Source organism: Papio anubis, chromosome 12, assembly GCF_008728515.1.
Source record: "Papio anubis isolate 15944 chromosome 12, Panubis1.0, whole genome shotgun sequence".
In the NCBI taxonomy this organism is placed as follows: domain Eukaryota; kingdom Metazoa; phylum Chordata; class Mammalia; order Primates; family Cercopithecidae; genus Papio; species Papio anubis.
In genome coordinates, this window is record NC_044987.1 from 10,259,932 (window position 1) to 10,332,020 (window position 72,089).

Sequence of the window (72,089 nt, forward strand, 5' to 3'; positions counted from 1 at the left end):
CATCCTATTCTTTTTTTTTTTTTTTGGAGATGGAGTCTTGCTCTGTCGCCCAGGCTGGAGTACAGTGGCATGATCTTGGCTCACTGTACCTCTGCCTCCCAGGTTCAAGCAATTCTCTGCCTCAGCCTCCTAAGTAGCTGGGATTACAGGCACCCACCACCATGCCCGGCTAAGTTTTGTATTTTAGTAGAGATGGGGTTTCACCATCTTGGCCAGGCTGGTCTTGAATTCCTGACCTCATGATCCACCTGCCTTAGCCTCCCAAAATGCTGAGATTACAGGCGTGAGCCACCGCGCCCGGCCGGATTCATTCATTCTTATTCATTGCTGTGTACTTGGGGAATCTTCTGTAGGAGAGGGACAAAAAGGGAAAAAGCCATTTTTTTTTTTTTTCTAAAATAAACCAGAAACATTCAAATGTGGAACTGAAGTTGATTCTGGGTGGGGAGGGATAACTGGACCAAGCATCCTAGGCTCTGTTCTGGGGAATGTCCCTCCCCTTCCTGTGTCTTCTCTCTGTTGTGTGCCCCAAATTATGCAGGCCTCAGAGGACTCCTGCTTCTCCTTAACAGTGGACAAATGACCATAACCTTGCCGTTCTCTGGTGCATCTTGAGACAAGAGGCGGAGGGTCCAACATGACTGTCCTAAGGCTCGGTGATGATGAAAGGGAAATAAAGGTGGAGTGTGTCTAGAGAATATGTCTTACGAGATATTGTTGATCATTGTCAGCTTGTGGGGTTCCACGGAGGTTTCCACACCCTGCTCCTGCTGCTGCAGAGGCTATCATCTGCTCCACTGTCTGAGATGGCATTTGAACTTGTCTACCTTTCAAAGTCCATGCTGAGAAAGGAAACCAGCTCCTCTCCTTTTTCTATCCAGGCATCTCTTCTTACAGATTGGTTTCCTATACGAGGATCCACCTTTTTTTTTTTTTTTTTTTTTTTGAGATTGACACTGGCAATGCCTTTATTCAGCAGAAGTACCCAGTGGGGCTCCTCTTTGTTTTTGCCATCAGTGAGTGTCAGAGTTTGAATTTAAGTCATCCTGATGGCAAAGCCCACATGGTTTGCACAGAATGATGCTCCTGCAGGGTTTTCCTCTCACCTTGAGCCTATGTGGATTTGTACGTGAATTCCAATCTTAGTTATAACATAAGGACATCCTTATATTGTAGCCTGGTGCCCTAAAAAGAGAGCATGCTCTTTTGAGGTCTACTAGATGTGTGCTTGCGTATCTCCTCTGCTTCTTACTAACCACAAAGCCTTATAATTATTTCACATTTGTTAACCTCAGTTTACTTATTTTCAAAATGGAAACACACTTGTTCCTTAAACAACATGGGCTTGAACTGCACGGATCCATTTATATATGTATTTATTTCAATAAAAGTTACATGGAGTGTGCCTGCCTCTCTTGCCTCCCCTTCCATCTCCTCCACCTCTTCCTCCTCTGCCACCCCTGAGACAACAAGACCAAGCCTTCCTCTTCTTCCTCCTCCTCAGCCTACTCATGTGAAGACAATAAGGGTGAAGACCTGTATGATGATTTACTCTCACTTACTGGATAGTAAATATATTTTCTCTTCTGTATGATTTTTTTTAGTTGTATCTGCATTTCTGTATCTTTATTATAAAAATATGGTGCATAATACGTATAACATACAAAACATGTTAATTGACTTTATGTTATTGGTAAGGCTTCTGGTCAACAGTAGGCTATGACTAGTTAAGTTTCTGGGGAGTCAAAGCTACAAGCAGATTTTTGGCTGCGTAGGGGGTTGGCATCTCAACTCCTCCTGTGTTGTTCAAGCGTCAACTGCACTATCTACATCTTGTGTACTTGAGATACCAAGAACAGTTTTCTGTAAAAACATGCAGATTATGTGCAAGTCTGTGCATTAAGTCATGACACCCTGTTGTTCTTTCCATGGCTGCGTTCTTAGCATGTTGGCAGCCAGTCTCATTAGGAGGCTGGAGGGTTTCCTGGTGAAACTGACAAGACTAAAATACTTACAGCTACTCATAAAGGGGCTCACGTAGACCTCCTTTCTCTAAAGCAGTACTTCTCAAAGTGTGGTCCCCAGCCTAGAAGCGTCAGTGTTACCTGCAAATTTATTAGAAATGCAGGTTCTCAATCCTTGCCTCAGACCTAGTAAATCAGAAGCTGTGGGGTGCAGCTCAGCCCTTGTCTTCACAGGTTTCCTAGGCCATTTTGATACAGGCTAAAGTTTAAGAACCACTGATCTGTTCACTAGTTGACCAACTGTCTTGGTTACATTGGGGTCCTAGGCCCTTAAAAAACATTATAGTGCCCAATCTCCCTCAGCCACATAAAATTTAAAATAAAAATTAATATTTGAAACGACACAATAAATACATATATTCTGAAACTAAAGTTGTTTGTTTTTAGTTTCTTTAATTGGAAAATTGTGAAAATGTTTTCCAAAACCTTCTTGTTGCCCTGATTTTCTGGTGCCTAAGCACATATTTTGTCTGCTTATTTCATTACATCCAACCCAGCCAAAATAATGAAACTTGCTTAGCGTATGAATCATACTCACAGCTGTCTTACTCCAGATCCCATGCAATGAGAGGAATAAGGTGGTGTAGGCTCCTTCTGCTGCACTGGGTAGTGGCAGCAACACATTGGAAAACTCCTGGGCTAGGGACAGCAGCAGCAGCGGCAGGCCCACAGCTATGAACTTGCCCGTTTTGTTGGCAGCAGGGCTTCTGAGAGCATAGAGTCTGCAGCCATGTGCAAAAGCAACAAGACACTGATGAGCATGGGGGTGCAGAGACAACCTGAAGGGATCCCAGGACATACAGAAAAAGGACATGGCAGCTTCAGGAAGCTGGCTCTGAGCAATTATCCATGCTAGGAGCAGGGGATGTTCTCTAAATAACTTACCAGGCCCCTGGTAATTAAAGGGAGGCTTGGCCTTGAGCAGGTCTTTGCTGGAGGAGAGTCTAACTTCTGCTGGGACTGGTGCCAGGCTAATTACCCTAAGCTGACCTTAAGTCAGCGGAGCTCCCTTACTTTGTTCCAAACCCTGGCAAATGGGAACATTTCAGCAGAGTGATGGGGAAAGGAAGGATATGGTCCAATTATGTGGACTCTGTGTAACTGGCGTGAAATTTGAATGGCATTTGCTTAAGTGTATTGAAGGCTCTCATTTTGTGGTTTGGGAATGAGAACAGAGACCCTGCAACTCTGCCTTGGATTGCTTCTTCTGCATTTTATTCTTTTTCCCAGAGAAGGCTTTAGTTCTGAACTGTGGTTCCTTTTCCCAAACTGCTATGCATTTGAAGGTAAAGACCATTTTTTCTGTGTGCCTGCTATGGACTTTTTGTGATCTGTGTCAATTACACTGGGTCCTTCTGAAAATCTCTGAATGCATGGCAGGGCACAGAAGTGGAAAAACTTTGAAAGCTACGATCAAAAGTCCAGGCAGATGGTAGTACCAGTAGTACCAGTTTTTCACTCTGTCACTTTGGAGAGCCTGAATATACAACCAGACAATGTCCAGATCATATATAAAAATATAACTCTTGGCTGGGCGCGGTGGCTCACGCCTGTAATTCCGGCACTTTGGGAGGCTGAGGCGGGCAGATCACGAGGTCAGGAGATCGAGACCATCCTGGCTAACACGGTGAAACCCTGCCTCTACTAAAAATACAAAAAATTAGCCGGACGCAGTGGTGGGCGCCTGTAATCCCAGCTACTTGGGAGGCTGAGGAGGAGACTCACTTGAATCCGGGAGGTGGAGGTTGTAGTGAGCCGAGATCGCACCACTGCACTCTAGCCTGGGCGACAGGGTAAGACTCAGTCTCAAAAATAATAATAATAATAATAACAATAATAATAATGCTTCCCTTAGATTTTGTGAGAGGTGTCTCTGTCTTCAGCCCTCCCCTGGCTGACCCTTCCTTATGGGGTGAATGGATCCAAGAGGATGTGCCCAGTTAGAGCCTATGCATCCCTTAGTAGTGTTGGGGGTACCAGAATTCCCTCCTTATACCTGCTTATAAGGCTCTTCCCCAGGACCATGTCCTGAAGGCAGACCACTACTGGCTGTTCAACCTTAGAAAAAAGGGACAGTCAGGGGTTGCTTTGTGCAGGTGTATGGACCAAGAGTTTGAATACCAGGTTGCCCATATATGTGTACGTGTGAGGTCCCTTGTGGAATGGGACACAATGGGGAGTGGGAAGCAGAGGGGGAAAGCTGTGTCTGTGGGGAGAATGCCAGGTGCCAGGAAGAGCTCTTTCCCAGTACCACATTCTGGCATGGAGCTCTTAGAATTCTGAGATTTCTAAATTTGAACCTGGCCATCTAGCTTGTTATCTATCAAGGTAGGAGGAAGGAAAATATTTAACACTTTGTTAGCTTAATTTACAACTTTTAAACATGTAGATAGTCTTTCCCAAGACCTCACAATTATTGAGGGTGAACTTGCCTGTCTCTCTATTCAATGGTTCACTGGCTAGCTCTGATCCAGAGCTTCTTGGATATGTTCACTGGTATGTACCTGAGGGTGGCGGGTCTAGGAAAAATAATTTTTATTTCTGTTTCTTCTTTTAAAAATAGAACTTATTTTTAAAGATAGTTTTAGGTTTACAGAAAAATTGAGCAGAAGGTACAGAGATTTTCTATATTTTCCTTACCTCCACACATACATAACCTTCCCCAGTATCAACATCCCTTACCAGAGTGGCACATTTGCTACAATTGATGAGCCTACATTGACACATTATTATCACCCAAAGGCCAAAGTTTCAATTAGTGTTCACTCTTGATATTTTACCTTCTTTGCCTTTAGATCAATGTATAATGACAAATATATACCATGTCATTATACATGTATACACTATGTCATTATACACACCGGTATATATACATTATACCAGTCAATACAGAGCATTTTCACTGCCCTAAAAATCCTCTGTGCTCCACCCATTCATCACTCCCTCCCACTCTGATCCTTGGCAACCACTGATCTTTTTACTGTTTCCATAGTTTTGCCCTTTCCAGAATGTTAGATTCTTGGAATCATACAGTATGTAGCCATTTCAGATTGACGTCTTTCAGTTAGTAATATGGATTTAAATTCCTCCATGTCTTTTCATGGCTTGATAGCTCATTTCTTTTTAGCACTGAATAATATTTCATTGTCTGAACATATCATAGTTTATTTATTATTCACCTACTGAAGGACATCTTGGTTGGTTCCAAATGTTGGCAATTATGAATTATTGAGCCTTCCTTTTCATGAATGTGGAATCTCTCTCCATTTATTTAGTATTTGATTTCTTTCATCTGAGTTTTGTAGTTTTTGTTGTTTAGATCATGCATATATTTTGTTAAATTCACACTTAGGTATTTCATTTTTTGGAGTTCTAACATAAATGGCATTGTGTTTTTCATTTCAAATTCCACTGTTGTTTGCAGGCATATAAGAAAGCAATTTACTTTTGTATGTTAATCTTGTATGCTGCAACCTTGCTGTAAATGCTTATTAGTTCCAGGAGGTTTTCATTTTTTTTTTGTCAATTGTTTTTAGTGTTCTAAATGAACAATCATGTCATCTGTGAATAAGGACAGTTTTATTTCTTCTCTCCCAATCTGTATATATTTTATTTCCTTTTCTTGTCTTATTGTATTAGGTAGCACTTCCAGTACAATGTTGGAAAACAGCAGTGAGAGGGGACATCCTTGCTTTGCTCCTGATCTTAGTGGGAAAGTTTCAACTTTGTCATTATTAAGTATAATATTAGCTGTAGGTTTAAAAAAAATTCTTTATCAAGTTAAGGAAGTTCCCCTGTATTCCTAGTTTACTGAGAGTTTTAAAAAATTACAAATGAGTGAGGAATTTTGTCCAAATTTTTTTCTGTATTTATTGATATCAACGTGTGATTTTTCTTCTTTAGCCTGTTGATGTGGATTTGGATTACCTTAGCTGAATTTCAAAAGTTGAACCAGGCTCATGTACTTGGGATAAATTACACTTGGTTATGGTTGTTGTTGAATACATTGTTGCATTCAATTTACTAATATTTTGTTGAGCTTATTGTCTCTATTCATGTTAGGTACTGGTCTGTAGCTTCCTTTTCTTATAATATTTTTGTCTGATTTTGGTATTAGGGTGATGCTGGCCTCAAAGAATGAGTTAGGAAGTATACCCTCTGCTTCAATCTTCTGGAAGAGATCGTAGAGAGTTGGTATAGTATTTTTCTTAAAATGTTTGGTAGAATTCACCAGTGAACCCATTTGAACCTGGTGTTTTCTGTTTTGAAAGGCTGTTAATTATTGAGTCAGTTTCTTTAATATATAGGCCTATTCAGTTTGTCTATTTCTTCTTGTGTGAATTTTGACAGATTGTGTCTTTCAAGGAGTTGGTCCATTTCATCTAGGTTATTAAGTTTGTAGGCACAGAGTTGTTCATAGTAATTCTTCTTTTTCTTAATGTTCACAGGATCTATAGTGATGTCCTTCTTTCCTTTCTGACACTAGTAATTTGTGTCCTCTCTCTTTTTTTTCCAGTTAGCCTGGCTAGAGGCTGATCAATTTTAATGATCTTTTCAAAGAACCAGCTTTTGGTTTCATTGATTTTCCTCTGTTGATTTTCTGTTTTAAATATTATTGATTTTTCTCTAATTTTTTCTTTTATTCTGCTTACTTTGGATTTAATTTGCAATTCTCCAACCTAGTTTCCTAAGTTGGAAGTCTAGGTGATTGATTTTAGATCATTTTCTTTGCTAAGACATTCAATGCTGCAAAATTCCCTCTAAGCTCTGCTTTTGCTGCATCCCACAAGTTTTGATTAGTTGCATTTTCATTTTATTCAAAATATTTTAAAATTTCTCTTGAGATTTTCTTCTTTGACCCATGTGTTACTTAGAAATGTGTTGTTTAATTTCAAAGTATTTAATGATTTTTCATCTTTCTTTCTGTTACTGATTTCTAGTTTAATTTCACTGTGGTCTAAGAGCAGATAGCAGACATTGTATGATTTCTGTTTCTTCAAATCAGTTAAGATGTGTTTTATGGTCCAGAATGTGGTCTTTCTTGGTTTTCTGTTTCATCTTTTTTTCTACTTCCTACTTTCAAGCATCTTATATCTCTCAGCAATCATTCTAACCTACCTAATGTGTATTTTACGTTATGGTCTTTTTTCTGTCTAAGTGTGCTTTTTTTGGGGTGTGTGCACATGCAATTTTAATATACATAAATAATATGTTTTATATCTCATTATCTTTCTTACTTTTCTCACACAGCACTATACCTCTAAACTATACTGTGTATAGCTAATCCTTTGCTTCTAACTGTTGAAAAGTCTATAAATTGTAAGTAAATAGATACAATTTATCTACTTACTTTCCCAATGGTGGACACCTATTTTACCTCTAAGTTCCCATTGCCTAAAATAATGGTATAATGAATGCCTTTGTACATGCCATCTTATAGGCCTGAAAGAGAATGATTTGGGACTATATATACCCTGGACCAGACTTGCTATGCCCTGTGGATACATATACTTATTTTTCCTAAGTAATGTCTTACTGTTTTCCAGAATAGCTGTAGTATATGGGGGTTCCTAAATCCCTACCTCCTTACTAACACTTAGCACCATCCAGCTTTTAAAATTTTTGCTAATCTTATAAATATAAAAAGATATATCACTGTTTCAATTTGCACTTCTATGTTTAGTAATCGGTTTGGGCATCTCTTCACATGCTCTGTGGTACTTCAGGTTTTCTCTTTTGTAAATTGTTCTGTATACCTTGCTCATTTTTTTTTTTCTTGCTAATGTTGATGTCTTTTTCTTGCTGGTTTGCTAGGGTTTATTACTATATATGCTACTTAGGCATCTTTTCCCATTCTATTATAGTTGTTGCCCATAAAGAGAAAGAGGTTTGGGCAGATGATAAAAGGAAGGGATTTGAGAAATTATTTTCAGAAGGCATTTGAAATTGGATGAGCATAATTATGGGAGGTTTAATAGGCTGTTCAAAGGGACTGTTAGACTAAAGTGAAGAAGTAATGTGTAAGTGCCCAGAGTCTGGGCTCTGGAGTCACTGGGACTAGGGTTTGAATCCCAGTGTTACTCCTGCTCCAAGTTTCCATATCTGTAAAATGAGGATAGAATAGTACCTATTTGTTGTGCAGTATAATTGAAATAGAATAGAAAGCATGTAGAAGAGTTGCATGGATCAGAGTCAGCATCCAAAAACATGTTAGCTGCTATTATCATTATTATTAGTGTTACTAAGAAAATTGCATAAAGAGATCAGGAAATTCTTGGGCAGGAGTAAGCAGAGATACTTTGCCTCTCCTTGCCTCATTTATTCCCAAGTGCATTTATTCCCAAGAAAAAAATTGGCCGGGCGTGGTGGCTCACGCCTGTAATCTCAGCACTTTGGGAGGCTGAAGCAGGTGGATCACTTGAGGTCAGGAGTTCAAGGCCAGCCTGGCCAACATGGTGAAACCCCGTCTCTACTAAAAATACAAAAATTAGTTGGGCATGGTGGCAGATGCCTGTAATTCCAGTTGCTTGGGAGGCTAAGGCAGGAGAATCACTTGAACCCGGGAGGCGGAGGTTGCAGTGATCCAAGATTGTGCTACTGCACTCTAGCCTGGGCTACAGAGTAAGACTCTGTCACCGAAAAGAAGAAAAAAGAAAAAAATTAGGCTGAGTAATATTTTCTGTGTAGAAGGTAATAAGACCATGAATGACTCTAAAACTCAATGTTGAAAGTTTAGCATTTAAGTTAAATTACAATTAAGGTAGGAAACATTTATTAAAGGGCTTGGGATAGAGGGATGGATCTCAAGTGAAAGAAAACCTGAACTTGAAGTTGGCTGGTTTCAATCAGTAGTGGAAAAAGAGGGAGAGAAGGAAAAATGGCATCCACCCAGCCATGTGGAGAAGTGATTATTTTCCATTCACGGCTGGCCAGCATTCAGAAGCTGTCCCTCTAGTATTTATAACAATTACTACTAAACTGAAAAGGAACAATAACATTTGCATCAAAACAGTTTACTCCTCAGTGTTTTCTGCATGGCAGCCTTTACTTCCTTGTTTCTCAGGCTGTAGATTAGGGGATTCAGCATGGGGATTACCGTGGTGTAGAACACAGACGCCACATTCTCCTGGGCCAAGGAACTGATTGTGGAGGGTTTTAAGTACATGAATGCAGTTGATCCGTAGAACATTCCCACAGCAGCAAGGTGGGAGCTGCAGGTGCTGAAGGCTTTGGATCTACCCTCTGTGGTGCTGATGCCGAGGATGCTGGAGAGAATGAAGGTGTAAGAAACAAGAACTGTTAAGCTCGTGACTATGATGTCGAATCCAGCCAAAAAGAAGACTGCCATCTCAACATCATAGGTGCTAGAGCAGGACAGCTTCATGAGAGGGAGGATGTCACAGAAGTAGTGACTGATGAGGGGCTCACAATAGGGCAGTTTTAACATGAGGCCAGTTTCTATTGTGGAGCCAATGAGTCCCATGGCGTAGACCACAGCCACCAGCAGGGAGCAGGTGTGATGAGACATAATGATATTGTAAAGCAAAGGGTGGCAGATGGCAACATAACGGTCGTAGGCCATCACTGTCAGCATGTAACACTCAGCAATGACAAAAACAAGGAAGAAGTAGAGCTGTGACATGCACCCTGCGTAGGAGATGATGTTTTTCTCTGACACAAAGTTCACCAGCATTTTGGGGGTAATGACGGAGGAGTAGCAGAGATCCACGAGTGACAGATTGCTGAGGAAGTAGTACATGGGGGTGTGAAGCTGAGAGTTCAGACGAATCAGAGTGATCATGCCCAGGTTCCCCACCATGGTGACCAAGTAGATCCCGAGGAAGAGGAGAAAGAGGGGGAGCTGGAGGTCTGCTCTCTTCGTTAATCCCCTGAGAATGAACTCTGTCACTATGGAGTGATTTCCTGCAGCCATCCTCCTCTGGGCGGGAGGCCTGCAGGGATGCATGGGAGACAAGAACCCTATTAAAAGGCCAATCTTGGATGGCTTGGGGAAGCTAGTCTTGAGCCTTTGGTGCTAGTGGAACATCCTGGGCTCTCTGCTGATCCTTCCTCCCTGCCTTCCTCCCCTCCTCCTGCTATTTGCTGGTCTTCTTTGCAGGAAGACCAGCCTGAGTGTTTCAGAGATCATGAAGATGGGAGGAAAGCAGGCCAAGGTCTGGATCTTTTACCATGCACATTTTTCTAAGTATCCTGGGGCAGTGTTTCTTAAAGGGTAGTCCCTGGACCAGCAGCACTGATATTACCTGGAGTTTTTTAGAGATGCAAATTCTCAGGCCTCACCTCACACCTACTTAATCAGAAACTCTGGATACGGAGCCCAGCAATCTATGTATTAACAATCTTTCTGGTGATGGTGTTGTGTAGTAAAGTTTGAGAATCTCTATACTGTAGATAAGTAGTATATTTCATATTTAGTATTTGGAGATGGATTTTGCTTTAGAAATAAACTTCCCTTGTCAGGTATATAATTCCTAAATATTCACTGAGTGTGAACATGTAAATACGTATCTGAAATTTATGCAGTGTCAGGGTGATAGGGTAGTTACAAGCTGTGTCATTGACTGACACATCAATTTCTATGTCTGAAAGATGAAGAAATTAATATTGATTCGAAAGGTGGTTGTAAAAGTAACATGGGATAATGCATATTTAGAAATCTTTTTTCAAATACTCAGTGCCTATAAAAAGTGTGAATTGTCATTAAGAGTCTGGAATTTGTTCTTAATTTCTCACTTGACTTAAGATCCTAAGGCAGTGGTTCTCAGCATTGGCTATATATTGTAATCACATGGAGCATTTACAAAGGATTGATGCCTGGCTTCTACCCATAGATGTTCTGATTTAATTGATCTGTGGTGCACCCTGAGCGCTGGCCCATTGAATGTTCCATAGTAAGTGCTAAATAGCTAATTATTATTATTATTATTATTTTCAGATCATAATATCAAACCATTGTCCCATTACATCCCTGATGACGAAGTATTCAAATTACAGACATATCTCCAGGAAGCATGAATAATCATTGCTGGATACAATATGTATAGATAGTCTCATCTGTGGGATGTATTTCTTAAGCTATAAAACTTAAATTCCCCCTATTTTAATTGCTTCCTTATGTAATTACCAACTTTGGCATAATGCTTTACAGCTTACACATTTCTTTCAAAGGTCAATCTCATTAACTTCTAAAGTTTTGGAAAATGGGGAGAAAAATGTTTAGGGAAGGATTTTTATTTTCATTTTTGTATTGAGAAAACTGAGGTGCCAGACACTAAGTGATTTGCCCAAGGTTTACTAATTATTGGTGACTTGGAACTCACACTTACCTCTGCTCTGTCCTGACCATGAGTTTCCTCTTTTGCCTCACATGTGTAGTCTTGCAAATCTGTACACTTACAGCTCTAAGCAATGTGTAATTGAAACAGGTTTATGAGTGATATCTTGGTATATGCATAGCATAGGAAAAAGAAGAATGCTGTAAGTTGTTTCATTGTCTAGGAAATTGAAGCTCTAAAAGTTAAATAAATCACCCAAGGTAACTAAGCCAGTAAGAGGCAGAACTGAACCTAAAACCCATGACGTCTGACCACCAGTGTGTTTTGTCTCCACTAAACTAAATTGTTTTGTTTTAGCTTATCTTTGTGTAGCACTTTTTTATTATTTAATAACATTTAATTTCTATAATTTTTGAAGATAGAGGAAAGATCTATTGCTAATTTTGGATGCATTTAAAAATTATAAAGGCAATATGTATGCATTGTAGTTAATTAGAAATGCAAATAAACAAAAATTTAAAACAACCATTTTCCACCAGTTGGAACCGAATGGTGATAGTGAATATCCTTCTAGACTTTTCCTATGCATATATATATTTACATGTATATAAATATATATGTATTTTTACAAAAACATTTGTAATCTGCTTTTTAAACATAGGATTCACAAATGTATTGTCTCATTTGATTCTAACTGGCACTAACTGTATTCCTTTTTCTTAGAAGTAAGAGTCTTTAAAATCATTAGGATGTGGTGAAGCAAAATCTGCATTGCGTTGTAAGCTTTTATGTCAAATTATTGGTAATGAGGCATTTAGCTTTACAATAACTAGTATGAGAGGTAGCTAAGATTTTTAAAATTCGAGTTGAACATTCCTAATCTGAAAATTCAAAGTCCAAAATCTGAAACTTGTTGAGCGCCAACATGAACCACAAGTGGAAAATTCCACACTTCCTCTCATGTGACTGGTCTCAGTGAAAATACAGTCAAAACTGTTTCATGCATAAAATTATTAAAAATGTTGTATAAAATTACCTTCAGCCTATGTGTATAAGATGTATATGAAACATATGTAAATTTCATGTTTAGACTTGGATATCATCCTCAAGATACCTCATTATATATACACAAACATTCCAAAACCTGAAAAAAATTCTGAGTTCAAGACACTTCTAGTCCTAGGCATTGTGTGTAAGGAATTATTCCCATTTATGACAATGGAAATAGAAATGTATTATCTTCATTTATTACAAAGAAGAATTTTTTTTCTAAATAACAACAGTAGATTTAAAATACTTTACGTATCCTTTTTTACCCCATCTCTGTCTCTTAAAATGAAAGGCAACACCCAACTTGAATAACTGTAAATGTGGATCATGTGCTTTACAAAGCAGTGTGGAATGAACACCATTCACTGAGTGCACGGCAGGTGGGAACACCATTGTGTAGGAGAATGCTAGACAGCACTGATTTAATTTTTCACTCTCATAGTCTTCTAATAACATGAAAGAGGCAAATATAAACCACACATTTCTTTTGTTTTCCTGTTTTTTCTCTTTTTTAAAGACAGAGTCTTATTCTGTTGCTCAGGTTTGAATGCAGTGGTGCGATCATGGCTCACGGTAACCTTAAACTCCCAAGCTCAAGCAAGCCTCTCACCTCAACCTCCTGAGTAACTGGGACTACAGGTGCATGCTACCACGCTGGGCTACTTTTTACAATTTTGGGTACAGATGGGCTCTCTCTGTGTTGCCCATGCTGGTCTCCAACTCCTGGCCTCAAGCAATTCTCCTCTCTTCATCCCCTAAAGCTCTGAGACTACAGGTATGAGCCACCATGCCTGGCCAAACCATATATTTTATATTAGTTACTACAATTATTACCTTTAGTTTCACTAAGCCATCAGAGCCTTAGGATTACTGCCAATGAGAACACAGCACACAGATTTAAAAAGCACATAGAGGTGAAGATAAACATATGGTTATAAATACTCTGCATCATAAACAAGAGTTCATGGAAGAAATATTTTTCTCATGCGATTGCTTTAAGTTTGAAATTAAATACCTGTGATAAGGAAAAATAAAGCACAGTCTGCTGGAAACTTTAAGGGCTGCCTTGGTTTCAACAATCAGAAAATGCAGGAACCATACTGATTTAAATGAGTCCTACATTTACTCAAAGTCATAAAAAAATGGGTCACTAAGACTGGGGGCTTGGGATTGTGTTTACGAATATATGGGCACAGTATCTCCTGGGCTGTAATCACTTGAGAGGCTGGGGTCCTCACTAATGGAACAATTAGAGCCTTGCTTTACACTGGCTCTGAGAAGCATGGTTTGTCTCCCAGGTGTGTTAATTTTCCTTTTATTGGTAGGGTGATCTTGCAGCTAGGGAAACTCGGAGTCTAATGCCAGCTTTGGAATATTTTACCGTCAACAATCCCATTACTATTGTCATCACAATCAACATGATTATGATCATTATGCCCATCATCACCACAACCACCTCACTCATTACCATCAACACCATCATCAGTTACTACCATTATGGTTGTTACTTAATGTTCATGATTACGCACAACTGACTAGCTTTAAAAAGTTTACTATAAAGTGTTTTAAGAACAAATTTGATTTTTTAAAAAAGGAATGTTATGTTCCTTACATTTATAAGGGAATGCTGAATTTGGCACCCTGCTGCTGCACCAAGTAAACTGACAGCATAGGAGGTTAGGAGCATATGAAGGTAGACTGAAAGAACTCTTCATTCATATAGGCTCATTCATAAGAGAAGTGTGTTCATAAGGAAATTTCCCATTCAAGAACACGTTCAGTATTTTGTTATCCATGAATATATTGCTAATGAAGATTTTTAAATTAAACTTTTTATTTTGAGATAATTGTAGTTAAACACATAATTTTAAGAAATAATGAAGAAAGATTCCTTGCTGTATACTTTATGCCATTTCACCCATTGGTAACATCTTGCCAAATGATTGTACAATATCATACCCAGGATTACTGACATTGATACAATTCATGGATCTTATTCAGACTTCCCCAGTTTTACTTACACTCATCTGTGCATGTATTTAGTTCTATGAAATTTTATCAAACACATAGGCTTGTGTATCTAATACCACAGTTAACTTAAAAACACATCACCTGCATTTTCTAAGTTTCAAAACAATAACTTGATATCCTATTATACTCCAAAGGTGACCAGTTATTTTTCTTTATTATAAACTCACCACTGTAAACATGTTTTATGTGTAAAATAACTGTAACGGATAACAAAAGTAACTTAATGCAATTATTTTTGTTGATCACATTTTTCCATCTTTGGCCTGCAGAATTCTCTACAGTTTCTCTCTGGAGTCTTTGACACAGTGTTAGTAGTTTCTAGTATTATACCTTCCTTGCTCTCTGATATGATAAGATGTTATGAACTCATTTCATACATTTAATTCCTCAGACCTGGAATCAACCATTTCTCCAAGAAGCTTGATTTCTTTTAGCAGGGAAATGATATTTCAAGAACACAGATTAGGTGCTACAGAGGCTCATTGCTCTTGGCTTAGCCAGTATTTCTAGGTCTTTTCAAACAGAACTAGGAAATGTAGGACTACATAGTTATCAAAGTGTCTTTTTTTTGAAGTCCAATAATCTTTCTAGGATATATTTTAATGTTCATTCTGAGACAATTTTCTTAAGCGTGATGTTTCTTTCAACATGTTACTTTAAATCTTTTTTTTTTAATGCCAGAAAGTTTCTTGAATTATAGTTTTTATTACTTGTTCTATTGGTTTAGATTTCTCTGTTGAGGCTCCTACTCTATGCCAGTTGCCAGCTAGATCTTTACCTAGTGTCTACATTTGTTACTTTCCCCCAAATCCTCTTCAGTTCATTTTTTCTCCTTTCTTTTCACCTTTGATTTCTCCTAAGGCAATATCTGTTGTATTTATTTCATTTTGGTTATTCTTAGTTCAGTCTCAATTTCTGAAACTGTTTTTTATTTCTAACAATTTCCTGAGTCCTATTGCTTAATTTATAATTTTTTACTAATTCTGAGTTTTATTATTTGTTGGCAAGTTTTTGTGGCTTGCTGTATATTTTCTGTAGAAAACCATTCTTTTTCTTATAACAATAATAACTTTATATGGGATTTGCCTTGATTCTTTTCTATTCAGTTTTAGATCAAATTAGTTTTTTTCCTAATTTCACACGTGTGGAGCCCCTTCTTTGTTTTTTTCTGTGAAGTGCTGAAACTATGATGCCTTACCACCTGAGATCTCTTGGTTCTGTCCCTTTTCTGCTTTTATCTGGATTGTTACTTTCTTTTGTCTCTAATGTTTCTATTCTGCTTAGTTTAGGTTTTCTTCCTTCCAGTTTATTCTTGTAGGGAGTTTTGGTTGGTTTGTTTTGAGAGTTCATGGTGTCCAAACTTCTGCACCTCTTCAGATCTTACTATTAAGGAAATGAAAAGGTGAGACACAGATTGGGAAAAAACATTCAATGCATATATTAAAAGACTTTTTTAGAAGATAAAACAAGTCTCTTACAAATCATCTAAAGACAAACAACCCAATTAAAATTGACTCCAAAATTTAGATAGTTACTCCATAAGAGAAGATACACAAATGGTCAAGAAATACATGAAAAGATTCTCAATATCATTAAACATCAGGTAAGTGCAAATTAAAAACACACTGACATAACACTACATACCCACTAGAAATGTTAAAAATTTAAAAATCTGACAATATCAAGTTTCGTTGAGGATGGAGAGCAACTGGACTTTTCCTACATTGCTGTTGGGAATGTGTAATTGAATAACTTCTCTGTAAAGTGGTGCTATGATTTGAGTGTCCCGGACAAAACTCATGATGGAAGCTTAATTCCCAGTGCAGCAATGTAGAGAAGTGAAACTCTTAAGAGGTGGGGCTTACTGGGAAGCATTTGGGTCACGAGGGCTCACCTTTATGGGCAGCTTGGTGCTGTTCTTACGGTAGTGAGTTCTTGCTCACAAGAATGAGCCCTCACCAGAAACCAAGCAGACACCAGCACCATGCTCTTGGACTTTCAGACTCTGGAATCATGAGCCAAATAAACCTCTTTTCTTTATAAATTACCCAGCTTCAGGTATTCTGTTACAGCAACACAAAACAGACTGAAACAAGTGGTTTGGCAGTTTTTATCAAGTTAAACTTGCCTATGACCCAACAATTCTAACATTAGGTATTTATCCAAGAGAAATGAAAATATACACTTACAAAAAGTTTTGTACATGAATGTTTATATATGCTTTATTCATAAAAGCCTGAACCAGAAACAGTTTAACTGTCTATCAACATGTAAATGAATAAATAAGTTTGTGAAAATAATCATACATCAGATTACTACTTGTCAATACAAAGGAATGTATTACTGATATACTCAACAATATGGATGAATCTCAAAAGGATTAGACTGGGCAAAAGATGCCAGACAGAAAGGAGTACGTACTGTAGAATTTCATCTGTATAAAATTTTACATCAGGCAAAATAAATCAATAACGGTAAATAGCAAGTCAGTGGTTGCCTGGGCTCAGGGACAGTGGAGGGATTGAATGCAGAGGTGCATTAGCGAGCTTTTTGTGGTAATGGACATGTTCATGTACAATGGGTGCATTTTGCATTGTATTTAGTAATTTACTGTAGTTAATAAAGTAGAATTTAAAATGAAAAAAATAGATATGGTCAACAAAACATGTCCAATAGTCAGCATCGCTAGTAATCAAAGAAATATGATCAAAATATGCCATTTTCGGAAACATATTGGGTTGAGAAGTTTTTGAATGATAATATCCACTGTAAGTTAAGGTGTGGGGAAAAGGTATTCTCATATATTACCTATGGGGTGTGTATGGGTAAGCTGTTTACTCTAGCTGAACCCGTGGCTGGAGTCACCTCGAAACAGTGGCAGGGGAGTTTCCATAAGGATGTTCCCCAAACCTTCCCAAGATGACTCTGGTTGAGATTCTAAACTGAACAATGAGATCACTTGGACTCAGGAAGGGGAACATCACACACTGGGGCCTATCATGGGGAGGGGGGAGGGGGGAGGGATTGCATTGGGAGTTATACCTGATGTAAATGACGAGTTGATGGGTGCAGCACACCAACATGGCACAAGTATACATATGTAACAAACCTGCACGTTATGCACATGTACCCTACAACTTAAAGTATAATAATAATAAAAAAATAAAAAAAAAAAAGAAATAAATAGTAAATGCTAGAGTGATCAGTATTTATCAGGAAAAACATACAGAGGGCTATGGTCACCCTCACTAGAGACAGCAAGAGAAAGGGGGTGTTCTACGTACATATGTCCACAGTGAGGGGCTAAGGTATGGAGTTTTTATGAGGGCTTAAGGAATTTCGCACAGGGCTGGGGCTAGTTTCTTTTAGTGTTTTAGGCAACAACCTAGATAACCTTTATCAGTGCCTGACTGTTCAAGGGCTTAGGTTTGAGCCTGCTGGGTAAAACCTGCAGCTGACTGGGTCATAAAGTCGTCAGGGCACTCTGATTTTTGGTGAGGACACAGAAAGGAAATGGGGGGAACTAGAGAACACTGCACAAACCATTATGTATGTATAGTTCAGCAGCATATATAAAAGAATTTAATAAAGAGCAAGTCTGTAGATACAACAATTGTACTTTAGGAGTTTATCCTAATAAAATAATGTTATGTTTGCAAAAAATGCACATTCTTCTCAGCATTGTTTATCATAGTGAAAAACTGGACATAGAAATTGTCCAGGAGGAATTGACAGATTTAATTGTGGGTCTCCTGTTAAAGGACTACCATACGCCCATTAAGAATGATGTTTAATTGTATTTATTTAGATAAAAATGTTAATAAATTTTTTAAAATAGAAAACTTAAAAATATTATATACAATATGATCTACTTTTATTAAAAAACAATACTATGCAAATTAAATGAATGCATAAAAGATATGGAGAAATATACACTTAAATGTTAGCTGATTATGCATTGTGGAAATATGAGTTATTTAAATTTTCTGCTTTATGTTTAGTTATGTTTTGTAGTTTTATGAAATAAGCACATACTTACAAAAAAACTTGAAAGTTAAACTAAATTTATCTAACTGGTCATTTTACAAATTGAGTGTTCGGTGAACAAGCTTTCAGTAAATTGACTTTTTGGTTAAATATCTTTCAGCAAATTGATTTTCAGGCAACCAGCATGTATCATTAAAAGATAAAGTCAGGCCGAGAGTGATGGCTTATCCCTGCAATCCCAGAACTTTGGAAGGGTGAGGCAGGAGGACTGCTTGAGCATAAGAGTTTGAGACCAGCCTGGGCAATATAGCAAGACCCTGTCTCTACCAAAAAACAAAAAAAGATAAAATCAGGTGGTTGATGCCTGTAATCCCCAGTGCTTTGAGAGGCCGAGGTAGTAGAATCACTTGAATACAGGAGTTCGAGACCAGCTTGGACAATGTAGTGAGACTCCATCTCTACAAATAATTTTAAAAATTAGCTGAGTATGGTGGTATATGTCTGTAGTCCCAGGTACTCAGGAGGCTGAAGTAGATGGTTTATTTGAGCCCTAGAATTTGAGGCTGCAGTGAACTATGATTGCACCATTGCACTCAAGCCTTATTTATTTATTCTCTCTAAGAATAATTAAATAAATTTAAATAATATTTAAAACAGATGAAATTAACATATTTGGAGTATTGATGAAGGGGATTGACAAACTAAGAAAATGGTGCCATATTTTGACACAGGGTATCATGGGGAAAAGAGAAATTTTAAAAGGAATGATATGGTTTGGCTTTGTGTCCCCTCCCAAATCTAATCTTGAATTGTAATCCCATAATCTCCACATGTTGTAGGAGGGACCCGGTAGGAGGTAATTCAATCATGGGGGCAGTTTTCCCCCATTCTGTTCTCATGATAGTGAATGAGTTGCATTTCCCCTGCTGGCACTCATTCTCTCTCCTTCTGCCTTGTGAAGAGGTGCCTTTGGCCATGATTGTAGGTTTCCTGAGGCTTCCCCAGCCATGCAGAACTGTGAGACAATTAAACCTCTTTTCTTTATAAATTGCCTCATCTCAGGTATTTCTTCATAGCAGTGTGAGAACTGATTAACACAGAGAAGATAATAAAATAAGTTTTCCTTGTGTTGAGTTTTAAGTGTCTGCGGGACATTCAAGTGGAGATGTCTAGTAGGTTTTTGGTATTTCAGGTAAAAAAAAATCTAGCCTAGAAATATAGATTTGATTTTCAACAGACCAAAGCGCTCAAGGTGTGGGTGTGGATAAGATCTTTCAGAGAAAGTTATTTGGGATGAGAGGAAGAAGGCTGAGGATCTGTGGGTCATCAGCACTTACAGGCAGATGAAGAAGAAGACTTGAAGGAGTAGGAGAGTGAAAGGAAGTAGCCAGAAGTTGGAGGATAATCAGAAAGTTCATGTGCCTTGAAAGTGAAGGGTTATGAATAATTCACGAAGAAGTTAGCTATCAACAGCATCAAGTAAAATAGTACTGAAAAGTTTTCACTGGGTTTAAAGACATCCTATTTGATTTATTCAATGACATCATGACATAGATAATAGATAAGTCAGGTTTAATTATTGCTGTTCCACAGAGGGGGAAATGCCAGGCAAAGAGAACTCAATGTCTTGTTCAAGACAATGCAATAAGAGCCAAATCTTTAGACTCGGCTCCTTCCACAATACCGTATTTCTTCTTGATTTAAGCTAGCGATCAGAGTAAAGTCCCTGAGAGCAGGCTTTGTGAAATTCTGGAACACCTTACCAAGAAAATGTGTGGCTTTCTTTCTCAGCAAAGGTCTTTGTAAACCGGGAAAGTCCTTTCAATCCTTGTTTTCTGCTGATCTAAGACTGTTTAAAAAAATTTTCTTGTCCATGGAGATGTCTCCATTACACTTGGAATCACCTCCCGTCTTCTACCTGTTAAGCCACATACCTTGCATTTGTAGATCATCCCTGCTTAATCCTTTCTTTATTTTAATCCACCACTATCTCGATTTGTTTCTCACCCTTGAGAAATTTTAGATTTTATAGTATTGTACAGGCAGATTTTGCTTTATGAAATAATACATATGTTCCTGAAATGTACTTTTTTTTTTTGAGGCAGAGTCTCACTCTGTTGCCCAGGCTGGAGTGCAGTGGCATGATTTAGGCTTACTGCAGCCTCCATCTCCTGGATTCAAGTGATTCTCCTGCCTCAGCCTCCCGAGTAGCTGTGATTATAGGCACACACCATCACACCCGGGTAATTTTTGCATTTTTAGTAGAGACGGGGTTTCACCATGTTGGCCAGGTTGGTCCTCAACTCCTGACCTCAGGTGATCCACCCGCCTTGGCCTCCCAAAGTACTGGGATTACAGGCATGAGCCACCACACCCGGCAATGTAATGTTTAAGAATTTTATTTTGAAGAGCTTTATGGTGCCTACTTGGGACAGCTCTGTAAACCAAATTCTTTCTACTGCCTTTGGGGTAAGTTTCTGTGTAGTTTCTTCTACAAATTCCTTGACTTTGGAAGTCTCATTCGGTAGGCATACATTATCTGGCGTAATTGTCAATAAAACACCAATACTAGCATATTAAAGGCCTCAAATTAATTTTTTAAAACTAGTTCTCTCTCTTTTTTTTTGGCATGGAGCAGGGTAGCTAAGGAGGGTCACCAAATGACTACAGGAACTCCTAATGTATTACTTCAGAAAATAAAAGATCATCCCTGAATTTATGGGTTTGTGGTATGGATTTTTATTGAAGTGTATTCATAAGAAAGTCTGTTATATTCAATAAGATTTTAAAGGAGCACCTATAATGTGTTCATCACTGTATCAGATACTGAATGTGTTAGTGTACACAAAAGTTATAGAATGTAGATTTTTCCTGAAAGAAGATTTTTATCTAGAATAAAATAGAGTCTTGAAATAATCAATTAATAATGGAAGGCTCTTTTAGACTAAGCACATATGCAGATTAATGTAAGAATGAGTGAACAGGAGGGCAAGAGAATGATCGAATTCAAAGTTATTTTCAGTTCTTCCTCTTGCTCAGGAATATAACTATTCCTCACCCTTGAAATATGCTTCTCTTTTGGCATCTGTGAAATTCTCATTTATCCCACAATTATTTTCTAAGTTGAATATCGACTAGGGCCACATATATTCTCACAAACACCTTCAAGTTTCTTCTTGTGATTCCTGTTTTTCAGATGGGAACATCGAGTTTAGACAGTGTTAAGCAACTTTTGCAAGCTCACACAGTTAATGAGTAACAGAGTAGGGATTTAATTTCAGGGCTGTTTGACTCCAAAACCTGTTCTTAGATGCTACATAAGCCTTTTAAACACTTCTGTCGGTCAACTTCCTTTTCCCATTTGTGGGCGTTGTTGAGGAAAGTTTCAGTCCCTAGACCGCAATTATTTTCTCTTTAAACACACTTGTTTGGAGCAATTCACCATTCCTCTGCTTTTTGTGTTCCTCTCCGTTCCTATAATTCTCCAGCTTTCATCTCTACTTCTTTTCTCCCAAGTTGTGATCTTTCATTGCTGACTTCTTTCTGATCTCTGCCTTTTAAAGGTTCTGCCAGCACTCTGTGGTCTTGTCTAAAACTGAGTTCATTACCCTCGTCACCCTTTGATTCTTCATTTATGTCATCCTATTCCTGACTCCCTGGGCTTAAAATCTTAGTCAAATTTGATTTGTGCGTCTTTCCATCATTCTCTCCTGTACCATTGAGACATCAAATCATGTTAATTATTCAATTTCCACGTCTCCTATACTGTTCATCTCCCTCTGAATTTACTGCTTGTAGAAAGTCTTCTAGCTGATCTCCCTGCCTGCTGTTCTCTCCATTTCAGCCTATTCTTACACCACTAACAAATAAGACATCACTGTTACTAAGATAATAATTTCAAATACTAATATTACTTAAACTACTTCATTTTATGTCTTCTGTAATCAGCACCACTTATTCATTATAATAATCATTTCAGGTTGGTTATTACACTCATTTTAAGATTAGGGACTTGCAGTTCAGAGAGAGGTTAAACTCTTCCTAAGGTCACACATCTAATAAGAGGTAGAGTCAGGATTTGTGCTGAAGTTCATCTAATTCCAAAGTTCAGTTCTGAATACTTAGGGAGACCATAATTTATCATTCATTAGAATATATCTGAGACAGAAAGAAGGTGCTATTAATAGTTTTACTGAAATGACAGGCAAAAACTGGGAGTATTCTAGACAAATTGACAGGTGGTCACCTTATCGATACTACACTGTAGTTCCTTTCCAGTGGTTATACCCACTTAAACAGCGCTTTTGCAGAAGAGAACACAAGCTCAGCTTTCAAGTTAGTGTTTGTAATGACCACTAGACAGCCTATTGGAAATATCTAGTTAAGTAGTAGGATACCAGTTTATGGGCTTAATAGAAATATGAAAGCTATTAAATAAGGAATCCTTTCCCCATTGCTTGTTTTTGTCAGGTTTGTCGAAGATCAGATGGTTGTAGATGTGTGGTGTTATTTTTGAGGCCTCTGTTCTGTTCCATTGGTCTATATATCTGTTGCACATATACACCATGGAATACTATGCAGCCATAAAGAAGAATGAGTTCATGTCCTTTGCGGGGACATGGATGAAGATGGAAACCATCATTCTCAGCAAACTAGCACAGGAACAGAAAACCAAACACCACATGTTCTCCTTCATAAGTGAGAGTTGAACAATGAGAACACATGGACACAGGGAGGGGAACATCACACACTGGGGCCTGTCAGGGGGTGGGGGGCAAGGTGAGGGAGAGCATTAGGACAAACACCTAATGCATGCAGGACTTAAAACCTAGATGACGGGTTGATGGGTGCAGCAAACCACCATGGCATGTGTATACCTACATAACAAACCTTCACATTCTGCACACGTATCCCAGAACTTAAAGTATATTAACAAAAAGAAATATGAAAGTTAAAGTTACAAATTTGGGAGCCTCTATATAGAGGAGCTCGTTGAATAGATGAGCTCACCAAACCCTAAAGAAGAAAAGAAAGTGCATAGAATCCTGAAAAAGGTGAAACACGAGGGAAGAGGCAGAGAGGAAGAACCAACAGTACCAAAATGAACACAGTCAAAAGTATTTCTTTCTATACTGTTTCCTGCATGTGCTGAAGCAAGTCATCAGTGAATCTGGCTTTGGAAAAGCCATGGTTGAAATGCATTTGAAATAAAGTTTTCATGGCAATGGTCTCTGAAATGACATCAACCCACAGAGCTTTTCCTGGTGTTGCATCATCCAGACAAGAAACTTCTAAGGCTCCTAGAGAAAAGCCAGCTTTTCATGAACCCCTAAAGTTTTCTCTGCCTATGGGTCCCCAAGAGAGTTTATGATAGTTAATTATTTTTCTCCATTTGTAACTTATGTGTGAGGTTTAAGATCAGGCATTGGGACTCATTAGAGACACTGTAGGACACAGCAAAATTGTAAGTGTAAATCTACAGCTGAGGCACCATTATTGCGGAATACAGGTTGGAAACGTCTCCCAGAGGTAGATAAGCAAACAGATGCTGATGTGTGCCCACCTATAAATGTGAAGTGATTAGTGCCATTATTGAAGGTGGACTTGACAAGGAGTCATACCTTTATGGTATGATTTCATAAACTTCTTACAAGAAACCCTGATCAAAAACATAGCTTACCTACTTGCGCAGTGAGGTTTGAGTTTCTCTAAATAAAGTTTCTTTCCTTTGGCTAAACGCATTGTAAGTGGCCCTGTGAACGGATTTGGAGTGTAGGTGGCTACTCAGCAGCTCACTCTGTCCCTGTCGAAATGACTTTATTAGATCCCTTCCTGAGAGTGAATGTGAAAACTAAGGGAATTTAGAGCAGCTAGTGCTGGTTGTTTAAAGACCAAAAATGTGCGCAGGCAGTGAACTTCGTTGCATAACTTGTGATTTTGTAAAAAACTCGGAAAAGTCTTTTGCTTCTCTAACTTGTCACAATGTCCAATATTTGTTCATTCAAGCCCATGCTATGGGTAGAGTTATTGTCTGAAGCATGAAACAATGATGCATTGAGATACGCTAAGCAACATTCACCCAGTGGTCACTAGAGTAACTGTTATTGACCAACACGACTCTGATCACAGTCTTTCAAGACTGCTTAAATGTTACTTTCTCAAAGACACCTAACCCTACCATCCTATTTAAATGCATAACTTACAGTCCTGGCCCTTTGTATTCTCTTTCCTTGCTTTTTTATTGCTCTTATTATCATCTAATATATTATATAAGTTATTTATTTATTGTCTGTCTTCCTCCTACTAGAATACAAGCTCAATGAGGGCAGAGACTTGTTTTGGTTAGGGCTTTATCTGTAGCCCCTAGAACAGTGTCTGACACAGTTTCTCAATATTTGTTGAATGAATTAATGAATGTCATTCTCTTAATGACTATTGGAGGTTACCCACTGGCTAATCAATTGTGGTTAATTATAGCATTGTAGGTTATCTTCAGTTTGTTTTTAGCATACTTTTCCAGACAAATCCATTATTCTTTTCAAGATTTCGCCCAGGTTGCTGCACATATCAATAGTCTGCTCTTTTTTTTTTTTTTTTTTTTGGCTGAGTCATATTCCATTTAGTGATTATACCATGGCTTATTTATGTACTCTTCTGTTGATGCTTGTTTGGGTCACATCTACCTTTTGACTGTTAGGAATAAAGCTGCTATAAATATTTGTGTTTGAGATTTTTTTTTTTGTGGAAAGATGCATTAATTTTTTGGGTATATACTTAGAAGTGAAATTGCTTCTTGGTTCAGGGTATTTGTTTTGTTTTATTAGATACTTCAACTTTTACACATGTTGTACCATTTTACATTTTTACTAGCGATATAAGAGTGTTTTATTTGCCCCACATTCTTGCCAACATTTGGTGCTGTCAGTCTTTTTAATTTTAGTTACCATGATGGGTATGTGGCGATAACTCATTGTGATCTTAATTTGCATTTTTCTAGTAAATAATGCTTGGAGCAACTTTCCATATGCTAATTGGCCATTTGAGGTATCTTCTGAAATGTCTGTTTCAATCTTTGTCCCATCAAAAGTTTTTAGTGTTTCAATAATTTATTTGTAGGAGTTTTTTATATATTGTAGATGAGTCTTTTTTTTTTTTTTTTTTTTTTGAGACAGAGTCTCGCTCTGTCGCCCAGGCTGGAGTGCAGTGGTGCAATCTCAGCTCACTGCAACCTCTACCTCCCCGTTTCAAGCGATTCTTGTACCTCAGCCTCCTGAGTAGCTAGAACTGCAGGCGTGCATCACCATGTCTGACTAATTTTTTGTGTGTATGTTTTTAGTAGAGATGGGGTTTCACCATGTTGGCCAGGCTGGTCTCGAACTCCTGGCCTCAGGTGATCCACTCACCTAGGCCTGAGTCTTTTGACAGATACAGTGACTATTTTCTCCCCGTAGTTTGCCTTTACATTTTCTTAATGGTGTATTTTAAAAAGCAGAAGTTTTAAATTTTGATCACATTGGATTATTATTTTTTTCTTTTATGGTTATTGTCTTTTAAGGTCAAGAAATCCTATTCTAAGGTCTTGAGAATAGGTCCTATTCTAAGGTCTGATTTTCTTCTGGATGTTTGTAGGCTTAGATTTTATATTTAAGTCTCTGATCCATCATGAATTAAATATGTATAGAATAAGATACGGGTTAAAGATCATTTTTGTTTACACATTGCTATCTAGTTATTCCAGAATCATTTATCAAAAATTTTTTTCCTCTTGTTGAATTGTTTTAGCACTTCTGTAAAAAAAAAAAAAAATCAACTGATCCTTTAAGTGAGTCTGTTTGTGGGTCCTGTGCTCTGCTCTATTAATCTATTTGCCTGTCTTTACTTCTCTACTAAACTGTTTTAATTTCTGAAACTTTATACAATTCTTGGAGTCAAATAGGGTAAGTTCTCCAACTTTCTTCTTTTTCAAAGTTATTTTGGCTATTCTAGGTCCTTTGCATTTTCATATAATTTTTAGAATTATTTTGTCAATTTCTGTCAACACGTCTGCTGGTATTTTAACTGGTATTGAATTGAATCCACTGATTAATTTAGGTAGAAGTAACAATTTAACAATATTTAGTTTTTCAATCCATGAATATGATATATCTTTCCATATATGTAGATTTTCTAAATATATTCAGTTATATGCTATAGTTTTCAATATAGAGGTATACAAAAATTTTGTTAAAGAAATTCTTAAGTATATCAATTTTTGTTGCTAGTGTCAATGTTATTGGAAAAATTTCATTTTGTAATTATCTTTTGCTAGTTTGTAGAAATGCGGTTAATTTTTATACGTTAACCTTGTATTCCATGCCTTCATTAAATTCACTTTTAAGTTCTAATAGCCTGCTTATAGGCTTACTTTGATTACTAGGTATATTCAAGTCATGTGTAAATTAAGATGGTTTTATATCTTCCATTTCCATCTTTAGTCCTCTTTATTGAAACAAATCAGAGAGAGCAAACTGACACTGGCAATCTTACGAGGGAGGATTTAGTTTGAGAGTACTGAGCAGCTGGAAGGTCAGGTGTGGTGTTCAGCAAGGTGGTGGAGGGAGAGGCAGTCAATAATTATTTTTTATTATATGCTTAATATTTTGACTGATACACGGTAGAGACCAAATTATGTTGTCCTCCTCCTCCTTTTTTTTTTTTTTTTTTTGAGACAGAGTCTCACTCTGTCACCCAGGCTGGAGTGCAGTGGTATGATCATGGCTCACTTCAGCCTCACCCTCCCTGGGCTCTGGTGGTTCTCCCACCTTAGCCTCCTGTGTAGCTGTTGCCCAGGCTGGTCTCAAACTCCTGGGTTCATGTGATCTGCCTACTTTGGCCTCTGAAAGTGCTAGGATTGCAGGTGTGAGCCACCGTGCCCAACTGGTTCTTTTTGAGATTGTTGAGAAGCTCAACATTTTCCCCTATTAAGTGGGCTAGGACTTCCCATACAATGTTGAATAAAACTTATGAGAGTGGACATTTTAGACTTGTTATTGACCTCACAATAAAAACAATCAGTATTTCACTATTGAGTATGATGTAGGTTTTTAGCTGTAGGTTTTTCACAGACATCTTTGATCAGATTTAGGATACTCCTTCCTATTCCTACATTGCTGAGCATTCTTACCATGAATAAGTATTGCTTTTTATCAAATAATCTTTCTGCATCTATTGAGATGATTATATAATTTTACTGTTTTATTCTATTAATATAGTGGATAATGTTGATTGATTTTTTAAATATTAATTTAAGCTTGTTCCTCTTAAGTTATTTAAAATTTTAAAAATATTTTGTTTTAGGTCTATTGTTGGAATTTTAACTATACCTCTCTATGTTATTTTTATTGCATTATTTGTATTACTGTATTATGTTTTATTGTTATTGACATTTTATATATCTTATTTCTACACATATTTTAAATCTACCATAAATTGTTTTCTATTGCTTTAAATGGTCAAAGTAATTTAAATGTAAGGAAAATTTTAAAATAGCCTTCTATATTTACCCACATATTTCCTATTTTCAGTGTTTCACATTTCTTCCTGAATATCTAAGCTTTCCTCTGGAACCATTTCCCTCTCCCTTTCTCAGGTTTTTTGCAGTGTTGGCTTATTGGTGACATATTCTTTCACCTTTTGTCTGAAAATTACTTGTTTTTTTGAAGAATATTTTAGCCAGGATATTTTTGCCAATATTAGGATGACAATTTTTTTTCCTTTTAGTACTTTAAAGGCCATTTCATTGTCTTCTGACTTCTATTTCTTTTATTACAAGTTAGTTATTATTATTTTTGCTTATTTGAATGCAATACATCTTTTATCTATGGTTGCTTTTAAGCTGCTTTTTTTTGTTATTGGTTTTCAACAGTTTGACTATGTCTGACATGCGTAGGTGTGGTATATTATGTATTCATCTTGTTTGTGGCTTCCTGAACTTTTTGCATAAATAGATTCATATGTTTTATTAAAATTGGAAAAATTTCAGCTATTATCTCTTAAAAAATTATTTCCACCCAATTCTCAGTTGACTCACATTTTGGAACTCTAATTATACATATGTTGGACTATTTAGCATTGCCCTAAAGGTTTTAGTTACCATGTTCTTCTTTAAAGTTACTTTTTTCCTGTCCATATTTTAGTATGGATAATTTCTACTGATTTGTCTTTGCTTATACTGATCTTTCCTTTGACTGTGCCTGATCTGCTATTAAGCTAATCTGGTGAATTTTTATCTCCAATATTTTTAGTTTTGAAATTTTCATTTGGTTATCTTGATTGTTTCTATTGCTTTGTTGGATATATTAGACAATTCTGTCCTTTTATCTAAATTTTTAAAAATAATTATAGAAGTTATTTTAAAGTCCTTGTCTGTTAATTTCAACATCTAGATCAGATGTGGACCTGATTCTAATATATTTTTCCATCTTGACTTTGGGTCACATTTTCTTGCTTCTTTGTGTTTCTAGTAATTTTTGACTTTGTGATATTGGACACTGTGGATATGTTTTAGAGACAGTGGATTATGTTGGCCTTTGCTACAGAGTGTTAAATTTTGTTCTGGGATGTAGTTAATTTATTAGCAGATTCCTTTGATCTTGCTAAGACCTTTGTTGTGATTCAGTTTTGCCCTTAGCACAAAGGCATAGTCTTTACTCTTAGTGTATGACTTTTCAGGGATCTCACTTAATGTCTGGTTTGCTGAACAAGGTCTCTCCATTTTCAGTAAGTCAGAATTCTAATTTTTATCAGGCGCTGTGGATCCTCTGTGATCTCTGTTCAGTTCTTAGACCCCCAGCAACTGTTGTCTCCTAAGCCAGTAGAATCTTGCCCTACACATATAAAATTTAGGATTCAGCCAAGAACTTAAGGGAGTCCTTTGTGCAGGTACCTAAGGATCCTTTTTTTCTTTTTTTTTTGGCTTCTTGTTCTCCATTCCTTGCCCCACAAATTCTAGCTGTCTTAGCCTCCTTACACTTTTTCATTCCACTAGTAGAAGCTACTGCCATTTGTTGGGGCACCACTTTACTATGCATGGTTTAGAACCTGGCCTTAGAGAAAGTTGGGGTGAATGTGTTAGTTACCTCGTTTTCTTGCCTTTTCTCAAGAATTTCATCCCTATGTTGTCTAGTTTCCAAGTATTGCAAATAGTTGCTTTATATACTTTTTCCAGTCTTTTTTTTTTTTTTTTTTTGTGGTCAGAGGGGTAAGTGCAATAATAGCAATACCGTCACACCTGAAATAAAAAGTCTCATAACACGTTTCCATTATTTGTGTTTTACATTTCAGGCAAAATGAAAGTCAGGTGAGTTCATGGATGAGGAGAGATTGGAAATGTGGAGACTTAGAAGAGATCTGTGACCTTTATGTCTTTGAACTTTTTAGTGGTCTTAGTCTGTAAGATGAGGGCAAATAATAGTTCTGTGGATCTATCAGTTCCTGGCATTGGAAATGCTTGGGAAGATTTAAAAAACATAGCCACCATGTCCATATCTATGGAGATTCTGATTCCAAACGTGTGACTGGAGCCCAGCATTTCCTTTTAATGAATATTCTAGGTAATTGTGATAACCAGCTAGGTTTGGGAAACACTGAATGAGATACTCTCTCAAGTCTTTTCAGGTCTAAAATTTTCTGAGTTTGTGGGTTTGACGTTAAAGAAAATAAGTAAGTATCTTAGAGACAGAGACATAGGATAGACAATTTTAATCCAGGCAGAGGTTGGAGGTATGGAGTAAAAGAAAAAGACAAATGCAAACCAAAGAGGAAGAACAAATGTGGATGTATTCCTGCAGTGGGAACTGGGTCTACTAGGACTCAGTTTGAGGGCACTGAACAGATGGAAAGTCAGTTGGGAGAAGTGCTCAAAGAAAAGTGGGTGGAAGGCAGGGACAGCCAAAGGGAATTTTGACTAGTTATTAATTTAGAAAAAGGCTGGTCTTGGCAGACGTTGAGAGCAGTTACCTGATAGGGATTCTTGTTACCATTAAACATACACTCCATGAGAGGACAGGGGAGGGGAATGAGAGAAGTCTTTTCTTGTCTGAGCTGGGAGTAGAGTAGTGCAATTAATTCCTGAGATGAGTGGAATATGAATAAATTATTGAATATCCTATTCTAAATTACAATAGCCCTTTGTGTTAACCTTTCCAGGCTCTACCTGCTTCCTTTTAAAATTAAATTCATTGAATATTTACTTGTTATTTGTCGAGAGACTGTCAGATCCAAGAAGGCAAGGGCTCTGCTTTATGGATTTCAGTAGCTGTCCTTGGGAGGTAGTTTAGTCTAGCAGCCACATAAGGGGCGTGGAGTCAGACAGACCTAAGCATACCTGTGGACTCTGACACATCTTGTCTCTGTGAGCAACTTACCTGTAAAATAGGTATTGTGAGAAATTAATGAATATATGTTTGTATATGCATACATTGGATCTTGGCAGCCAGAATAAGGGTACTATGTCAGGTACTAAATTATTGGGTATTCAAGAAATGGTAATGATAATCATTTTTTTTCACAATGATTTTCTCTTAATAGTACTGGATACATGTTAGTAGAAAGCCAAATCAAGCAATTCCAAGAGATAAACAAACATTTCTTTTTCCCTAGGGAAAGTAATCGCTAAGGAAGTGGTCTTGAGGGAGTCTCTATCTTAATAGTCAGTCACTGAAGTCTGTAATCCAGAATAAAACTCTTTAGTCTTTTGTTATTCACTGGTCAGGAAAAAGCTTTGTGTCCTTCCTGGAAGCTGGAGAGGCCTTTGGGCAAATGAACAATTGGAAGTCATGTCCTTCAGTGCAGAAAGTGTTATGAGATACATTAGAGGTTCTGATCCTTTGACCTGTACTGAGAAGAGAGGGCTTTGAGCTTTCAAATCTGTCATCTTCTCTTCACTAGGGTCATCTTCCTCCCCAGAATGTGGAAAAGAGGCAGTAGAGAATAGCATTTACAGCTCTAAAGGGAAGGAAGGTGAGTGCCTGCCCTGATGCTGGTCACTTAGGTAACATGGTGATTTCAAGTGCAAACCATTTGAGCCATACTGCTGAAATTCACCTTCTGCCTGCAACTCGGTGGTTTGGGGACTTTTGTCTAGTTGTGTCACCTTACTTGTTTCATCTGTAAAATGAAGATAATAATATTGCTACATGGCTCTTCAAACAGAACCTCTTATAGTAACCACTCAATAAGCGTCAGCTTTAAAAAGTTATTAAATGTACAGCCACTTGAGCTAAGAGATCTTGGAAAAGCATGAGCTCACCTACTTAATCTGACAGCGTGGACCCAGAGGTGGAAGCTCTGAGCAGAGCCACTGCGGCTTCTGCATCTCAGGATTCCCTTCAGGGAAGAGGTCCAGGTTTTACCAAGTGAAGCAGAGACAGGAGAGGGAAAGTATAGAAAAGGGACTGACTTAAGGATCTCAAAGACACTTAGCTTATTTTTGGTACCCCTTTCTTTAGCAGAACCAGCTCTCATTCTGCAGTTACAGTTTAGTCTCATATTACACTTTGGGAGTTATAATCACTTGGACTGTGAAGACAGACCCCTAGTGAGTGGTGAAAACCTTCCTACCGAAGTTCAAATCTCTCTCCTTGGATTCCTTTTCCAAGAATGGGAGATAGAGACTAAGAATGTGGTGGTGATGGTTCTTTCTAAATGGTCCTCTTCTCTTGTCCCCTCAGACTTTCCTGCCCGACCAAAAAGAATGGCAGCCAAAAATTCTTCCGTGACAGAGTTTATCCTCGAAGGCTTAACCGACCAGCTGGGACTCCGGATCCCCCTCTTCTTCCTGTTTCTGGGTTTCTACATGGTCACTGTGGTGGGGAACCTGGGCTTGATAACCCTGATTGGGCTGAACTCTCACCTGCACACTCCCATGTACTTCTTCCTCTTTAACCTCTCTTTAATAGATTTTTGTTTCTCCACTACCATCACTCCCAAAATGCTGATAAATTTTGTCTCAAGGAAGAACATCATTTCCTTCACAGGGTGTATGACTCAGCTGTTTTTCTTCTGCTTCTTTGTCGTCTCTGAGTCCTTCATCCTGTCAGCGATGGCATATGACCGCTACGTGGCCATCTGTAACCCACTGTTGTACACGGCCACCATGTCTCCCCAGGTGTGTTTACTCCTTTTGTTGGGTGCCTATGGGATGGGGTTTGCTGGGGCCATGGCCCACACAGGAAGCATAATGAACCTGACCTTCTGTGCTGACAACCTTGTCAATCATTTCATGTGTGACATCCTTCCTCTCCTTCAGCTCTCCTGCAACAGCTCTTACATGAATGAGCTGGTGCTCTTTATTCTTGTGGCTGTTGACATTGGATTGCCCATTGTCAGTGTCTTTATTTCTTATGCCCTCATCCTCTCCAGCATTCTTCACATCAGTTCTACAGAAGGCAGGTCCAAAGCTTTTAGTACTTGCAGTGCCCACATAATTGTAGTTTTGCTTTTCTTTGGTTCTGGTGCTTTCACGTATCTGAAACCCCCTTCCATCCTGCCCCTTGAGCAAGGAAAAGTGTCCTCCCTGTTCTATACCATCATAGTCCCCATGTTAAACCCATTAATCTATAGCTTGAGGAACAAGGATGTCAAAGTTGCCTTGAGGAGAACTTTGGGCAGAAAAATCTTTTCTTAAAGGAGTAGTATTGGAGGAAGGAAATACAATGCTTTGCTTATTAGCATGTGTTTTCAGTGAGATTCAAGTTCCATTTTTTTTCCTGTCTTGTACAGAAAGAGAATTTTAAATCTTTACATTTGGATGAATGTTAAATGCAGACATATTCTCCCTGTCTGCTCCACTGCTCCACCTCAGTTATTCCAAGATTTCTTCATTTTATGCAAATTTTTCTATAATCATAGGTCATTTAATTGTGAATTGGCCTTAACACATTATTTAATCTAGCCTCCTCAATTAACACATGTTGGAGACTCAGAAATATATATGTTGCTCAAGGACACACAACTACTTGGTGGCACAACTGGTACTGGTATCCAGGTCCTTGAATTCCAAGCTGCTTTTTTTTATGTCATTTTTTCATGCTTTGTTGATGCCCTTGCAGATTTCCTTTTAAAAGTATGAAAACTTAACACATTAAAACCTAATTCTATTCATAGTAATTTAATGTGACCTGTCAATAAATAATTTTTAAATATTTCATTTTTTTTTTCAAGAGGATAGATGGAACATTTTCTTGAGTTGGTCTTGGCCAAATGAGAAGAGAATTGTGTTAAGTTTGTAGTACGTGAGTGACCTTGAGTTAAGATTGAGGTTGTGTGGAACCCTAGGAACCCAGTCTAGGGAATTAGGACTTCCGTAGGGTTAAGGGTTATAAAGATGCTGAGAAGAAAGTCGTACATTCATTTGAAGACTTAAAGAATCAGAATGTAGAGCTTTTTCAAGGGTTAGTTTGGGTGTTTGAGCTGTGATGGAGAAATCTGTGGCTTAGGATAATCAACCAAGGGTCTGCAAGTTTTAGAGGTGCAGTAAACAATGTTGAGAATCTAGGTAGCTATTAAAACACCACTAAGTAGCTGATTATCAGAAGAGGCAATTTCCATTGAATTTTAAGGTACTGCAGACAGCGCTCATACAAGCATATGTGGTAAAAGATAATTCATCCAAGACTGGGTTATAAACCCACAACATATAATGACAGCTATATAACACATCAGATCAATACACTTTGATCTAAATAATTTATTAGTAGCAAAGGAAGGTTCCTTTGGATTAGGATTAATATGTTAAGTGTTGGGGAGACACTTTGATTTCCGAGCTTTTCCTTGGGAATATTCTCTTCTTTGGGAAAAAGAGAAGTTTAGATGAGGGTGTAGTTTTGTTCTTTGGTATGACATGAAGGGCTTGAAGTCATAAGACTGAGTGTGTGTGTGTGTGTGTGTGTGTGGTGGGAAAGATTTTTCTTTAGTCAGCATGGAATAGGAAAGAGAAGTGAGTTCAGGAGACTTGTGGGTGGGCGTCTGGTGGGTGAGGTGAATAGGCTATTTGAGGTAGGGAGCAGATGAAAACAGCAATTCGTGAGGCACATGATGGAGTTGGTTTTGTATCCTGGCTCAGTTGCTTAGTAATTGTGTGACTTTGGGCAAATTACCTAAGGTCTCTAAATATTAATTTTTTTATTTTTGAAAGTGAGATAATGTTTCTGACTTCGTGGGGTCTTTGAAGAATTAAATGCAAGGCACTTACTACATTTTAGTTATCACCCTGCAATAATTCTTTTATGTAATTATCAACACTTCCTTGAGTTTTTCCATGAGCTGAGACAAGTCACTTCATCTTTCTGGAACTCTGCTTAGTCTTGAAAAAAATGAACTCTAAATATCGTTTAAAAAGTCAGGTATTTTGACTAAGTAATATTTGCATATGGTACAGCATTAAACAATATAAATAAGAGGAGAAAATATGTCTTCCTCTTATTTTGTCATTCCATTCCTAAAATCTCCTTCCTAAAAACAACAGTTGTTGCTGATTTCTTGTGAGTCTTCTCATATTCAAGCATATCTAGCTATCTATGTATCTTTCTATCTATGCATGTATCTATGTATGTGTGTACATATCTATCTATCTAATTTATCTAATCTATCTGTCTGCCTATCTATTCATCCACCTATCTTGTTTTAAAGTTGTATAAAAAGGCATTTTCCAATGGAAACAACTTAGAAGAGGATGGGATAAGAGAACAAGGCAGGGGTAAAAAGAAGAGGAGCCAATCACAGAAGAGATCTGGGAAGGGATGCGGCTGAGGAAGGAGAGAAAGAACAGAGGCACCCTTGACCCTGCACCCTTGACTCTGGATGCATCACTGTGGGCCCCAACCCTGCAGCCACAGGGTAACCTTTTGGTTCCCTGATCTTCTGTCCTCACCTTGTGGTTGCACCACCCCCATCACTATTTGGTTGATGTTGTGGTGAGGTCAGAGCCTCTGATAGTTAAGAATATCAGCATGGTAAGTATTTTTAATCCATCACAAATTTCTCTACGTGCTTATCTATTTTAACTAATGAGGCACATGGTTTTTCTTTTTCTGATTCTTGGAGCAACTCACATATTATTGTTGAAAATTGGGAATGTGAAATATGTATGAAGAAAATGATTACCTATCTCAATGTGGTAGTTTGCGTTACTGGTCAAAATTCATCATTCATCTAGTAGTATTACAGCTCCATTCCCTTGCCATGGTTTCATAGAGGTAGGGTATATTTCCTTGCCCGTGACTGTTGGCTTGGCCAGGTGACCTATTTTGACTAATAGGATATTAGTAGATGTGATGTTGGCAGGAGCTTGGAATATCTTTGCATGGTATTTGCCCTCTTTTGCTTCTGCCATTGCCTTGAGAAGTATCCCTCCTGGGTAACTGCTGCCTCTCCCAACTAATTCTCAATATGAACACACGAGGAGCAGTGTTCACTGTGCAGAGCAAGCAGTGCGGCCCAGCTGAGCCCAGACAAGATGAACCACCACAATCAATTTGTAGACATGTGAGAAACAAATATTCCTTGTTGTATGCCAATGAGATTGTGTTTGGTTGTTATATAACAATAGCTAACTGGTCTACTCCACCATTCACAGAACAGGAAAGGAGAATATCATCTGGAATACGAAAGTCTCTTCCAGTAGGCTCATCCTCTATGTGCTGTGTTACAAAATGTTGTTTAACTCATCATTATAATGTGATCTTTAATCCTTATCAATAATTTTTTTGAATTGTAATTTTCCATGGACTTAATCATGTAGCTATGTCATATTTTATTTCAGCTTTTTCCTGTTGCTAAACATTAACTTTGTGTCAGTCTCCCCAACATTTAATTGGTGTAAATAATACTATAACTATAACTTTTGTGTTAAAATTTTTTTAAAAATTAAGCAATCTCCTACTAAAAGAATGTGTTAAAATTTTTATCTAGGGCCAGGTGCGGTGGCTAACGCCTGTAATCCCAGCACTTTGGGAGGCTGAGGCGGGCAGATCACAAGGTCAGGAGATCGAGACCATCCTGGCTAACACAGTGAAACCTGTCTCTACTAAACTACAAAAAATTAGCCGGGCATGGTGGCAAACACCTGTAGTCCCAGCTACTCGGGAGGCTGAGGCAGGAGAATGGTGTGAACCCAGGAGGTGGAGCTTGCAGTGAGCCAAGATCACACCACTGCACTCCAGCCTGGGTGACAGAGCGAAACTCCATCTAAAACAACAACAACGACGACGACGACGACGACGACGACGACAAAAAATTATCTAGATTTCTGATTATTTTCTCAGGAGAGATTCCTGTTGTGTCTTTCCTATTTTTCTGTTCAAAATATTTTTCAGTTTTTCCTGTGATTTCCTCTTCCTTGATCCATGTGTTGTTTAGTCATTCTTTTCTCAGATATATTTTTGCTAAGTTGACAGGTGAGTTAGAGCTTCAACCCTCTCTCTCCTCTGTGTTTTGGTCACCCTAACTGGGTGAACACTGCCACACCTCCGTGTACCTTTATATCTTTAGCTTTTCCTTCATAGGTTTCTTCTATTCCTCTGTCATTTCTCCCCAAATGACGATAAGCTTTGTGACAGAAAAGAACATCATCACCTTGTGACATCAAACACTCAGCCTTTTTCTTTGGCTTCTTTGTTGTTAGTGATTACTCCACATTTATCCCACTGGCCTTGGATCACTATGAGGCCATGACCCTGCAGGTCTATTTCGTAAGTTTCATTTCTGTAGATGGTTCATAAGTTATAGAATTTGCTGATGTTGTGGTCCCTCAGGGGACAGGGACCAAATCCTCTTTTGTGATCACAACTGCATGAGCCTTAACTTATAAACATAGGGCTGCTCCAGGATGCCGAATCAGTACCTATGTCAGAAGCATGTGGATGTGTATTCATGAGAACCAGCATTGTACTATGCTGTGTTATCATTTTTCATATTTTATTTTCATTCTTTTCATCATTTTTCATTAACCCAGTGGTCCAAATCTTCAGCCAGATTCCATAAATCTGGATTTATGGAATTTTGGATTAGGAACATTCATTTACCTCAGGTCTCCAGGAGCTATGGGTTAGTGTAAATTACACAGTCTCCTTCACCAAGATGGGGCCAGTGATGAACTGTCTGTTCAACATCTTGAGGAACAAGACTGTCTAACTTGCTGCAATGAAACCTTTGTCGTTTTCTTCTTGATTTTGAGCAGTGATGGTTACTAGGACTCATTCTGAATGCTTCCCAAAGAATATTTTTCCTCTTAATGTTTTCTTTGTAAGTGTAGGCCGTATTTAACCTTTCTACCAATGGCTAGAATCATACACGGTCTTGGGATAGTCCAATTCTGTCACACTGGCAGCGGAATATCACATGCACCTCCACAGCTGGTGGCTGGGAGACACTGTCTTTGTCTTGCTTTTGTGAACTCCGTATGGCCCTGGTTTCTTCATAACATTTGTTTTGGAAGCCAAGACCTACGCAGAGCATCTGATTAGCTGAAATGGGGTGGTGTGGTTGGGCTGTGGATTCCAGGAGTCTGGGAGCTAGTGTCTGGTAATACTAGTGGGGAGATTTCAACTAAGATTCACACAAGGGCCGATTCCCCAGTGAGAGCAGGGTTCTGATACTGAGAAGCCAAATATCTCCTGATCTTAGCCAAATAGCAGAGAAGCAATGAGAAGCCAGATAGTGACTGCACTTCCTTATCCTTCAGGTATCTGAATTTCTCTTCTTCAGAGAGGCTATACCTTACCTTAGAAAGTCAGTTCAGTTTCCCCAGTTAATGAGTCCATAGGACCCTCAACTTACCTTTGGAGCACTTAACCCACTTCTAATTAATTATAAACAGTGACATCTAGGACCTCTTTCTAATAGATGTTTGGCTTGGGATTTTACATGTCATGTAGAGGTAATGTAAAGTCCAGGTCTATGCACATGTGTGTGCTGGCGTGGTAAGGAATTCTTAGAGCAGAGGCTTTTCCTTTCTCTCTGTTTTCCTTTTCCATCCAGAGTCAAAGTTAAGACCAGCCTGCACCCTCACCATCTCCCTGAGGGCACACTTCTTTTCTGGTTCATTCACTCAGGCTTTACGTACTTTGGGCGTGGGTTTATGGGAGTGGTGGGGAGGTAAGGTGGCCTCTAATTCCACATCCATCCTGTCTGGGCTCCAGGTTTTATCTCTCGCCCTTCATGGGACAAAATCCAGGCTGCAGGCCTCCTAAGACTGGCAGATACTTCCAAGGGAAACAATGGCTCCTGCCTTATCTATACTGTTAGATGCTGTGATCCTGTCTTTATTTTTTACTTCTAAAATCTCTCTATTTTTAGACCAGCTAAGCCAATTAGTGGGTTAGTATGTTTGTTATTAACATTTTCGTTCAGCATTTTTCTCTGTTTTAGAGGTAGGACTTTTTTTTTTTTTTTTTTCCTGAACATTCAAACTACTAAGTGGTTAGAAATAACAATTCAGAAAATTAATAAATAGACTTGTTTTTTGTTTTAATAAACGCAAAATAATTTCTTCTCTCTTATGCTTTCTTTGAGTATTTCTTTGTATTGGGTGAAACTCATGGGAGAAGAAATAATGGGGAAAAAAGTCACATATCCTAAAGTAAAGTCAGAAATCAATTAAAATTTACAGCTGGAAGTTGGCTTACAGACTCTTGGACAGAGTTTGGGTCACTAGGCCCAGTCATCTCTCCTATGACAGTTTTACCCAGATTAAAGAAATATCTGTTTTACAGATTAATGAATGTTAGGTGGTAGTTGCTCTTTCACTTTGCTCAGTGAGGTGGCCTCTATGTGCTGTAATGTGGGAAGTCAGAGGGTGCCGTGTTTTGTCAGCCTGGCTCATCTTGGTTGCAGTGGCCAAGGCGAACCGACAGGAGCTGCCTGTGTAGGCAGCCTGCTTGGAGCGGATGTTGCAAGAGTAGATGCTGGGACAGGAACGTGGCTTTAACCCCGAGCTAGCACAGAGGAGGAGGAGGAGGAGCTTGGAGAGCCACCATCTAGGAATCCTTAGAGGCCACTTCTTTATCTATTTTTCTACTCTTCCAGTTTTCTTCCCCTGCCTCCTGCCATGCTCCTGTTTTCTGGGTTGGTACCTGCTGGGCCACAATAGTACAGAGTGTGGCAGGTGACAGCACCTGCTGTTTGCCCCAGTTCAGCCAGATGTTCTGACTCAGGCTTCTGGTCTTACAGCTCTTGTCTTCCAAAGATTCCTCTTGACTCCCAGGCAAGTCAGCAATGGGCTGTTTTCGTTGCACCAGAGCGCCTTCCTAGGACAGCTATCATTTGTAGAAGATTTTCTGCCTAGATTTCTGAAACAGAGGAGTGTGGGAGCATGATGCTACAGAGAAGAAAGGAGTCTTGAGTGAGAGCAACCCTTGTCTCCATCTTATGGCTGAAGGACGAGGCAGTGGGGAGACTGGGGAAATGCTCCTGGGAAGTGCCTTCAGCCTACAGCACAGCCAGGGGAGAGAATCAGAAATCCTAATTCTCACATGGCCCACGTTCTTTTTAATAGGGGTTGTGGAGTTGCTGAGTTGGAACCTAAAAAGACAGATATGTGTGTTTGCTTATATTTGTGTGTCTTGAGTTTGTAGAGAGAAACACAGGGAAGTGGAGAAAGAAGGGAAAGGAAGTGACGATTACTTACCACCTATCAAGTGGCAGGCATTTTGTCACTTAGGTGATGCAATCAGTCTCCTGGGAGGTGAGGATAAAGAGGTCTTGGAGAGGATACATAACTTGCTAAAGCATGACCTGATTCAGACCTTTAGAGGCCACCCACTGGAAATTCAAAATTAAAAAGTTTTAATTCAACTTCACATATTTGCAGAAATTAAAGCAGTTTCTCTTTAGAGTTTCGCTGTGGTTGCTGTTTTCATTATACAATTTTAGAAATGCTTTTCAAAGTCACTCGCTGTGCTGGTGTCCAAAGTATACAGTTGATCTGCCTGTTGGGTAACTCAACCCAGCCCAAGATTAAGAAATCTAGTCACTGAGGGATTCTTACTTGGAGCTGTGTTGCTCCAAAACCTATGGATAGAGTAGTAGAAGGTGGCGAGATGCTTTGCTGCTCTGAGACAATTCACCAGATAATTCCGGGTCAAATGTCAGGGACTTCAACACGGGACAGCTACAAACGACCATTTGGTGGTGGTGATGGGGGATATAGCTATAAACTTGACCATTTGGTTGGGTTGTGTGGCCGGGGGAGGTGAATCCAAGCCTAGTCCCTTGAGGCAGGGTCACTAGTGAGGCAACAGGGCATCTGACAGCAGGTCCTCTGTAGCTGTGTGAGTAAATGACATGGTCCTGCTGAGCTTGGGGTGCAGAGGTGGCTAGATGGGATCCTAGGATAGGGTGACAACATGGTAACTGCAGGAAGCTGGCTCTGAGCAGACAGTGTCTGCAGCTGCAGTCTTGTATTTATTTGTGGTGGGAGCAGAGATGATTCTCTAAATAAAATGCTAGGCCCTTGTCCAAGCATCCTGGTAATTAGAGAGAGGCATAACTTGAGTGGATCTTTTCTGGAGGAGGGTCAGACTTTATCCGGGGCTGCTGCAAGCTGCATCTCGGAACAAATAGAGCCCAGTGGCTTTCTATTGTCCTTTCATTAATGAAGTATTTTCATTGGGGTGGTATGAAGATTGAGGGCTTGAGAACATGTCCTCCAAGTAGCTGGTGTGGAATTTGGTTAGCATTTGTTTAAGTGCATTAAAGACCCCCATTTTGTGTTTTGGGATGAGAATGGAGCATTAAGACCTTGCCAGAGATTGCTGGCCTTGTGTTTTATTCTTTCTGCCATAATGGTTTTAGATCTGAGCTCTGACAGTTTTTTTTTATACCCTCTCTGCATTTAGTGATAAAATCCTCCGCCCCAAACTTTTTGAAGCTTTTTAAAGACCAGATTAGATCCTCCTGCAAAGCTGGGAGATGCATGGCAAGGCTGAGTAGTAGAATTTCGCATGAATTTTGAAATTTATAGTTTAAAAAGCCTGAATCTTTGAAAGCTATAGTTTAAAAAAGTATGAATTTTGAAATCTATAGTTAAAAGATATGGGGTCGGGATGTCAATTTCTCACTTGCGCCTTTGGGCAAGCTGCTTAACCCGTGTTCTTATCTGTAAAATGGGATAATGTTATGAGATCATAAGAATGTAAGATTAATTGATATTGAGTGTTAATGTGCTTTATAAATTGTAGTGTGAAGGATAAATGTTACTTTTTATTTCAATTGTGGGCTTAGCTAGTTTGGAGGTAGGAGGAGAGGTAGATAAACAGTGATATGTCAAATACTAGCGGTAAGAGAGTGCATCTGTGGACCTTCTTAGCCTTGCTGAGAGGGCCTCTTTTCCTGGGCTCTGCTCTGACCATCCACTGACCACATCTTCCAAATTAGTCTGCAGAACCAAAGGGAAAGCATCTAGCTGGAGCCTGTGCTCCCATTTCTAAGACAGACACAAACTAAAAGTGACAAGGAAGCCTTTATTCGCTTACTTATAGTGTAAGCAAGAGGCAAAAAGAGAAAGAAGGTGGTGCCTTCTCCCCCTGCAGAACCGCACAGCACTGGGAAGGGTCAGGTGGATCAGCTCAGATGGGGTGGGAGTGGGGAAAGGATTGGGGTCTGTGAGAGGGGGATGTTCTCTGTGTGGAAAAGTCTGAGTACTAAAGAAAGGTGTCTTCAAGTCTCTTCTGTGGCAGACACCCTAGAGCAATGTTTCAGCAAAGGTCTCCCTTCCCTCACTCCCTCCATCGAGGAGGTCTCTGAATGGAAGCATCTAGGGTAGGAATGCAGACATACACAAGGTTGGGGGCCAGGGTGTGCGTCCTTGATGGCAACTCTCTTAGAGGCTGCAATGCATTGGCTATGCACCAGGTCTGGTAAGGGGAGGGCAGATTTTCCTCGCGAGGCCTGCCACACAAAGACATTGCTTGTGTGTCTTGGTAATTGCTATAGTCAGGCCTGAAAGATCACACATAGATTCTAGTTTGGGGCTAGATTCCTCATCTTCCAGGGCCTGCGTAAGCTTCTTTCCCGGCTCTAACCCTAACCATAACCCAACACTAACCCTCACCCAGCTGGCAGTGGGAAGTGGAGGAGGGAAGCTTTGGGCCATGAGCAGGCACCTGGGAGCCAGGGCAGCTTTCCCTGGCCACCTTCTGACATAGAACTTTGAAGATTCTCAGGACTCTAATTTGAATCTGGCTTTGCAAGGCTATAAAGGTAGCTTGTCAAAGCAAGAGGTAGAAACATTTTATTTAATACTTTATTAGATTTATTTTTAATTTTTAAATTTTTGATTGTAAAAACAGAATGGAAAATATACCATTTTGACCATTTTATGTGTACAGTTCAGTAGCATTAAGTATATTCACATTGTTGTGTGACAGAGCTCCAGAAACTTTTCATATTGCAGCTCTGAGACTGTATACCCTTACACAACAACTCCCACTTTCCCACACACCCCCAGCCCCTGGTAACCATTCTACTTTCTGTTTCTACGAATTTGAACATTTTAAATATCTCATGTAAATGGAAACATACAGTATTTGTCTTTTTGTAACTCTCTTATTTCACTTAGCATAATGTCCCAAGTTTCATCCATGGTGTAGCATAGGACAGGATTTCTTTCTTCTTTAAGACTGAATAATATTCCCATTGATGAATTTTCTTTATCTATTCGTCTGTTGATGTACATTTGGTTGTTTCCATATCTTGGCTATTGTGAATAATGCTGCAATGAACATGGGAGTGCAGACATCTCTTCAAGATCCTAACGTCAGCTGGGTGCAGTGGCTCATGCCTGTAATCCCAGCACTTTGGGAGGCCGAGGCGGGTGGATCACCTGAGGTCAGGAGTTTGAGACCAGCCTGGCCAACATGGTGAAACACCATCTCTACTAAAAATACAATAATTAGCTGGACGTGGTGGTGCATGCCTATAATCCCAGCTAGTCAGGAGGCTGAAACAGGAGAATCACTTGGACCCAGGAGGCAGAGGTTGCAGTGAGCCAAGATCATACCATTGCACTCCAGCCTGGGCAATAAGAGTGAAACTCAGTCTCAAAAAAAAAAAAAAAAAAAAAAAAAAAATCTTGATTTCAACATTTTTAGATATATCCCCAGAAGTGGGATTGCTGGATTATATGTAGTTTTATTTTTTATTTTTTGAGGAATCTCCATACTGTTTTCCACAGTGGCTATCCCATTTTATGTGCCTATCAACTGTGTACAAATTTCTCCACATCCTCACCAACAGTTGCTATATATATATATATATATATATTTTTTTTTTTTTTTTTAAATAATAACTATCCTAACAGGTAGACAGTGGTTTCTCATTATAGCTTTGACTTACATTTCTTTGATGATTAGTGATGTTGAATATCATTTCATATACCTGCTGGCAATTTGTATGTCCTTGGAAAAATATCTCTTCAAGTCCTTTGCCCATTTTTAATTGGATTATTTTTGTATTTATTTTGCTATTGAGTTGTAGAAGTTTCTTATACATTTTGAATATTAGCCTCTCATCTGATACATGGTTTGCAAATATATTCCATGTATTACTTTGTCATTCTGTTGATTGTTTCTTTTGTTGTGCAGAAACTTTTTAGTTTGATGTAGTCCCACTTGTCTATTTTTGCTTTTGTTGCCTATGCTTTTGGTGTTATATCCAAGAAATCATAGTCAAGACCAATGTTAAAAATCTTTTCCTCCATGTTTTTCTCAAGGAGTTTTACAGTTTTAGGTCTTATGTTTGCCTTTCATCGCTTGGAGTTGACTTTTGTGTATGATGTAAGATAGAGGTCCAGTTTGATTCTTTTGCATGTTGATATGCAGTTTTCCTAACAAGATTTGTTGAAGAGATTATCCTTTCCTATTGTGTATTCTTGGCATACTTCTTGAAAATCAGTTGATTGTATATGCATGGATTTATTTCTGGGATCTTTATTCTATTCCATTGGTCTATGCGTCTGTTTTTATGCCAGTACCATACTATTTTGATTACTGTAGCTTTGTAATATATTTTGAAATCAAGACATGTAATGCCTCCAGTGTGATTCTGTTTTTCTTTTGGTTCCATATGAATTTCAGGATTTTTTTCCACGTCTACAAAAAAAATCCCACTGGGATTTTGGTAGAGATTGCATTGAATTTGTAGATCACTTTGGGTAGTATGGACACTTTAACACTATTAAAATTTCCAATCCATAAACATAGATGTGTATCCATTTATTTGTGTCTTCTTTAACTTCATTTATCAATATTTTAGTTTTCAGTGTGCAAGTTTTTCACTTTCTCAGTTAAGTTTATTCCTAAGTATTTTATTATTTTTGATACTATTGTTAGTGGGATTGCTTTCTTAATTTCCTTTTTACATAGGCCACTGTTAGTGTATAGAAATGCTAATGCTTTTGTTTGTTGATTTTGTATCCTGCAACTTTACTAAATTTGTTTATTAGCTCTAACAGTTGTTTTATGTGTGGAGTTTTTAGGGTTTTCTAAATATAAGATTGTATCATCTGCAAACTAAGATAATTTTATTACTTTCTGATTTGGATGACGTTTACTTCCTTTTGCTGCCTAATTGCTCAAGTTAGCACTTCCAATACCATGGTGAATAGAAATGGTGAGGGTGGGCATTCTTGCCTTGTACCAGACCTTAAGGAGAAACCTTTCCATTTTTTACCATTATGATGTTTCCTGTGGGCTTGCCATATATGGTTTTATTATGTTGAGATACATTCCTTCTGTACTTAGTTTATTGGGTGTTTTTGTTATGAAAAAGTGTTGAATTTTGTTGAATGATTTTTTTGGATCCATTGAGATAATTATGTGATTTGTTTTTTTTTTGTTTTTTTTTGAGATGGAGTGTCACCCAGGCTGGAGTACAGTGGTGCAATCTCAGCTCACTGTAACTTCAGTCTCCTGTGTTCAAACGATTCTCCTGCCGTAGCCTCCCAAGTAACTGGGATTACAGGCATGTGCCACCACACTCGGCTAATTTTTGTATTTTTAGTAGAGATGGGGTTTCACCACGTTGCCCTGGCTGGTCTTGAACTTCTGACCTCAAGTGGTCTTCCTGCCTCGGCCTCCCAAAGTGCTGGGATTACAAGCATGAGCCACCACACCCAGTTGATTATGTGATTTTTAAAAATCCTTCATTCTTTTAATATGATGCATTATATTCATTGATTTGTTTATACTGAACCATTCTTGCATCCCTGGGATAAATCCCACTTGATAATGGTATATGATCCTTTAAATGCACTGTTGAATTTAGTTTGCTAGTGTTTTGTTGAGGATGTTTTTATCTATTTTCATCAGAGATTGGTCTATACTTTTTTATTTTTCCTTATAGTGTCTTTGTCTGGCTTCGGTATTAGGGTAATAGTAGCTTCATAAAATGGGTTTGGAACTAGAAAAAAGCATATAATGCAAGAGCAACATGATTTGAGAGGGAAAGGGGCATTTTCCCTGATGCCCCTCGCTACATAGGAGATGATGTTTTTCTCTGACACAAAGGTCACCAGCATTTTAGGGGTAATGACAGAGGAGTAGCAGAGATCCATGAGTGACAGATTGCTGAAAAAGTAGTATGTGGGAGTATAAAGCTGAGAGTTCAGCCAAATCAGGAGATCATGCCCCGGTTCCCCACCATGGTGACCAAGCAGATCCTGAGGAAGAGGAAAAAGTTGAAAGTCTGGTTGCTTTGTTAATCCCCTGAGAATGAACTGTCACTGTAGAGTGATTTTTTTTTTCTTTTATTTTCTTCGAGACAGAGTCTCACTCTGTCACCCAGGCTTGAGTGCAGTGACGCGATCCTGGCTCACTGCAATCTCCGCCTCATGGGTTCAAGCAATTCTCCCATCTCAGTCTCCCAGTTAGCTAGGATTACAGGCATGTGTCACCATGCCTGGCTAATTTTTGTATTTTTAGTAGACATGGGGTTTCACCATATTGGCCAGACTGGTCTCGAACTCCTGGCCTCAAGTGTTCCACCTGCCTCAGCCTCCCAAAGTGTGGAGTGATTTTCTGTAGTCAAGCAACTCACTCCTCCCCTGGGTGGGAGGTCTGCAGGGATGGGAGAGAAGAGACTAAGGAAGGCTATGTATGAGCCTTTCTAGTTACGCTAGATATAAGCATCTGCCCCTGAGTGTGTTATCTTGAATTCTTTCCTTACTATTTATCTCCTCACTCCTTCTAATATTTTCTAGGATTCAGGCAATTTTGGAGTGTTTTGGAGATCATGAAGGTGGGAAAAAACTCCATCTGGAGTTTTACTAACCTTATCTTCCTTAATTACCTTAGAGGCCACTACTAGTATATCTTATTTCTTGGAATTAAAGACGTATTTTGTCCTAGAGATGGTATTTCCCTTGTCATCTATGTAGTTCCAAAATATTACCCCCAAAATGAAAACATGAGCTCATCTCATCTCAAATCCTAGTAGCATGGGACAATGATCACAAGTTAAGTCTTATTTCCAAAAAATAGAGTTATAATATCAATTCTCAAGACTGTTTTAAAAATAAAAATCAATAATATACATGGAAATGTTTTCCAGATATTCAGTTGCTGTACAAGTATGAGTTTTCATTAGACATCTGGAATTTGTTCAAATTTTTCATTGAACCTGAGGTCCTAGGGTAGTTATCCTTAATTCTAGCTATACATTATGATCACCTAGGGAACCTTAAAAATAATTGTATCAGGTTCCAACCTATAGGAATTCTGTCTTAATTATTTGTGGCATTTTCTGGGCATTGAGCTCTGTGTCTCTGGGTAGGCAGAGAAGTTCAACCATAGAAGAAAGTAAAGATTATGTTATTTGACAGTTTTGTGTATACTGAACTAGAATTAATTTGTACCTTGAAGAATTGGGTAAATTAGGCCTGGAATACAGTTTCTCTTGAGTAAAATAAAGCACCGAAGAAAGATCTGAGATTGTTTGCTGTCTACTGTGACCAGAGGATTCAGAAAAAGATTGAATCAGGATTAGGAGTAGGTAGAACTAGAAAAAGCATATAATGCAGCTCACTAACCAAGAACAAAATGATATGAGAGGAAAGTGGGCATTTTCCCTGATGCCTCTCTCTGCATGTTCTTAAATCCTGGGATTCTTAGTGATCAGAATCCTTAGCCACTTTCTCTCTTCACAGCAAATGTGTTCTATAGAATAATATCAAGATCTCTTATGCTTTACCATTTCTCTGTTTCTATTCTATTGATTTCAAAATGCTATTTATAGTTAGCCCATTTTTAGAGCAAACATCATCAATGCAGAGAAGACATGCAGTTGATGGTAATCATGTGTAGATGCCGAGGTCTTGGTACATCTAAGTAAAAATGGCAGTTCACAGTTGATTTCGAGAAACAACTGCTGTCACTGGAGCATCTTCTTATGATAATTTTTTTTTCATTTCTCCTTTCTATCTAATGAGTAAAAACATAAGAAAACATAATTTATAAAAGCAGATGGTATTTTTTTCTCATAAGTTATTTGCTAGAGGTAGTTTGGTAGATTGTGTTGAATAATTTATACAGTGGTGAATGTAAGTTCCTTGAAGGTCAATTGCCTGACATTGGCTACAGATTCCTACATTATAAACAAGAAGGGTTATTAGATGAAATTACATTAAGCTATTTTGATCCTTAGATTTTATGATTTACCTTATGGATGAGCAAAAAAAATTCCATGTGAGTGAAAATAATATTTTTTGAATTTGAATAATTTTTCAACATAGCGATTCAGCATAGTTAAAATTTAGTGAGTGAATTTCCACTGCCATCCATGAAAGATAAACTCCTATTGAAATTGTCTTTGAGCCATAAACAACTAGACTATCAGGCAAAATAAATGAAACGAAACATTTCTGATGTTTGACAACAGACAATGTCAAACTGATTTCTGAAAAAAGGGAAAGGAAAAAACAAAACAAAACAAAACATGAGACCTGTGATGATTGTCTTGGCTTTCTTGCCTATAGGTATTTTTCATGCCACAATCTAGAGTGGTCAAAAGAAAGAGATCAGCAGTTTCTAAGTTGAAAAATCAGAAGTCAGTATTTGGAAAGATGTATGTGGCTAGATGATGCAGGGCAGAATACCCAAGAGTGGGGGAGCTATACATAGAAAATCAGAGATCTGCAGAGGAACGTCTATTTCTTGATCTGCATATGTGTGGGATAAAACTTGATCTGCATATGTGTGGGATAAAACTTCAGAGTGAAGGACTACATGAAACGAGTGGTCAAAAAACTTCAGAAACTTATAAAAAGCTTGAAATAGTTTGATTTCCTTCAAGCCACTGTGTAGACATCTCATAATACATACCGCATTAGGTAGAGAGTTTAAAAGAGTGAAACAGCTTTGAATCTTCCTAACAAAACTTTAAAACAAGACTTGGGATAGTCAAACTTATATGTAAATAACTTAATTATGTGCCACAAAAGTATCTGATCATCTTAAAAAGAATACAACAAAATCTTCCACTCGATAATGTAAAAAAATCACAATTTCTGGCATCCAATAAAATGTAACCAGTAAAGGAAGCAGGAAAATATAAGCATAACCAGAAGAAAGAGCAATCAATAGAAATAGACCCAGAAATGACAACAATGATGAAATTAATAGGCAGAGACCTTAAAAAAGTTGTTATATGTGTTAAAAACACGCTCAAGAATGAAAAGGAGAACATTAACACAACGCAGGGAAAAATGAAAAGTATAATGAAGACCTAAGTTGAAGTACTAGAGATGAAAATACAATATCAGGGCTGGATGTGGTAGGTCATGCCTATAATCCCAGCATTTTGGGAGGCCAAGAAGGGTGGATCACTTGAGGTCAGGAGTTTGAGACCAGCCTGACCAACAGGGAGAAACCCCAACTCTACTAAAATACAAAATTAGCCAGGTGTGGTGGCACATGCCTGTAATCCCAGCTACTTGGGAGGCTGAGGCAGGAGAATCGCTTGAACCTGGGAGGTGGAGGTTGTGGTGAACTGAGATCATGCCATTGTACTCCAGCCTGGGCAACAAGAGCAAAACTGTATCTCAAAAAAAAAAAAATATCTGAAATAAAGCATACACTGAATAAGGTTAATAGATTAGACACTGCAGGAAAGAAAGATCTACAAACTTGAAAGTATAATAATAGAAATAATCCAAAATAAGGAACATTTTGGATAGTAAAAGGACTAAAAAAGTGTAGAAACTCATTAAATTTGGAACCATACCAAATGATATAACATAGTTTAATTGGACAATCCACAGAATGGGAAAAAATATTTGCAAACTACCCATCTGACAAGGTATTAATAATCAGAATATGTAAGGAGATCAAACAACTCTATAAGAAAAAACTCTAATAATCTAATCAAAAATGGGCAAAAGATTTGAATAGACATTTCTTAAAAGAAGACATACAACTGGAATACAGGTATATGAAAAGGTGCTCAAAACCATTAATCATCAGAGAAAGGCAAATCCAAATTACAATCAGATATCATCTCACCCCAGTTAAAATGGCTTATATGCAGATTACAGGCAATAACGAATTCTGGTGAGGATGCGGAAAAAGGGAACCCTCGCACAATGTTAGTGGGAATGAAAATTAGTACAACCACTATGGAGATTCCTCAAAAACTTAGAAATAAAGCTATCATATGATCCATCAATCAATGAAAAGAAAGGAAATCAGCATATCAAAAAGATATCTGCAATCCCATGCTTGTTGCAGCACTGTTCACAGTAGCCAAGATTTGGAAGCAATCTAATTGTTCATCAATAGATGAATGGATAAAGAAAATGTGGTATGTATACACAATGGAGTACTATTTACCCATAAAAAAGAATGAGATCCTATCATTTGCAACAACATGGATGGAACTGGAGGTCATCATGTTAAATGAAATAAGCCAAGCACAGAAAGACAAACATCAATCACATGGTCTCACTTATTTGTGGGATCTAAAAATCAAAACAGTTGAATTCATGGACATAGAGAGTAGAAGGATGGTTACCAGAGTCTGGGAAGGTAATAGGGGGAAAAGGAAGATGGAGATGGTTAATGGATACAAAAAAATTTAGGAAGGATGAATAAGACCTACTATTTGATAGCACAACAGGGTGAATATAGTCAGTAATAATTTAACTGTACATCTTAAAATAACTCAAAGAATGCAGTTGGATTGTTTGTAACTCAAAAGATAAATGCTTGAGGGAATAGATACCCCATTCTTCACAACATGCTTATTTCACATTGCATGTCTATATGAAGCCATCTCATGTACTCCATAAATATATACACCTACTATTTACCTATCAAAATTGAAAATAAATAAATTTAAAAAAGGAAAACAAACAAAAATAATACAAGTTCTAAAGGAATACATAGAAGAACAAAAAAGCTTTTACAACCTTGGGCTAGGCAAAGAATTTTAGACAGAACAAAAAACATCACTAACCACAATATAAATGGGACTTCATAAAAATTTAAAACTCTGTTTCTTGCAAATACTACCAAGAAAATGAAAAACAGTCCACTGACTGAGAGAAAATATTTTCAAAATGTATTTGACAAATGACTTATATCTAGAGGCAATAATAAGAAAACATAATAGCCACGTAAGAAATATATAAATAGCCAAATTGGTCTACAAGAACATGAAAATAGGATTAGTATCACTAATGGTGAGAGAAATGTAAAGGAAATTGTGACACCATTTCATACCCAATAGAATGGCTAAGTTAAAAATACTGACAACACCAAGCGTTGGTGAGAACCTGAAACTCTCAGTATTGCTTATAGGAGTGTAAAATGGCACAACCACTTTGGAAAACATTTTGGCAGATTTTTACATAATTAAAAGTACACATTCTAGCTCACTTAGCAATTCCGCTGCTAAGATATTTATCCAAGTGACATGGAAGCATATGTCCACCAAATGACTTACATATGGATATTTGAGAAGCTTTTATTTACATTAGTCCCAAATTGGAAACGATCCAAATTTCTCTCAATGTGCAAAGGAGTAAACAAATTGTGATCTATTAATATGAATGACTATTATTCAACAATAAATGCATTCACGTTGTTGGGTATTGATACACCCAACAACATGAAGGCATCAAAAATGTTTATGCTGAGTGAAAGGAACTTGACAGAAAAGTGTATATACTGAATGATAACATTTTTACAAAATTTGATAACAGGCAAAAACAATGCATAGTGACTGAAATCAGGCAATAGTTGGCTCAGACCAAGCTTGAAGGTCATTTATTATACCAGGGAACTTTTATGGCAATGAAAATGACATATATCTTGACTGAGTGCTGGTTGCATGAATATATACATTTGTCAAAAATTACTGAATAGTATACATCAATTGAGTTTACTTTATTTTACTTCAGTTATACCTCAATAAAGTATTTATTTTATTTATTTTTATTAATTACTTTTAAACTTACAGTTGGCATATAATAATTGTATATATTTATGGGGTACAGTGTGATGTTTCAATGCATGTATACATTTTATAATGACCAAATCAGGCTAATCACTATATTAATCGCTTTAAACATTTATCATTTCCCTGTGGTGATAACATCCCAAATCTTTTCTTCCAGCTATCTTGAAATATACATTACATTGTTATTTGCCATAGTCACCTTACATTTTTAGCTTCCACATTTGAGTGAGAGCATGCAGTATTTGTCTTTCTGTGCCTGGCTTATTTCACTTAACATAATGTCCTCCAGTTTCTTCCATGTTGCTGCAAAAGATAAGATTTCATTCTGCTTTATGGCTGAAAGGTATTCCATTCTGTATATATACCATATTTTCGTTATCCATTTTTTATTAGATGGGCATTTAGTTTGATTCCATATCTTGACTATTGTGAATAGTGCTACAATAAACGTGGAAGTGCAGACATGTCTTCAATATCCTGATTTCATTTCCTTTGGATATTTGCCCGGTAATGGGATTGCTAGATCATAAGGTAGTTCTATTTAAAAATTTTTGAGGAATCTCCAAACTGTTTTCCATAATGGCTATACAATAAAGTAGATTTAAATATTACTATAATGTGTGTAAATGGGTAAGCTCAAGAAATATAAAAATAAATTCCTAAAGCCTAACATATAATCGAAGAAGTATGAATTAAAACAATGTGATGGCATTTTTAGCATGTATTGGATGTATTAGGAAATTGTTAGAAAAGACATGGAGAAAAAATATACTCAGACATTGCTGGTAGGAGTGTTATTGCAAAAGCCTTTCTTGAGAACATTTCCGCAATCTTCTTAAAGAGCATATTTTTAGACTTAGCAATTTGACTTCTAGGAATTTATCCTCAGAAAATAAATGGTTAGGTTTCCAAAAATGCATATTCATTGCTGCTGTATCTATCATAGTGAAAACTGGACATAATAAAATGTCAAACAAAGAATTGACATATGAAATGATAGTACTCCCATTGAAGAGATATCATAAAGCTATTGAAAATAATGTTTAAGTTTATTTATTGACATAAGAAGATGCCAATGATATATAGTTTAAAAAATATTTCAAGATACTATGTACAATATAATCTAACATCAAACATAATGCACCTAAATCTTAACAGTGGTTATTTATGGGTGGTGGAAATATGAATAGTTTTTATTTCCTGCTCTATTGTAAAATACTATGTATAAAATACTACAAAATACTTTGTATTTTATAATTTTTCTAATGCATATGTATAGTACTTGTAAGAAATAAGTTGTTAAAAGGAATAATGAAGTTTTGCAAATTGCTCATTGTTGAACTGGGTTTTGGTAAATTGTCCTGTTGGTAAGTTAACATTTCAGTGAACTGATTTTCAGGGCACTGGCCTGACTCTTAAAAGTTAGAATCAAATTGACTTTAGTATTGATGTAGGTGATTCAGCAGCTGGGAAAATGGTGTTGGTTATTAAGATGGAAGATATAGGGGAAGGAGAAGTTTTTGGAGGAAAGATTGTGATATCGATTTTTTAATGTGTTGAATTTTAGATGTCTGTTGAGTGTTCAGCTGTGGACAGACATACAGATCTGGAAGTCATCAGCAGAGGGTAATATGAGACAGGAGAGTAGACAATATTTTGGAGTGCCTAAGTAGAAAGCCAAGAGAAGAAGACTGAGGCTAGAACCCTGAGGAATATCCAACTTTTGCCCTTGAAGGAGACTGAGAAGTAGCTAGAAGTTGGAGGAAGACTAGAAGGATGATGTGCCTTGAAAGAAGGAAGATGAGTGTTTCAAGGAGTTAGCTGTCCTCTGTGTCACATAAAAAGAGACTGAAAAATGTTCATCGAATTTAACAACTGCTGGTTTGATCTATTCAAGAATGTTGTGGCATATATAAGGCAGATTTTTGTTGTTGTTGTTGTTGTTGTTGTTTTCCTGGGGAGCACACCTTTATTTATTTTCAAGTTAGAGTCCTCAGAGTAACCTTGGGATCCTCATAATTGTCAAAACATGAGATCACAACTCAAAAAATCAATTTAAAACTTCAAATTTGAATTGATTTTTTACCTAGTAAGGGCCTCCAGCAAAGCAAACCATTGACCTTACAGGGATTTTTGAAGAAGAGTTTGTTGTGTCAGTGAGAGAAGTGGGAGTGGAATTATCTCAGCTTTATTTCAGATGTTGTAGTTTTCATACCTAGATGTTCCATTTGACTCTTTCTCATGTCTTCTCTTTGTTCACGTTTTCCTTTAACTTCCTGGGAACAGTTATAACAGTCTTTTAATTTTTTTTTTTTTTTTTGAGACAGAGTCTAGCTCTGTTGCCAGGCTGGAGTGCAGTGGCATGACCTCGGCTTACTGCAACCTTGCCTCTTGGGCCTAAGCGAATCCTCTCCCTCAGCCTCCTGAGTAGCTGGGACCACAAGTGCGTGCCACCACACCTGGCTAATTTTTTGGATTTTAGTAGAGACGGGGTATCACCATGTTGTCCAGGATGGTCTCGATCTACTGACCTTGTGATCCACCTGCCTCAGCCTCCCAAAGTTCTGGGATTACAGGCTGGAGTGCAGTGGTGCGATCTGGGCCCACTGAAACCTCTGCCTTATGGATCCTTCTACCTCAGCCTCCTGAGTAGTTGGGACTATAGCGGTATGCCACCACGTCCAGCTGATTTTTGTAGTTTTTGTAGAGACAGGGTCTCACCACGTTGCCCAGGCTGGTCGCAAACTCCTGAGCTCAAGTGATCACCTGCCTTGGCCTCCCAAAGTGCTGGGATTACAGGCATGAGACACTGTCCAGTCCAACAGTTGTTTTACAGCTCTCTTTCACGAATACCATTTCTATCCTTTTAAAATCTCTTTTTAGTAATCAATTTTTCTTTGGGGTTATGGGCCACATTTTCCTGCTTCTTGGTTGGTCTAGTAATTCTTTCTTAAATAAAATAAAATAGAGACAAGGTCTCACTATGTTGCCTAGGCTGATCTCAAACTCTTGGGCTCAAGCAATCTATAAGGCAGGTCTTAATTTTCCTTTTATAGGGGAGGAATTTCCAGGCAAGGACAATTTAGTGACTTCTCCAAGACTGCATGACCACAGCCAGATCTTTAGACTCCTAATCCTAGCATCTAGGATGCTACATTGCCTATTGATTTCTGTTGGTCACCAGGATAAAGTTCCTGAGAGAAAGATTTGCAAAATATTGGAATGCATCACTGAGAGAGTGTGTGGCTTTTCTTTTCGGAAGTCTTTAGAAATTGTAGACAGTCTCTTCAATCCTGCAATTAGGATTAGAGAGGAGTCTATCCAACAAGAAAACGTTGTTACCCTCCTTTCTTTATAAAACCGCTTAGTTTCTGTGCACATAAAAGACATTTAATTTAATTTTATTATTAGTCAATTAAGATGTCTCTGTTATGCTTAGAATAATTTCCCTGCTTCTACTCATCAAACCACGTACTTCACTTCCAGTAAATTGCTTGAAGGTTTTTTATAGGTTTGTCCTGATTAACCCCACCATATTGTACTTTCTAGCACAGTCTTGATTTCTTTTGTACTCTTTACACTCCTTGTAAATGATAGATTTTACAGTATCTTTGCATAAATTAGCACTTTTCCAGAATTTTAAGTCCCCTAGGAAAGAGAATTCAGTTTTGAGAAGTTTTAAGTTTCTTGGCAGCTCTCTAGCTAAAGCCTTCAGAGCAATTTCTGCCATTTAGCTACTTTCTTTTGCCAGCACCTACAAGAAAGGGGGAGATATCTTCTACAAACACTTTGACCTTGACAGACAGAAATCTTCTGACATCATTGTCATTTCAGTGTCAATGAATGTCAGTATCAACGTTAACATAGTGAAGTCCTCCAACTTAGTTTCAGTAAATTTAATTATGTGTAGCTCATATTACTTTTTTCATGAGAATAAAATGTTTATCAAAACCTGTGGTTAATTATTTCAGGTAGTTAAGAAAATCCCCAGAATTATGATTTTGCTATATAGATTTTTATTGCATTATAGTTACATGCAAGTTAATTACCTTCATCACTTTTTGGAGATCATCTATAAAGTAGTCATCATCTGATAAATAATGATTATGTTACTGTACCCCCAAAGCTATAGGATTTAAAATTTTCCTTGAAGAAGTATTTAATCTAGTTGGGCCTTATGAAATATAGTCTTGAAATAATCAATGAATAGTATACAATTTTATTAGACTAAGCACAGTAAGAGTGATATGGAAAAATGAGTGAATAGATAGGTGAGAGAATGACTTAGTTTAAGCTTATTTTTCATTTTTTCTTCCCATGAAACTCTTGGTAACATATATTCCTCACTCTTGAAATTCTCTCCACGTTTGGCTTCTGTGACATTTTATAAATCCCACGAATATTTACTAAATGAATATTCATTGGGACACAATTTAATTCTCACAAACATCTGCAAATTCAATATTGTTATCCCTATTTTTTTTTAGATAGGGTCACTGAGTCTTAATTGGGTTAAGAACTTAGTCAAGTTCACCCAGGAAATGAGCAACACAGTTGGGGTTTAATTCCAGATATTTTTCTTCTCAAATGCTTGCTCTCGGTTGCTACATTTGCTTTTTTATTTTTATTTTTTGACATTTCCTTTGGTCAATTTCCTTCTTCCATTATCTATTTGTTGGTGTTTTTGAAAGAGTCAATCCTTGTCCTGATTATTCTGTCTTTAAACACTCCTCCTTGTGACTATTTCCCCAGTTTTCCATGACCACTTCTGCTCAGATGATTCCTCCATTTGTATCTGATCCCTTTACCCAAGTTCTGATGTTCAGTTTTATACTTATTTCTGGTCCTTGTCATTTGGAAGTCCTGTTAATATTTCATATTTTTGTCTAAAACTCAGCTCTTTACCCTTCTCCCTCCTTATTTCTCCATTCTTGTCATTCTGCTCCTGTTTCCCTGGGCTTGAAAATGTAATGAAACTTGATGTATGTCTCCTCGTCTCTGTTTTTCTCTTTCCAAGCACAGAGATGCCAAACCCTGTTTTGCATTTCATCATAATATCATAACATGTGGCACTGTTCATCCTCTGTGTTTCTACTCTCGTGTAAAGCCTCTGAGCTGATTTCCCTGCCCTCAGTCTCTTCCTGTTCTAGCCCATTCTGCAATTACTTTTATCCAAGGAGATAGTAATTGTTATTATTCTAATAAATGATAAGTAAATTTTATTTATTTAATAAAATTAAATAAAAGTAATACACTTAAAAGAATTATTTATGAAATAATAATAAATAATAATAGGCAATTTTTTGTGTGTCTTCGTGCCAGAAGGTGCATTATTTATTCATTATAACAATCCTTTGAATTACCAGTATTTTTCTCATTTTAAGATTACAACACTAGAAACTCACAGAAGAGTTAAACAAACTTCCCAAGATCACAAGTTTGTAAGTGTCAGAGATTTGAGCTGAGTTCTGCCAGATTCCAAAGTTCATGCTCTGAATGCTTATTCAACTAGGACATATTTCAGAATGAAAGGGGAGATACTAGTAACTTTTCTGAGATAACAGGCATAAACTGGGATGGTTCTAGAAAAGCCAGGACTTAGATTAACTTTATAAGTTCTACATTCTACTTTCTCTTCATCAATTACAGCCAAATAAATAAAGGGAATGGTTGAGCGGACATTTACTTTTGGGGTAAAGAGCCATATACTTATCTTTGTACTCAAGTTCAGGGATGATTGGAGAACAGCCTCTTAGAAATATCCAAAAGAAATGTGGGATACACAGGAAAGGAGCTTAACAGGAAACTGAGAACTAAAGACACAAATTTGGCAGTCATCCATATAGACGGTTTGTTGAAGCCATGAAACAAAGTAACTCACTGAGAATTTAAGGAAGCAGAAAAATCATGGAAAAAAGGCACAGAATTGAATTCTGGTAAATGTGAAATATGAAGGGACAGAAGTAGAAAGATGAGCCAATATGGGAGGTGTTTCTATTAGACTATGCATTTCTTTCTGGCACAAACCATGCCTTTTGTATCCCTGACCTCGCATATTACTATACATGCTGAATACACTTATTAAATCAATTTAACGTTAAGGACATTGCAGACCCATATGACTGGTGTTAGATGAATTTAATTCTGTCTTCTTTCTCAGGAGTTAATTAAGGCTATTTAAAGTCTGTTGAAATGACTATTTCAAGTGCTGTCTCTCCTCTCTGTCCAGGTTTGGGCTTCTTCTTGTGGTTGGGAAACTAGTAAGTTTAGTGATTGACCCCGTGCCATACTGTCACCACTTGATGATCTACCAGGAGTCTGAGCGCTAACACACATGCATGAGACATATATGTAAAGATATTTTATTGTATGTAAATGTTCACATGCTTTGTAATGTAACATGTATAATATATAGTTTAAGTAAGAAATAGATACGAGAAGAAAAAAAATTTTCAGATAGTTTTTTTTTCTTTTTTTTTTACTTGCTGCTTGTACTGAAGTGAGTCATCAGGTAACACAGCTTTAGAGAAGCCTTGCCAAAGATGCATTTGGAAATGCAGTTGTCATGGCAACTGTCTCTGAAGTAACAGACAAAATCCCCCATAGAGCTTCCAGAGAACCTCCAATGTCTTCTTTGCACTTGGATCTCAAGGAAAGCCTGCTTTATGGATTTACGTACATTTTGTTTAATGGATTGTTTTTCTCACTTTGTAACTTTTGTGCAGTGGGACTGAGACTGAGATAGGGATCCATTAGGGTCACTCCGGGGTGTGGACAATTCTACGTGTATAGCGACAGATGAGGCAACCTCATTGCTGACAGTGAGCAAGTCTTCACTGAGATGTGTGCAATTCCTCACAAACACACGGGCTTGCGTGTGGTGGTTTCACTTCAACTTGCCTAAAGATGGACTTCTGCTTTTGTGTTAAGATTTTATAACTTTTCCAAGAATATTTCTGCCATTGAAGCAGGATCAAAAACATATCTAACCTGTGGGCATACTGAAGCTCTAATTTCCCCAAATAGAGATGTATTTCTTGGCTATGAAATCTATCATCCTTAATACACAAAAGCCCCTGGTTAGGGGTGTGAAAGGCTAGTTGCCACGGGAAACTATATTAGTCCCTGTATTAATGAGATCCCCTCCTGAAAATGGTTTTGACAATGTTTAGAGGAGCCAACTCTGGTGTCTGGAGACAAAATTGGGTGTTGTCAGTTATGCACACTAAGTGTCTTGTGATTGCTTAAGAAGCTCAGCAGCATCCCTTGCCCCTGTGACATTTGGAGCTGGACAGACCAGAGTGTGACTCAAGATTCTAGAATCTCTTAGCTGTGTGTGCTTCTCACTTTTCAAGTGGAGATTAACAAGATTAACATGTCTAATTTATGAAGGTACTGTGAGAAATAAATGAGGTAAAATTGTCTGGACATTGTTGTTGGATCCTTGGTGTCTGTATGAAGGTGCTGGGTCAGATACAGTGTTTGCTACACAGTAAGTTCTCAATACAAGGTAGCAAGAAAAATTGTGCTTAGAACCATGTGACCTGAATGAAAGATTAGGTCATTAAAAGCCCAATGGAGCATTATCAAGTGTGAAAACAAACATTTCCTTTTCCTTAGGGAACTTGGTCTCTGGCAATGGCCCTGCGGGAGCCTGTAACTACTCTGAGGTCTCTACTCCAGAATAAAGTTCTCCAGACGCTTGTTATCCACGGTGTTAGGAAAGACTGCTGTTTCATCTCTGGAAGCTGGGCAGAAGCCTCGGGGCAAAGCCACAATCAGAGATAGTGTTCTTCATCTCAGCAAAAGAACCAAGATAAATTGGAGGCTTTGATCCTCAAAGTGGAGAAGCAGAAGCAGTCGGGGTCTGGACTCCAAGCTGCCACGTTCTTTTCAGCAAGGCCAGTTGGATTTCTGCAAAAGAGATGGGAGAGAGGCAGTAGACAGCAGCCTTGTGGCTCCAAGCTGAAGGGAGTGAGTGCCCGTCTGAGCCACTGGGTGCCACAGCAGAGTGGTTAAAAGCTCAGACTAGGGGAGCCAGACCACGGAGTTTTCCTGCTGCTGCAACTCAGTTGCACTGGGGCTTTGTGCAAGTGGCTTAGGTTTGCTATCCTCATTTCTGCAATGGTGATGGTCCTCATGCCACACAGCATTCAGATACATTTGGTAAATGTTTCTCTTCTTTTTTCTTAGCCTTTAATGCATAACATTCCATAATTACTCCTTCATTATTATCCTATACTAATTCCACAGCCATACCAGTAAAGACGGCGGACAATACAACCTCATCTTACCGCTCCGGCTAGTACAGACCCCAAAGTAGAAGGTCTGGAAAGGTCAAGTGGTTCCCACCACTCCAGAGAAGGGCCGCCGGTTTTACCTACTTGATCAGGGGCTGTAGAGGGAATGAAGTACACAGCGAGAGGGCCACGGCGAGGGGTGGAGGGTTGCCCCAGCACAACTCTGCTGACTGTCTCCTTAGTCACATCAGCCTTCACTCTGCAAATGTCACCCTCAGACAGTTACTAGGATGGCTAAAGGCACTTGGGGAAGGTGAAAACAGAGACAAGGGAATGAGGAAATACCTTCTTGAAGTTCAATAATCTCTCTGCTCCGATGTCATTCTTAAGAAGGGGAGGATTCTCTCTTTCTTGTTCTCTCAGTGACTTTTTCCTTCACAGCTCTTCCTAGAAGAGAATGGCTGCCGAGAACTCCTCCTCCGTGACAGAGTTTATCCTCGCAGGCTTAACCGACCAGCCGGGACTCCAGATCCCCCTCTTCCTCCTGTTTCTAGGTTTCTACATGGTCACGGTGGTGGGGAACCTGGGCTTGATAACCCTGATAGGGCTCAACTCTCACCTGCATATTCCCATGTACTTTTTCCTCTTCAACTTGTCCCTCATAGATTTTAGTTTCTCTACTGCCATCATTCCCAAAATGCTGATGAGTTTTGTCTCAAGGAAGAATATTATTTCCTTCACAGGGTGTATGACTCAGCTCTTCTTCTTCTGTTTCTTTGTCTTTTCTGAGTCCTTCATCCTGTCAGCGATGGCGTATGACCGCTACGTGGCCATCTGTAACCCACTGTTGTACACGGTCACCATGTCTCCCCAGGCGTGTTTGCTCCTTTTGTTGGGTGTCTACGGGATGGGGGTTTTTGGGGCTGTGGCTCATACAGGAAATATAGTGTTTCTTACCTTTTGTGCAGATAACCTTGTCAATCACTACATGTGTGACATCCTTCCCCTTCTTGAGCTCTCCTGTAACGGCTCTTACATAAATGTCCTGGTCATCTTTATTGTTGTGACCATTGGCATTGGGGTGCCCATTGTTGCCATTTTTATCTCTTATGGTTTTATTCTTTCCACCATTCTCTGCATTAGTTCTGCTGAGGGCAGGTCTAAAGCCTTCAGTACCTGCAGCTCCCACATAATTGCAGTTTCTCTTTTCTTTGGGTCAGGAGCTTTTATGTATCTCAAACCCCCTTCCATTTTGCCCCTGGACCAGGGGAAAGTGTCCTCCCTGTTCTATACCATTGTGGTACCCATGTTTAACCCATTAATCTATAGCCTGAGGAACAGGGATGTCAAACTTGCCCTGAAGAGACCCTTTTCCGGAATAAGCTTTTCTTGAAAAAAATTTTTAGAAACTGAGAAAAGAGATACTAGGATTTTTAAAAATCAGATTGTTTTTGTGATGATTTTTTTTTCAATGAAGAATCTAAGATTCCAGTGCTTTCCATCCTGTATACAGAGAAAATTTTAACTCTCTTTTCCGAGTGGATTTATTCTTCCCCACCCTCACCCCCATCTCTTCCCTGTTTTATGAAGAAACTTCTACACCTATGGAATATTCAGTGTTGAATGGGGCTTAGGAATAATTTTATCTTTCCCCTTTATATAATACACCACACATTGGAGACTCAGAAGTATTTGTATATTTGCCCAGGAACATAAAATTACCTAGTGCCAGACCTGGGACTGGAATCCCAGCTTGAATCCCAATCCACATTGTTTTCCTTTATGCTATTCTTTATTGTCTCATCTCTTTTTGGAAGATTTCATTTCACATGCTAGTTGACCTAACCAATTTAAGTTCTAAATATATTCACAGTAATTTCATGCTATTTTTCACAGGATAATTTTAATGTATCACTTTTTGCAAGAACGTAGGAGGTGAAACGTTTTGTTGAGGTGGTCTTGGCAAAATGACAAGATCAGTGTTTGATGAATTTTATAATGTGTAAGTGGGAAGTATGTTAGGTTTCATATAGAAGTAAGCGTGGGGCCCACTGACTTGGTGAGTGGAACCCTAGGGTTTAGAACTAGTTTAATGGTTTAGAACTTCCAAGGGAGAGATTTAAAATTCGAAAGGATGTGAAGATGTTGGGTGGAGGTGTCATATGTTATTTTAAGACCAACAGAGACAGCCTTTGGAGTTTCATTTCGAGGGTTAACTTGGGTGTTAGAGGTCTTCTGGAGAAATATGTAGTTCAAGATGGTTGGGAGCTGCACTATCCAATATGGTAGTGACTAGCCATGCATGGCTATTGAACACTTGAAAAGTGATCATCCATATTGATATATACTGTAAGTGTGCACTGTAAATATAAAATACACATTAGATCTTTAAAGAATTATTATAAAAAATATAAAACATCCTATTGATAATCTTCTTTTTTTTTTTTTTTTGTATTTTAGTAGAGACAGGGTTTCACCATGTTGCTCAGGCTGGTCTTAACTCCTGAGCTCAGGCAATCCACCCGCCTCGGCCTCCCAAAGTGCTAGGATTACAGACTTGAGCCACTGAGCCCAGCCCCCATTGATAATTGTTATATTAATTATATGTTGAAATAACATTTTGGATATATTATGTTAAATAAAATATATCATTAAAATAATTTTTCTTCAGTTTTTTAATATATGTACCAGAAAATTTAAAATTGCATGCATGGTTTGCATTATTTTCTACTGGATGACACTGGTCTAGAGGAAGTAACAGAGCAGAAAATAGTTTGGGGCACATATCAGGGAATCACCAAGCAGTTGCTTATTTATTTATTTATATTGAGTCGGAATCTCGCTCTGTTGCCTAGGTTGGAGGGCAGTGGCGCAATTATTGGCTCACAGCAACCTCCACCTCCTGGGTTCAAGCAATTCTCCTTCCTCAGCCTCCCGAGTAGCTGGGATTAAAGGCGCCCATCACCACACCCGGCTAATTTTTATATTTTTAGTAGAGATGGAGTTTCACCATATTGTCCAGGCTGGTCTCTTGGTGAGGCCGGTCTCAAACTCCTGACCTCATGATCCACCCGCTTCAGCCTCCCAAAGTGCTGGGATTACAGGCGTGAGTCACTGTGCCTGGCCGTAGTTGCTTATTAGAAGAGGCAGTTGATATTAAATTTTCAGGCCTTGCAGAAAGCCATTATATTTCAATCATGGGACATGTGGTGAAGCAATGGTGCTCTCTAGATAAGCTAATAAATCCCTAATATCATGTAAAGGGAAATATAGCTGTATATAAAGAATCTAAACCCCCTAGGAGTGGTAAACTTTCTTTGAGAAGCAATGTTAAGTGAAATGCTAGGGAAATATTTTTACTTAGGAACTTTTCTGTAGGGAAGTCCCCTTCTACTGGTAAATAAGGGAAGTTTGCAGAAATGTTTAGTTTGCACTACAATGATTCTGTTCAATGTTGGTGAAATGAAACGAATTAGTGTACAGTGGCGGGATTGTGGTTTAGATGGGATTGAATAGACCACTGAATCCAAGGGACCTATAATTTGGGAGTGGGGTGGGTGTGGTGGGTATGTAGTCCAATATCAGTAATAAAATAAAATAGACACTACCTTTATAAAATGTTGTAGGCTAACATACAGTAAAGTGTACAAATTTTAAGTGTATTGCTCATTGAAATTTTTCATATGTATGTGCCTGTGTAACCGCAACCTGGATTAAGATGTAAAATGCTTTCAACCACCTTAGGAGGTTTTCTCTTGTTCATTTCCAGTGAACACTACCCTCTCTCAATGCCCATTCCCAGAGCTAGCCACTATTCATATCAACATGCACTGTACTGTTTCTGATTTCTTTTCCCCAACATAAAGGCTGTGATACTCATCTGTATTGTTGCATGTATGCAGAGATTAACATTATTATTTTGTCTTTGTGTAGTATCCCATTATGTGAATATGCAGTTATTTATCCTGTTAATGAACAGTTAGTTTTGAGTTTTTGCTTATTATTAATAAAGCTTCTATGAACATTTGTGAACATGTATTTTGGTTGAACTATGGAAACATTTCTTTTGGGTATATAACTAGATGTAGACTTGCCCGAAAATAGGGTAGACATAATATTTAGTTTTTATAAATACTGCCAAATGGTTTTCAAAAAGGTTTGAGTCAAAAAAGGATTCAAGTCCTTTATCAAGTTTTATTTTATTTTTATTTCAAATTTTATTTTATTTACAGGTTTGTTACATGGGTAAATCATGTGTCACTGGGTTTTGGTGTTGGATTATTTTGTCATGCAGGTAATAAGCCTAATACCTATTTATCAAATTTTAAATTTTCAAATAGTTCATGGCTCATCTTTTAATTCTATTAACAGAAGTTCTTAATTTTAGTGAAGTCCAATTTATCACTTTTTAAATTCATGAATTGTAGATTTGTTGTTATATCCAAAACTTTTTGTTTAAGAAATGTTACAAAGATTTTCTCCTACACCTTATTGCAGGAGTTTTGTATTTTTTTTTTCACATTTGTATCTGTAACCCATTTTGAGTTTATCTTTGTATGTATTGTGAGGCATGGATTATTAATTATTATCTATAATAATAATAATTTTTTTGCACATAGCTTTCCTGTGGTTGTTCATCTTAGTTAAAATTCAACTGATCTTATTTGTGTGTGTCTGTTTCTGTTCTCTCTCTTCTGTTCCTTTCATTTATCTATCTTGAGAGCAATACCATACAGTTTTGATTACTGTAGCTTTAGATTAATTATTGAAATCAGTTAGTGTAAGTCCTCCATCATCATTTGCCGTTTAAAGAGTTGTGTTGGATATATTAGGTCCTTCGAATTTCCATATTAGTTTACAGAATAAACTTATAAAGTTCAACAAAAATAACCTTCTGAAATTTTAATGGAATTGTCTCGAATCTGTGTATCATTTTGGGGAGAACAGGCATTTGTATTCCCTGTAGCAGTGAATGACAGTACCTACTTTCCTATAGTCTCTCCAACCTAGCATCTTCTCGGAATTTTCAAATTTTCCCACCTGATAGGTGAGAAACAGTTTTTGTGTTGTTTATTTTTGCATTTCTCTTATTATGAGAAAGATTGGGGATGTTTTCATGTTTTTAATGGCTATTGGTATTCCTATATGGTCTATTTTTTTTTTACCTTTTCCCCACTTAACTATTGGGATTTTGATCTTTTCAAGTTTTAAGAGAGCAGTATATTAGGAATAATCGTTTTTACCTGAGGTGTAAGTTGCATGTATTTTTTTTTTCCAATTTGTGATTTGGTTTTTTACTTCTCTCATGATATAACTTTTTTAACTTAAATGTATTAATCTTTTATTGTTTCAGGTATTTTAATCAAAGTTAGAAGTGTTTTGTCGCTTCTTAGGTTATGAAGAAAATTCATTTTTTAATGATATTTTTATGATGTCATTCTTTTACATTGGAGTGTCTCATCTATTTAGAAATTATACCAGTGTATCATGTAAGGAATAGATCCAACTTTGTCTTTTTTCTTATGGTTATCCAGTTATTTTATTGTCATTTATTAAATAGTCCCTCTTTTTTCTACCTTTGAGTTCCTGCCTTTATCTCGTACTAAATTTCAAAGGCAGTTGGGCTATTTCTGTGCTTTTCCATTCTGTTCCATTGGTCTATTTATCTATCTACCCATAAGCCAATATCACACTACTTTAACTGTAGAAGCTTCATTATGTTTTCATATCTTGAGGGTAACCTCCCACATATTGTTCCTCTTTTTTAGGATTTTGCTGACTATTCATGTTTAACCATCATCTTTATAATGAATCTGTCTAGCTCCAGAAAAAAACCTGATGGCATATTTGCTGCACAGATGCATTTAAGATTGCATCTTAAATTTAGAAGTAAATTTAAGGAGAATCAAAATCTTTGGATCTTGAGGCTTCCAATCATAAACTGTGATATGCCTTTCCATGTCTTGGGGTCTACTTTAACATCTTTTAAGAGTGTTTCATAATTTTCCTCATCTATGTTTTGCATATTTCTTATTATAATTGTGCTTGGGAATTTTGTTTTATTTTGTCTTATCTTTCATTAGATATGATTATTACTTTTATATATATATGCATTTTATGTATTACTCTGTTAATTATTTACTTTGTAATGTAGCTGTTATTATTTGTAGAGATTTTTCCATAGATTCTCTCAGGCTTTCCAAATACATAATAAATTTTCTCTGTATAAAGACAGCTGTAATTTTTCCCCTCTGATTCCTTTTTTTTTTTTTTTTTTTTGAGACGGAGTCTCGCTCAGTCGCCCAGGCTGGAGTGCAGTGGCGTGATCTCAGCTCACTGCAAGCTCTGCTTCCTGGGTTCAAGCGATTCTTCTGCCTCAGCCTCCCGAGTAGCTGGGACTACAGGTGCCCACCACCACGCCCGGCTAATTTTTTGCATTTTTAGTAGAGATGGGGTTTCACTGTGTTAGCCAGGATGGTCTCGATGATTACAGGCGTGAGCGACCACACCTGGCCCCTTCTGATTCTTATGCTTCTTATTTCTTTCCCATTTACAACTGTATTTTTAATAACTTTAATACAATGTTAAATAATTGCTTACAGTGAAGGCTGTAAGCATCCTGGTTTTGACGCTAGTGTTTTCAAACTAAGTTGCTGTATTTGGGCTGAAATTTATATATTTTGCCATCTTAAAGAAGTATCCATTATTCCTTGATTTAATGAATATTTTAAAAACATGAATGGAAACAAGAGGGCAAGATGGCTGACTAGACGCAGCCAGGTGGAGCACCTTTTACTGAGGAACTGAGATGACTGATCTTCAGAGGGAAGGCACTGAGGGTGGATAGAGGGAAGACACAGAAGCTGGGCTGAAGGGGAAGAAAACTGGGAATGCGCATGAGGCTGCCATGCACGAGGACTCATTCCTGGCCCCCAACAGCTCTAGGGGAATGAGTGAGTTGAACTGGCAAGAAACAACCTGCTCTCACCACAGGGCTCTGGAACCCCAGCAGGAGGAGGCCCTTCGGCCACCATGGACACTCTAGTTGGCAGGGAGGGCTGCTTAGAGAAGTGGTGGGGGCAGCAAGCCAGATGATGAGCCCAGAGGGTTTGGTGTGGGAGTATCCGTAGCTGAGCATGGGCAGGGACAGCCATTCCTCTAGGCTCAACTTACTCCCATGGGAGACTTTAACCCAAGAAGGACTACTCAACTCTGCAGGGCAGTCTTGCCCATCAGACAGGGCTGGTTTGACCTGAGCAACCCTTGGGCTGCTGGCCTCTCCTGGGTCCTCAGCCTGGCTGTGCCTGCCCGCGAGGCAGTCTCAGGTGCCATGGGGGCTGCACCATAGCTTCTGCACCGGCAGATTGTGTTTGACTGGTGGAGAGCTCCCACAGGGCAGCCTCTGTGGCCACACACCAGTCCACATGCTCCCTCTCTCCTCATATGGTAGCTTCCGTCAGGCCCATGACAACTCCCCACATCACTTTGCTGGTGAGTGCCTGCATGGGCAGGTTTTGCTTTCCTTGCCCTGCCAGTGTGCAGAAGTGCAGTCTGCCCTGCAGTCCCCTGACTGCCTTTGCAGACAGAGCCTTGGAAGCAAAGACCCAGCCAACCCTACTCCCGCCAGTGCCCCACCATTGTGCTAACAGTGGATCCTCCCTTGTCCTGAGTGATCACTACTGCTTGTGGGTCACAGAGGAAGCACCCAGACTTGTGCCTACAAGTTCCCCACCCCCAAAGCAACACCACCTCCAGTGTGACTGTGCACACAGTTGCCAGCAAGGCCTACCCCCTGCACCCCCTGGCTATGTTGCCTCTGCCACTGTGGTGAACACCTGCAAAGGTGAACAAGGACAGATCACACTGTCACTGCACTATGAAATGCTTTGGCTGACACCACCCATCAGAGTGTAGTGACCAGCAGTCCAGGAACACCTCACCAGCAACCAGTGCAATGGATTACTAACCATAAGGAGCCAGAAAACAAAGTTGGGGCACAATACAAGTCCCCCAGAGTTAGAGCACACAGGAGTTGGCCCCCTAAAATCTTTCAGGTAGAAAACCTGTCAGCTGAATCCACCTTATACCACAATCAAACCCTCAAGGTCATCAATAGGATAAAAGGAAAAAAAATCCATCTAAAGTCAGCAACCTCAAAGACCAAAGGTAGATAAGCCCACAAAGATGCAAAAGAATCAGTGCAAGAACCCTGACAACTCAAAAAGCCAGACTGCCTTCTTTCCTCCAAGCAACCACATCACCTATCCAGCAAGGGGTCAGAACTGGGCTGAGATGCTTCAAATGACAGAAATAGAATTCAGAATGTGGATAGGAATGAAGGTCATTGTGCTATAGAAGTACATTGAAACACAATCCAAGGAAGCTAAATATCATGATAAAACAATGCAGGAGCTGACATACAAAATAACTAGTACAGAAAAGAACATAACTGACCTGATAGAGCTGAAAAACACACTACAAGAATTTCATAATGCAATCAATCACAACTATTAATAGCAGAATAGACCAAGTGGAGGAAAAAATCTCAGAGCTTGAAGCCAAGCTTTCTGAAATAAGATGGTTAGACAAGAATAGAGCAAAAAGAATGAAAAAGGATGAATAAAACCTCTGAGAAATATGAGATTATGTAAAGAGATCAAATCTATGACTCATTGGTGACCCCAAAAGAGATGAGGAGAATAGAACCAACTTGAAAAACATATTTCAGGATATCATTCATGAGAACTTCCCCAATCTAGCTCTTTCCCAATCTGCCTCTAGAGAGGACAACATTCAAATTCAGGAAATGCAGAGAATCCCAGTAAGATACTTCACAAGAAGATCATCCCCAAGACACATAATCGTCAGATTCTCTAAGTTAAAACGAAAGAAAAAATATTAAAGGCAGCTAGAGAGAAAGGTCACATCACCTACAAAGGGAAGCCGATTAGGCTATCAGTGGACCTTTCATCAGAAGCCCTAACTAGCCAGAAGATATTGGGGGCCAATATTCAACATTCTTAAAGAAAATAAATTCTAATCCAGAATTTCATATCTGACAAAATTAAGCTTCGTAAGCGAAGGAGAAATAAGATGTTTTTCAGACAAGCAGATACTGAGGAAATTTGTAACCACCAGATCTACCTTAACAAGAGTGCCTGAAGGAGGCACTAAATATGGAAATGAAAGACCACTACTGGCCACTAAAAAACACACTGAAGCACACAGACCAGTGACACTATAAGGCAACTACATAAACAACTTTGCAAACTAATCAGCTAACATCATGATGACACGATTAAATCCATACATATCAATACTACCTTAAATGTAAATGGTCTAAATGCCCCAATTAAAAGACACAGAGTGGCAAGCTGGATAAGGAACCAAGACCCATTGGCATGCTGTCTACAAGAGACCCATGTCACATGCATTGAAGGTCAAAATGAAGAGATGGAGAAAAGTCTACCAAGCAAATGGAAAACAGAAGAAAGCAGGAGTTACAATCCCAGTTTCAGACAAAACAGACTTTAAAAAGCCAAGGATCAGATGGATTAACAGCTGAATTGTACCAGATATACAAAGAAAAGTTGGTAGTCTTCCTGCTGGAACTATTCCAAAAAATTGAAGAGGAGGGTCTTCTACCTAACTCATTCGATGAAGCCAGTATCATCCTAATGGCAAAACCTAGCACAGACACAACAAAAAAAGAAAACTTTGGGCCAATATCCTTGATGACCATCAATGCAAAAAATCTCAACAAATTACTGGCAAATACAGTAGCATTTCAGAAAGCTTATCCACTATTATTAAGTAGGTTTTATCCTTGAGATGCAAGGTTGGTTTAACATATGCAAATCAATAAATGTAATTCATCACACAAACAGAACTGAAGACAAAAACCACATGATGATATCAATAGATGCAGAAAAGGCTTTGTATAAAATTCAACACTGCTTCATGTTAAAAACTCTCGATACACTAGGTATTGAAGGAACAAACCTCATAATAATAAGATCCATCTGTGACAAACCACAGCCAATATCATACTGAATGGGCACAAGCTGGAAGCATTCCACTTGAAAATTTGCACAAGACAAGGATGCCCTCTTTCACCACTCCTTTTCAAAATTGTATTGGAGTCCTGGCCAAGGCAATCAAGGAAGAGAAAGAAATTAAGGACATCCAAATAGGAACCAGTCAAGCCAATGGCCAAATCAGCAATGCAATCCCATTCACAACACCCCCTGCACCCACCTCCACACTACCTAGAAATACAGATAACCAGGGAGGTGAAAGATCTTTACAAGGAGAACTACAAAACACTGCTCAAACAAATCAGAGATGATACAAGCAAATGGAAAAATATTCCATGCTCATGGATAGAAATAATCGATATTATTAAAATGGCCATACTTCCCAAAGCAATTTATAGATTCAATCCTATTCCTATGAAAATACTACCATTGGCATTCTTCACAGAACTAGAAGAAACTAGTTTAAAATTCATATGAAGCAAAAAAGAGCCTGAATAGCCAAGGCAATTCTAAGCAAAAAGAACAAAGCTGGAGGCATCATGTTGACTTCAAACTATACTACAGTGTTACAGTAACCAAAACAGCATGGTACTTATAAAAAACAGACATATAGGCCAATAGAACAGAATAGAGAACCCAGAAATAGGCTGCACACCTACAACTATCTGATCTTCAACAAACCTGAAAAAAACAAGCACTGGGGAAAAGATTCCCTATTCAATAAATGGTGCTGGGATAACTGGCTAACCATATGCAGAAGATTGAAACTGGACTCCTTCCTTACACCATATACAAAAATTAACTCAATATGGATTAAAGATTTAAATGTAAAACCTCAAACTATAAAAACCCTGGAAGGCAACCTAGACAATACCATCCTGGACATTGGAATGGGCAAAGATTTCATGACAAAGATACCAAGAGCAATTGCAATAAAGCAAAAATTGACAAACAGGATCTAATTAAACTACAGAGCTTCTGCACAGCAAAGGAAACCATCAACAGAGTGAACAGAAAACCTACAGAATGAGTTGCAAGCTGTGCATCTGACAAATGTCTAGTATCCAGCATGTATAAGGAACTTAAATTAATTTATAAGAAAAAAACCCATCCCATTAAAAAGTGGGCAAAGGACATGAACAAACACTTCTCCAAAGAAGACATACATGCAACCAACAATCATATAAAAAAGAAACTCAACGTCACTGATCATTAGAGAAATGCAAATTAAAACCACAATGAGGTACTATCTTATACCAGTCAGAAAGGCTATTATTTAAAAAGCCAAAAAATAACAGATGCTGGTGAAGTTGTGAAGAAAAAGGAACACTTATACACTGTTGGTGGGAGTGCAAATTAGTTCAAGCAATGTGAAGGACAATGTGGCGATTCCTCAAAGACCTAAAAACAAAGATACTGTTTTACCTATCAATCCCATTACTGGGTATATACCCAAAGGAATATAAACTATTCTTTTATAAAAAGACACATGCACTTGTAGGTTCATTGAAGCAGTATTCACAATAGCAAAGACATGAAATCAACCTAAATGTTCATCAATGGTAGGTTGGATAAAGAAAATATGGTACATATACACCATGGAATACCATGCAGTCATACAAAAGAATGAGATCATGTCCTTTGCAGGTATGTGGATGGAGCTGGAGGCCATTATCTTTAGCAAACTAATGCAGCAACAGAAAACCAAATACTGCATGTTCTCACGTATAAGTTGGAGTGAAATGATGAGAACACATGGACACATATGTGGGAACAACACACACTGGGGTCTATTGGAGGGTGGATGGTGGGAGGAGAGAGAGTATCAAGAAAAGTAACTAATGGGTGCTAGGCTTAATCCGTGGGTGATGAAATAATCTGTACAATAAACTCCCATGACACAAGTTTACCTATGTAACAAACCTGCACTTGTAC

The 72,089-nt window shown here is 38.2% G+C and overlaps 3 protein-coding genes across 3 annotated transcripts; 2 read left to right on the forward strand and 1 right to left on the reverse strand.

Moving 5' to 3' along the window:
* Positions 1–8,773: 8,773 nt before the first annotated feature.
* On the reverse strand, positions 8,774–12,923 carry LOC101004167 (olfactory receptor 8A1). Its single transcript, XM_021926689.2, has one exon. The coding sequence runs from the start codon at positions 9,988–9,990 to the stop codon at positions 9,028–9,030; it is 963 nt and encodes a 320-aa protein (XP_021782381.1). The 5' UTR covers positions 9,991–12,923; the 3' UTR covers positions 8,774–9,027.
* A 14,283-nt stretch (positions 12,924–27,206) lies between these two features.
* Positions 27,207–36,285, forward strand: LOC101003815 (olfactory receptor 8B12). The gene has a single exon (XM_021926688.2). It carries the CDS (start codon positions 32,058–32,060, stop codon positions 33,051–33,053), a length of 996 nt encoding a protein of 331 aa, XP_021782380.2. The 5' UTR covers positions 27,207–32,057; the 3' UTR covers positions 33,054–36,285.
* A 24,156-nt stretch (positions 36,286–60,441) lies between these two features.
* LOC101013292 (olfactory receptor 8B12-like) lies at positions 60,442–61,622 on the forward strand. Its single transcript, XM_021926687.2, has one exon. The coding sequence runs from the start codon at positions 60,575–60,577 to the stop codon at positions 61,508–61,510; it is 936 nt and encodes a 311-aa protein (XP_021782379.1). The 5' UTR covers positions 60,442–60,574; the 3' UTR covers positions 61,511–61,622.
* Positions 61,623–72,089: the final 10,467 nt, after the last annotated feature.

Excerpts from the sequence above, each read along its gene's own strand:
- LOC101004167 (XM_021926689.2), bottom strand. The coding sequence starts at position 9,990 with ATGCATCCCTGCAGGCCTCCCGCCCAGAGGAGGATGGCTGCAGGAAAT.
- LOC101003815 (XM_021926688.2), top strand. The coding sequence starts at position 32,058 with ATGGTTCTTTCTAAATGGTCCTCTTCTCTTGTCCCCTCAGACTTTCCT.
- LOC101013292 (XM_021926687.2), top strand. The coding sequence starts at position 60,575 with ATGGCTGCCGAGAACTCCTCCTCCGTGACAGAGTTTATCCTCGCAGGC.